The sequence below is a fragment of the Carassius gibelio genome, chromosome A7 (assembly GCF_023724105.1).
Source record: "Carassius gibelio isolate Cgi1373 ecotype wild population from Czech Republic chromosome A7, carGib1.2-hapl.c, whole genome shotgun sequence".
Taxonomy (NCBI): Eukaryota; Metazoa; Chordata; class Actinopteri; order Cypriniformes; family Cyprinidae; genus Carassius; species Carassius gibelio.
The window spans coordinates 35,105,988-35,178,076 of record NC_068377.1 but is presented as its reverse complement, the minus strand read 5'-3'; the positions used below and the strand labels follow the sequence as shown (position 1 = coordinate 35,178,076).

Sequence of the window (72,089 nt, the reverse complement as noted above, 5' to 3'; positions counted from 1 at the left end):
ATTAGCGGCAGCTTGCAACAAAGAAAAAGACTTTCATTCATCTGTGACGCATGCAAGAGCAAAATGCAGCTGGTGGCGGACCTGCTCCTGCTGTCTAGCGAGACAAGGCCGGTGGTGAACACCGACGGCATGCCTGTAGCAGAGACGTTCGAGAAATGTCGCGACACGGTGATCGCGCAAACCAAGGAGCTGTCGATTATCGTTCACAAAATCCAGAGCCAGCTCAACATGGGGAAGTACGTGGAGGTCGGTGACCGACTGGTCGAGATGGGCAACCTGGTGGTCTCGCTGACTGAGTTTTCGGCGCATGCCGCATACCTGGCGGCCGTGGAGATCCCGGGCTCGCAGGCTGCCGTTCCCGGTCTGGTTGACCGCTACAAAGTCACCCGATGCAGACACGAAGTGGAGCAAACGTGCAACGTTCTCCGCCTGACGGCTCTGGTCGACCTGACTCCACAGCTCCTTCTGGAAGTCTCGCAGAACATCCTGAAGAACCTCACCATGCTCACGGACGCCTCTTCTCTGGCCAGTGATAAATCCAAGGACAAGTTCGCCAAGGAACAGTTCAAAGCCAGCGTCAAGTGCATGAGCACGAGCGCCACGGCTTTGTTGGCGTGCATGCGCGAGCTCAAGACCTGCCCCAGTGAGTTGACCCGCAACCGCTGCGTCCTCTTCAGTGGGCCGCTCGTGCAGGCCGTGCACGCCTTGGTGGGTTTCGCCACCGAGCCGCAGTTCCTCGGCAAAGTTGCCACTATCACCCCCGAGGGAAAAGGGGTGCAGACAGCTGTTCTGGGTGGCTCCATGAGCGTGGTTTCGGCCTGCGTGCTCCTTACCCAGGGCCTCAGGGATATTTTCCAACATCCCGAGAGCAGCTCCCAGATGCCCGTCTACCGGGAGCGGCTGCGGAACTCTGCATGCGCCGTCTCGGACGGATGCACACTCCTGTCTCAGGCACTAAGGGAACGATCCTCTCCTAGAACTTTACCGCCAGTTAACTCTCATTCTGTGAATTAAAACAACTCCCCGGCACATTATTTTGAAGTACCAAAGAATCTAATCAGGTTTTCCAACGATTCCATTGGAACACCATTTTGGGTTCCAAAAAAGAACCTTGCAGTGAACGGTTCTTAAAAGAATCTTTATATTCCTAGTGTAAAGAACATTTAAAAAAGAAAAAAAACGAAATAACCTTTTCTGCATTTGGATGTTAAAGGTTCTTCATGGAATCATCAATGCCAATTAAGAACCTTTATTTTAAATGTAGTGTTTATAAATCTAAATTAAATTAACAGTCGGCTTTACTCAAGGTCACATTTGTAGGTTTTTCTCAAACTGGACGTTATTGGGGGGAAAGTAGCTTTTACTAAAACTGACAGCTTTTGCAAAATCTCTTGTCGGTTGAGAATATAATATGGCCAAAAGCGGTCGTTACAACAGAAGCCTTAAAATGAAACTGAAAGTCTTTACCTCAGTGTTTAGCTGAATGGATGTCTTTGAGATTTGTAGAAATCATCAGCATTGTATGTTGATGTTCGTATTCCATGTTTGAATTTGTCATGAGTAAAAGCTGCTGTGAGTGTGTGCCATAGGTTTTACACTATTTACAAGACTTACTATTATATTTTAATGTGCTGTGTTTTTTTTCCCTTTGCCCACGTCCTTATTTTTTATCATGCATGTACTGGAGTATTTATTTCAAGTAATTAAAAACGGTGTTTCTCATGACTGTTTTTGTGCGACAACTCAGTCAAAGGATTTAAATACTTGATTATTTTAAATCTACGAAAAAAAGGCTGAAAGTTTTCACTGGATGAGCAAAGCGTCAATATATGTGCTCAGAGCAAATAAATCTATTCATCAGGAGCACTAGAAATAAGAGCAAATCTGATATGTTGATTCAGTCATTTTTGTGAAAGAAACTCTTATTTATTGAAGCATTAAATGTTGTCAAAGAGTTTCTTTTTTTTAATGCATGTGCTAAACTTAATAATCCTGGCGCCTTTAAAGGGCTTTCTTTTTACGTAGATCTTCTACTAGTTCCTGGTGTTTTCCATTTGTTAATTATAGTCTTCGATAAGCCTCCTGCTACCTTCATCCGTGTGTTTGAAGTCAGGAATGTTTATCTCTGCTGCCGCACATCTTATGTGTAGCAGTTTATCCCACACAGTTCCTGGACAGAAAAGCATTGATAAGTCCATTAATGCAAGACACACTAGTGCTTTCAAGCGTTTGGGCAGATTTAAATGTTAAAGTGCTTTATATCTCAGGTATTATTAATGGGAAAATCTTGAAGTGTCTTTTCCTTTTTTTGAAAGCCAAACTGTAAATGCCACAATCTACGTTGAGGTTAATCTCACTAAACCTATCAAGAACGTGCTGTGTCATGTTATATTATAAAAAAACAAAACAAAAGACGACACATTTTTCATGCATATTTACATGATGGTATGAATTATATTTTAAATACTGTAAACAATTTTTTATCACAATTAAGCACAGATAGCCCAAAATTTTACTAAATTTGTAATCTAACATTTATTTATTATTTTGCATATTTCTGCAGTTCCCTTTAAATTGGGTTAAAGTTTAAAATATTGTAAGACACTAAGTATTTTACTATTTTATACGTTTTTATCATATTTATTATTAATATAAATATTGTACATGTTATACAATTCTTGATGTACTATAATTCTTGATTTAGTTTATTTTTATAAATCACATATATATGTGCGTGTGTGTGTGTGTGTGTGTGTGTGTGTGTGTGTATACATATCATGGGAATTTTGGATGAAAATGTGCATGATTGTTAAGAAAATAATGCAAAATGTTATTATGGATAGAAATCAATAGTAGATAGGCAAAATAAAATATAAGAAAAATATTTTTTTTGCAGGATATTATATAAATACTATATATGTCATAAAATTATATATAATACAATATAATATATTTATATAACATTTAGCTTTGAATTACAGTCCTGAGAATTTTGCATAAAATGCATATATATATATATATATATATATATATATATATATATATATATATATATATATATATATATATTAGGTTAAATTTGACCGGCACACGTTTTTGTGATACTAATTTGGCAGTCTAATTTGTTGTAACTACAAACCCCCTGACCCTTTCTGTCATACTCTTCATGCTGAAAAACAACAACAACAACAAAATAAAATTGTTGCAGCACAACAGGAAACCAAATGACCTCTTCTATCAGTTGTCACTTCCTTCACAGCACAAAATGTCGGAGAAATAATTTCAGCCCAGGTTTCGCCCATTTCCTGCAAAAAGGAGAGTAGTGCAAGCTCTTCCCTGGGCCTGTTATGTGAGTGGTTCTCCTCGTGTGCTGTGAAGGTCTGTCTCCCCCAGTGTCCTGTTTCAGATTCATTATCAGTGTAAACACCTCACCCTCAAAAGCAGGCAGACGTACGGGTGATGTGGGAGAACAATGTTAACGTTTGGAACATCTGAAATGAAAACTGACTGACATGTTTACGTGGAAAAGCCAAAGTCTGAAAGCTTTACTGAAAGCTTAAATGTTATATGCACAGAAGCAGTCATTATTGCCAATGTAGATAAATACATCATGAACTAGATGTGATTGGAGCTGGTCCAGGGACTTAGAAAAGTAATAACACAGTGCAACCAAATTTGAGTTTCTTTGGATAAAAGCATCTGTTAAAAAAACTAATGTAGAGGTATTGTTTTGTGCCTGTGGCACAAATGATGCACAATGAGAGTCAAAATGTAATACTTCGATTTAAATTCACTAATATAAACTCTCACACCTGGTAAGTTTTGCTGCTGTGGATTTTGGCCTAAGCTTTAGAGCGCCATGGATTTGTTCATGTGTCATTAACACTTTGTTACTCATTTGAGACCTAATGAGATGCCAGTAGTGAGAGTAGAATGAGCTCATAAGGAAAAACCTTATCAAATCTAACCACATGCCGCCTCGGGGCTAGAGCACTGTGTGAGGGGGATTTCTTGTTGACGCACATAATTTTGTTTCCCTGCTCTGTCCTATCCGCTATGCACTCAATGCAAAAATAAATCAATTGAATGAATGAATTGCATTAATGTGGATTACACAGTTTGAACATAAACATACTGTAAACTAAATGCACATTTGTCAGTCATACATACATGAAAGAGGTAAGGAACACAAGTAGTCAAACGGGTGTAAATTTGTCATGCAGTTCAAATAAAATCTTAAATATTTGACCTTTTTCCAATTGTTTGGCATAAATTAGCATAAATCTGCCGATATAGAGGTTACAAAATACACATTTTAGTAGATTAGAGGTTGAAGACTTAAGTATGAGAGCTGAAATGCATACTACATTCTTGATAAAGACTCTGTTACTGTTATAGGTTGGTTTAGGTTTAGCGTGTCAAACAACAGCTGTGCTCTTGGTCAGAAGTGATGTCTCTTGGAAACCGTGGCCAAATGTCAGTGTTGTGTGATTTGATACCAGTGGTATCAGATGTCCCTCTGCTCACATAAAACACACAGCCTGGTCATTGTGCCCGCGTTTGCGAAGGGCAGGTCATGTTTCATTTTCAGCATTTTAAGGAATCTGCATCACAGTTGGTAAATATAGAAATGTTTTGCTAATAACTGCTTAAAGGTCATATAGCTAAATATTTACATAGTGGCTTAGTAACAGAGAATACATTCGCAGGTGATTTATGTTCAGTTTCCAATACAATATAAGACAGGGTTCAAAACTGATTCATTCAGGAAGGTAACAAAGTGTAAATACTGTCCATACTGACATTGTATTGAGAGGATTGATCCTCAATAAAAATATTGATGCCCAATGTTTAAATTAGTAATTTATTTTTTTAATTAATGTGCAAAATAAGCTAAGTGGGGAAAATGTAACTGACAGCACTCAAACAAACAAAAAAAATATATTATATACACATATGCAACAGTGATTTATTATAATGGATTTAGCTGGAGATTGCTTTGATTTCTCTTATAATGGTATATTTTAAAATATTCTGTAACATTTTAGGTCTATTAAAATGACGGCATTACTGTTGAAAGACTATATTTATATATGTATATATTTAGGCTTCAATATTGGTTTAGGTGATACTTGACTTCATTTATAGTAAAAAGATGACGTGGAATAAATATTTAAAATATACTATTTTTATATTGTTTCTACATTAATTTGGAGATGAGTATGAAAATATATGTATGATTACAAACTGTAATGGTAGGAGCAATTAATCCTGATTAATAACAGAATAATTGTGTGATTCATTAAATAGAAGTTATTTATTAATATATATATTTTTTTAAATATAAGCTGATTTTTTTTTTAATTTGACACACACAAAGTATGCACGCACGCACGCACACACGCGAACACGCACACACGCGCGCACACTGCATATAATATGCAAATTTTAAAAAAAGGCCATTCGATGACTTTTGGGAAACTTTTGTGAAAATAAGCTTAACATATTATTAATATTAACGTCTTCTTATCAATTTCTAATATGAACTATATACAATATTGTATAAATATATATTTCCTGACATTTCCAGGACCTTGTGAACTTTGATGATCAGTTCATTTCCTGCTCTAAGTGTCAATGGAAATGCTTCTTTTTAACTAGAAATATCAGGGAGTTTTAAAAGGGTGATTTCCACACTGTAATATGAACTGTATATTGGGAGTGCTGTAATATTAATGTGAGTGGTGTGGAGAGGATACACTGTCCTGTGCCATCTGTTAGCTGTACATCTGCCCTAGCCGAATATTCAGCAGAAACCACCCTGAAATCCTCCGAGCCAGAGAGCTAAAGAGAGGGTTTGGCAGGAAATCAAACGGAGCTGAAATTCCTCATCCTTCTCCTTTGGCTGACCTTGGACCAGACGTTTTTTGTTTTTTTTTCACACTGCCCTCTCACATACACCAGGACCTACATCTGTATACCAACTGCTCTGTTCCTCGGCATTATATTTCCTCATCTCTTGTCTTACAGTAGCTCGCTCTTACGGCTTTGTGTTTGTACACAATTATTCTCAGTCATTCATTACAGCCAAACCTTTTTTCTCTCCAAAAGCTGGCAGACCCTGCCCAGGGCTTGTTATTGTCTCTCCTGCAGGACCAAAGGTTAGATGGGACAGTTCCTCATTGTCTTAATACGGCCTCTGCACTTGGGAGGATGACAGTGGAGAAACCTTTCCTGACATTGTCTGTATGGCCTCATTGTCTAATGAAGCCTGGGAACAAAGTTATTTCCCTGCTATGGGCCAGACGTGCTGCATGATGCCAAATGCGGACGTCTGATTAAGTGTGTTTGCTTTTGTCAGATGATGAGATGAGGAAATACTCAAAAGCATTATAAAAGCAGAAGAGATCGTCTGCATCTTGAACCTAGGATTTTATAAGCTGATAAAACTAAAACCAAATAAGCATAGACTGAAATAAAATAAAAATTTGTTTTTGAAAGATTTCTCAATAAAGCTGTATTTATTTGATAAACAATACATCAAATCAGTTATATTGTGAAATATTATTACTATTTAAAATAAGTGTTTTCTATTTGAGTATGTTTTGAAATGTAATTTATTCCTGTGATGCAAAGCTGAATTTTCAGCATCATTACTCCAGTCTCCAGTGTCACATGATCCTTCAGAAATCATTCTTATATGCTGATTTGAGCACCAATGATAATTTAAAACAATTGAGCACCAACTCATATAAAAAAAAATAGAGAAAGCTCAAATTATGCAACTTCTTCAGAAGATGAGCGCGATTATTTTTCAAAAAGATTGCACTGTGCTATTTTTTTTTTTTCAGATGTTTCTTTGGAAAATTTTAAAATATAGTTCATAATGTTGTTTCATGCATTTTCCCTTGAATTTTGATTTCTGCATCAATGGTTCAAAGAAATAAAATCCAAACATCACACAGCAGCTTCTATCTAATTCAACGTGAAACATTGAACAGATTAAGGAACAGAGGGAAAAAAAAAATAGCCTTGGCTGCATTTGTGTTGTAATTCATCTTTGTACCTTCCCATTTGCTAATATGAAGCAGCACTATGAGCATCCTATGGGAACATTCCCAGAGAATGATCTCATCCCTCTCTGACAGGCAGCATGCTGAACAAACATAAATAATGTGTTTACTCACAGGGCTCAATTGTGCAATAGACAAGAAAGAAATGATTCTTGAGAGAAAACTAACATCTGTTAGCTAAAATCTCAGAGGACCTGCCACACACACGCACACACACACACAAACACACATGCACACACAGGCTGCAGTATTCCTGCATGGGCCTTACATTCACACACATGCACACAGATTTTATGGCAGGTGAGAGAGAGAATCACAAGTGTGTTTAATTTGATCCCAAAGTCTCTTGGGAAGATTATAATAAGCAAGGCGATAACAAAAGAAGTGCTAGTAATATAACGTTTCAAACTGTTGTCAGGAATAGTACAAACTAGACCATATATATATATATATATATATATATATATATATATATATATATATATATATATATATATATATATATATATATATATATCCTGAATGTATATATGTATGTATATATGGAATTTTGTATGCATAATGAAATAAATATTTTAATAAAATGAAATCATACATATTTAGCATTCATCATAAAATCTATTGTATTTTAAATATATTTTCTATAATATATAAATATCTAATACAAATGAGTTGATTATTTTTTTTTTATATTTTATGTGGTCTGTACATTTACTCTTCAAATGTACCTGTATAGAATCTTCATTAAATCGATTTTTAATTTAATTTAATTTAATTTAATTTAATTTAATTTAATTTAATTTAATTTAATTTAATTTAATTTAATTTAATTTAATTTAATTTAATTTAATTTAATTTAATTGTAGGTCAGAACCATTGTTTGCTGGATACAGACCTGAGGCAGCAGTACAGTGGCTTTATCAGCATATGCACATGTACGTGTGTGTGTGTGTGTGTGTGTGTGTGTGTGTGTGTGTGTGTGTAGTTATTGTTTAAAAATACTACATGCTGAAAGTGGTGTTGGTGTGGGAGGGCAGAGAGAGGGGTGTTCCTTTAGCAGGGCAGCCAAAGTACAAATGTCTTCCTCTTGGCTCTGTGTCTCTCTCTTTCTCTCCCTCCCCCACTTTAAGGTGGGGCACGTTTCCTCTGACACACACAGACACACACACACGGTCTTACAGTTGAAGACCATCACCGTCTATATACACAGCCCAGTTCTCTGTTTACTGTCTCTCTTGCACCACAGGATGACAGTAAGGTCAGTATGAGAATAAGAATGTGAAACTGAGGTAGGGATGTTTTGAAGAATTCAAAGAGCATTTTTTACAGGCACTGGGTACAGTTTGCACAAAAGAGTATTTGAACACTTAAGTCCCATTTAAATATGTTTGAATGCCATTGTATTACATAATAAAATGTCTAATTAGCCGGTCAAGACCTGGAGAAAGCTAGGTGTTAGCTTTCACATTTTGCAAAAGCTTGGTATCCAAATGGTTTCAAATACTGCGGAGGTCAACGGGACCAACATTCCTCAAAATATCTCAATTGTGGTCCAGGTTTTTTTTTTTTTTTTTTTTTTTTGAGCATTTAAATCAATTGGACATTCAGTGAACATTCCTGAAATACCATTTTGTTTAAGCTGGGACATTGCTTAATACAGCACAGTATACTGCCTGTATACTATTTTTAAAATATGTGAAACAATGCATTGCAAAGTCAAGTGATTAGTCCCATGACATTTACAGCTCAGGTGTTTGGCTCTTACATGGTCCCTTGAGTAAAGATCTCAAACCGTGTACTTCGAAATAATTCTGTGCTATTTACATGTATGAATGCAAACTAATTATTATAGACCTGCTTTGGACATTTGGGTATCTTATGTTTATGGAACATGTGCCTACCTTAAACAATATACATAATACATAAACAGTATTATGATAGCATGCTATTCTGAACATAGCCAGTGTTATGTGTCTTTTTAAGTAAAAGAGAATGTGGAGCATTTCAGTTGATGGTCACCAGATGGCAGCAACAGACTGGAGATACCTGCTCTCTCTCTCTCTCTCTCTCTCTCTCTCTCTCTCTCTCTCTCTCTCTCTCTCTATGTATATATAATGCTGCTGTCTACCATGAGAGGGCGACACAAACAAGCAATGTGCTTATGAAATGATGAGTTTGCCTACTGTAATGATTGAAAGACTCTTAAATGCTCTCAAAACTTGAGCCTGATAATTAAACATTTTTAGAGTTACTTTCAAGTAGAATTTTAATTCTTCAGTCTCATAACTGAAGAAGTTTACACCACTGAATCTGTTATTTTTAAGCTGCTTGAACCATTTATATTGTATAAAGTGCTATATAAATTAATAAATGGGACACGGATTTGTGGTGATTTGAATTTGCATTGTTTTAATGATCACTTTTATAATTATTATTAATATTAGTAGTAGTAGCGGCAGTAGATTAAAGATAAACAATGAATATATCAAGATTACCGCATAGGCAATATGCAAAATTATTATTATAAAATAGACTAAATGGGAAAAATTGAGTTTTGTAAAAATCATATCAATCATTATTAAAAAAAAATACAAATAAAAAATACAAAATGGAACAATAGTGGATGTGGGTTCATATTGCTTAGTGTGTTTTATTACATTTTTAAAAGGTATTACATTTATGTTACTTTATTATTTGAATGTTAATTTCAATACCATAACAGACCTGTAACCCAGAGACAATTTGAGAAAACAAAATCAAAATTGGGAGATATAAACTATTGTAGTAATTACAGTTGTAATATCTCCCAGTTCTGAGTTTATATCTTACAGTTCAGAACAAAGTCAGAATTGTGAGATAAATAGTCACAATTTCCTTTTTCTTTTCATTTATGTATTAATATTATAATGATATATAAGTTACTGGAATGGAACACAACATGTTTGAGTTCAGGTTTAAAAGTAAGTCTGTTTGAGGAGTCCTCCCTGGACTGTGTATGTTTATCCCATCAGAAGTGCGCTGCTCTGCACACAGACTGATTCAGGCTAGCCATGTGTGGGTAAATGTGAGAGTGAGTATTTATGTGTGTGTGCGTAAACTGAGAAACTATAGGACTGGGGTTAGTTACAGTAAATTACCCCTGCAGTTCATTTAACACCAACCCAGCATGCACAGCAAAGCTGCATCCACTTACTTAAACAACAAACTACAAACTCTCCAGACCTGGACACTCAAAGACTAAAGTGATACCAATGCAAGGTACAAACTCATACTCATACTGACTAACCTGAAGGCACATGCATGAAAATGATAAGATTTGATTTGCAATTCCTGAAGGGCATTGCTTGCAAGGTAGAAATTGTGTTGAAGTGTTAGGTGCATTTATCTTGCAGGTTTTGTTTATTTTCTGTCAGCTGCACACAAGAATCAGAACAGGTGCGAGGTGAAAAGGTGTGTGAATAGTTAAAATATGCAAAAATAATAAACCAATGGCAATTCAGTATGCAAATAGATATAAGAAAGAGGACCAATCACAAACATTAATGATGTCATTGCTGTCAGTTCACTGTCTGATTTTGAATCACTGAACATTCCATTTGTTTTGTTTTTAAGTATGATTATAAAAAACTAAAATGATAATAAAAAAAAGCTGAAAACATTAAATGAGAAAAACTAAAATGACTTTTACATTTCCACTTTTCAGGGTTTTCTGAATAAAACAATCTCTGCTAATTTAAAGAATATCTCGTCTAGAGTTTCAGAAGAGCTGAGCTCAAATTCACAAGGACACTAAAATCTGCAATAAAGTTACACATTTCAATATGAACTCAAATAATTTGCATCAGAATCTTCCAAATGAACTGAGCTGTCATCTATGTTAATCTTACACCTCTTTACTCCCACTGTATGTCAACGAATGATTCATATGTATTTATTTTTTAAGTCTCCAAGGGAATTTTAAGAAATCCTATGAGACAAACCTGATACTTAAATGAAACATGACAGAGAACTCCATTAAGTTTCCCGAGCTATTAAAGAGCAACCTCATGGCAATCAGATATTCCTCTGGGTGAAGCTCTTATAGTTACTGCAGCAGTGCTAGTATTTATAGCATTACTGCAGTCTGCCATCATATAGTACCACTCTTCTTACCGACGCAGTGAAATCATGTGTAGAGTTTTGCATCTTTTATTCTGCTTTTTATCTTTGATGCTATACTAAAAGTTACTAAATACACACACACACACACACACACACACACGCACGCCTCCCATAGGAGTAATGGTTTGTATACTGTAGAAACTGTATAGTCTATGGCCTCACACCAACCCTAACCCTAACCCTCACAGGAAACTTTGTGCATTTTTACTTTCTCAAAAAAAAAACTCATTTTGTATGATTTATAACTGTTCTGTGAAATGGGGGCATGGGTTATGTCCTCATAAGTCACCCTCTCCTTGTAATACCTGCGTCATACCCATGTCATTATACAGAGTTGTGTCCTGATATGTCACAGGAACAAGAGCGAGCACACACACACACACACTGAAAAGTTTGGGGAGGGTGAGATTTAAAAAAATGTTTTTAGCTCCTTATGCATGTATTTCTATTTGGAAGAAAGCAGCATGAACAACCTTTAGAGAACAAACATCTCTATTTGTTATCTTTAAGGAAAAGTGAAAATCATGTGGGTTTTAAAACAACATCGGCAAATGTTAACAGAAATGCATCTTAACTTCATGATTCAAATATAACTCCATTTAAAACCAATATGCAACTTCAATAATCTATTATCTAAGAGTGCATTGACTGAGTCACAGAAAACCTCTTCTCTGTCATCTCTGGTGGCCAGTGAAGGAAAGTATTGCGTGTTGAATATAAGGTCACTTTCAGATGGAGAAAGTCTCGTTCTTCCTCTCTCTTTAAACTGTCAGACAGGAAGAGGGCTGTGATTTGATGGCTGGCTCTATGAGACGCCACTTGTGTTCATCTGGCCACTGGAAAGGGAGAGTAGGCGGCAGTTACAAACGCTCCTCTTAACTCACTGACAGCCTCTGGCACTACTCTGAGTGAGAGAGGGCGAGCAAGAGAGAGACATTTCTGAGCATAGAGGGGGAACTTGTTCAGCAGTGGACTTCTATCATGGTGAACTGACCAGCTTCTTCCTTCTGGAATACTCTACCAAACTTCTGCTAGGACGAGACTCACAACACATGGATCATTTCACTCCAAGAAGCCAATAATGCTCAGCTTTGGTGAGTCTTTCATTCCTCTTCGGTGGAAACTTACATGCGACGTTTAGCCACACCTGACTCAGAGCTCAGAAACAGATGTTTAAGACACAAACACACATAAGTTAAGCACCATATCAGGTTAAACGGCATCAACCAAACAAATGCAGATGTAATAGCTTTGCATGCAATCGCCGCACACGTATCCCAGAGCTTGTGCATGTTTCCTTTGATACTGTCCTGAACTCCAGACGCTAATGTTTGTCATAATTAGATCGCATGGAGACAGATCCATCAACGTGGTCCCAGCTAAACCATGCAGTCTGCCCAATGCATCAGTGGAAGCATAATATGCGCTGATTCATACTGAGCGTAACATATAATTTATTACCATTATAAAAAAGTTGAAAGTTGTGTCTCAGAATAATTGAATGCGGGGTTTGCTGGGACGGCTTTTAGTTATTGCATAATATGGAAATGGTTTGATTTTAAAACCAAACACTCTGCTTGCTGGGATCTGACAAATGCTTTCGATTAAAACAGGAATTGTTTATACGGTCATAAACTATGGCTGAGGTGTTTAAGAGAGAGGGGTAATAAACAAGGGGAACGTGAAAACAAAACAATCTAGAGTTAAACTAGCTATTCAGTTAGTTTGCAAATATCAATAATTACCCTAGCAACCACCAAGGGCACCCTGGCAACCACTATTATGTTTCATGCATAATTCAGTTGTATTGTTTTTGACAAAAGGCCGTTTGATCAACAGGGAGGACAGGAACTAACAAACAAATACATTTTCTTAAAGGTTTTAATGGCTATTTGTTTATCTAAATGCTACTTCTGTCTAATCATCATTTCAGGTCATCATTTCCATGAAACAGTGTTATTTTTAGTCTTTTTTTCTTTCAAAAGTCTTTTACACTTAAACTAAACAGTATGACCGCTCTGTGCCATTACATCAATGTTTAGGTCAACACATTTCAAATGGGAAACGATTTCATACTGTGCCACTGAAATTACTGCAAATTATATTCTGCACAGTTGGAAAATATTGTTGCAAATGACAAAAATAGAATGAACAAGCCTTTAAAACTTACCATTTTAGGTCAGTTTCCTTTTTTTAGTATAACATTATGTACTAGTTAACTTACACACTACAAACATAGTTATTCTTGGAGGTAAATTAAATTGCATAGCTCAGATCACATTAATTTACCAATATTGCAATGTGCAATTTTTTTTTGCATTTTCTTTCATTTTTTTTTTATTTAAAGGATCATATTAAACAATTTACAATTTACTAGTTTTAAAATGTTAAAAAAAAAAAAAAAAAAAAAAAAAAAAAAAGATAGAAAAAGTGAAGATTCTTGTTTTTATTCCTCATCTGTTAGTGGCTTTGGATAAAAGCTTGTGCTAAATGAATACATGCAAATGTAGACTATCAGCCAGAGAGCTGATCTCAGTGATTGCAAGAAGTGTTGGCAGATTTGCTACTTTTGCTCTGGCCTAAAGTAGGCAAGCACAAGGCTTTTTTTCCTCATGAATAACCCATTCATCTCAGTGATACGTGCAGACAGCCATTAAGAAAAAACAGAATTAGCTTGTGCAAGACCCCACAAACACACAGGCTCTGTTTGAAGAATTAATTCTAAGTATATTTATGACTTAAAGCATTTCTCTCACTTCATTTGTCATCTTGAATGTATTTTGCTATACTGTTTAATTACAAGTAGTCAAAATAATTGATTCCAAAAATAACAAAAAGCGCAATAACAGAATACCAAACAACATGCACCATTCAAAAATATGTGATAGCTTGATGTGAGAAACAAAGTGAAACTCGAGGTTTCAATCGCTAAAAATCTCCTTGCTCTGTGAACTGAACGGTCACATTCACATCTCTTTCAATAGATAAATCCAAACTTTAAAATTACAGATTCCATGGTTAACACGCTTTTATGCAGCCTTCAGGTGTTAAATAGTGTGTAAATAGACTGTCTGGCGCGATGAATCATTTTATTCTTCCGACAACAAAGCACTTGAATGCGACAAGCTCATAACCATGACTTCATAATTGGGAAATGGGAATTTTCCAATAGCACATGCATGCAGCATTAGTGTCTTGACGTGCGTTTCTTGTTGACATGACAAAGAATGACTTGTGAATAATCATTCTGCCTACCTTTCTGAACATCTTTCACATCAGCAGCACGTCTATGATTACTTTAAATGCCGTCTATGTAACTAAGCAGCTCGCTAGGTGTTGGAAAAGAGTAAAGTCTCGTTTGTCGAGGTTTGTCTCATTTGTCAGACAGGGGAAATGTTTTAATTCTCATATGAGCGGTCTGAATGATACTGAGTGTCATGTCTTTCCATATAAGTGATTGATGTAAAAGTGATGTGGATCCAATGTCAAATAAATGTTTGACAGATGATGGAGAGAATGTGTTATGACTATATATTGGCCTCAGAACATAGTTGAGGGATAGTTCACCCAAAGATATCAAACCTAACCCACACGAGAGCACCCCCCACCCCCACCTTTTACTGAAGGACTGAAGCCGAAACGAGTAAAACGAAACGATAAAGCGAGTGAATTTTATGAATCCTGCCATGATCAATAAACTACCATGATAAAGTAATTATGTCAGATATTATTTACCTGATCTGTTTGTATCTACTGCCCCTCACATTTAAAGCTTGAGTGTCATCTGTGCAGTACATAGGAGCAATATCAGCAAATAACTGCTGACTCCAATGCAGGTTTACTGACTGAGCGAACTTCATAATGCATGAATATCTGAGAGGTCATGAAATCTTCTCCTTTTGGTGCAGTAATGCTCACTATCACCACCAGGTGACTATGACTTCATTCTCACCAAAGTACATCACAGTTTAGACGCCAGCAGTCACAGTATATTCCCCCATGTCAGCATGAATATGAGCTCATCTCACATGACTGGTAATGTATGTGCAGCCACTCATTTATAATGCATGACGGATCCTGTCATGCCTGTAAGGAAAGAAAACAACAAAACCATGAATATTGTGCTCATAATAATGATTACATTTCTGTTTGCATTTGAGAGATTTGTATGATTTGATTGCATTTTCTATTTAGAAAGATACAATTGATGATCTTACATTTAAATGAAGAGCCAAAATCAAAATGTCTTAAAGGGGCAGTTCAACCAAAAATAAGATTTCTGTCTTTATTTACCAACCCTCAAGTCAGATCCAAGTCCTAAGTGACGTATGGTGCTTTTTTGATCTTATTGAAAACTCTGTCATTGAATAAAATGAAATATTTAAGTAAAGACTAAAATAGTATTTTCTTTTAAAATGCACTTCAGTAATCTTTATTTACAACTGTAAACAATGTCAGAATTGTTTCTATTTCTATTGTATTCCATTCTAATTTTATTTTTGCTATTTTTATTTTATTCTATTTACAGTCAACTATCCCTTCATGTCTGTGCAGTCCACTTCAGCTGTATATATTTCCCTGATTTTGAATGCACACAATAATAATAATAATTACCAAAAAAAAAAACAAAAAAAATAAAAAAAAACTCACAGTCATTGGGCAATACCTTCTCTTTTTCCCCCGTCATGGATCAGCCAAGAAGTGGTCTTTTATCTTCATCTGTAGCCTCTGTGATTTCTGAGAACACTTAGGGCACAGGAGGATGGAAGAATGGACTCCTAACTGAATTTTCTAATTTCTCTCTTCTGCAGAGCGGCCCGCTCCATTAGCAGTGATGCATCCTGGGAGAGAACCTCCCTCTGTGGCCATCCTGCCTCTGAGAAACTCCCACCACCAGCAGCAGCATCACAGGAGGAGAACCAAGAGGATGGAGAGGGGCAAACCGGGACTGCGCTCCAAGAAACTGGCCATCCTGTCACGGTCGCTCATCATCTGCAGCTCCAGCAACAATGAGGACGCGTCCAGTCCAGAAGAGAGGTACCGTGAGCCCTGGGACGCAGGGTTGGAGGAGAAACACCACTGGGACCCACTGGAAGGGCCAGTGGGAAGTTCGGAAAAGTACATTACGAGGAGCGTCAGTGTCCAAGCACCTCAAGAGGGCCCCAAAAGAACTATGAGGAGGTCCTTCTCCATCAAGGTATGTGTTACTGATGAGATCACACCAGCAGAGTTTTCCTATTGGTTGCCTGGGATGACATCACAGAAGTGAGCTGCACAGATAGAATGAACTTATGTCAGATGTAGAAAGACCTGTATTTAGGTTTCTATGACTCTTTTTTCAATTGTGAATAATTTGTGTTGCTATATACAGTTACATTTATGCATTTAGCAGACTTAAAAGGGAACAGTTTAGGCCTAATTCATGAATTAATTAAAAGTAGTTGAACCTCTTTACAGCTCAGAGCATTGCATTGGATTGCATAGAAGAAAACATATGTGTTTGCCAGTAATACACAATAATACACTCTGTGAGTAAGTTGTGCAGAACAAATATAAAATGTATATTACATTACAAATGACCATGGACAAAAATTCAGTGCAGTAATCATACAATGTGTAATACGAGACGGAGACCTATAAAACTTTTAGAAATTGTATCATGGTGATGATATCTGCTCATGCCAGAGTATTTCTCAAAAGTTTTCCATGCAGTGTTAAATCTGGCTTGCCTGCCTGGATCACAGGGATGTCTCCTGCGGAAATGAATCATTATGACATGGCTGGTGTGTTGGGAGATTCTGTGGTCCTGCCCAGCTCATTACTCCTGCACAAAAGATTTATTTATTTATTTATTTTTTTCTACATGCTCACGAATCCGTTCATTATAACTAGGCATGTAAAGATTCATTCAACTCACGATGCGATAAAATTCACCATACTGATTTCACAATATGATATTGTCCCTTTTTTATTCTATTTTATTTTGCAAAATGAGATTCAAGACAAATTCTAAATTAAAATATGTCATTTTATTATTGCTTGGACAAAATACTAAACATTTCTTTGTGAAATGTATATAACGTATGCCAAATTAAATTAATAAATAACACAAGCCAATTAAATCTCTTCATTTAAATAAACTAAGGCTTTGCCTGTGCTCTTTCCATTCAATTAGAGGCAACCACTGGATTTTAATCATGATCCAATCAAAGATTCTGCATTCATGCTGCATGAGCAGTTTTTAATCTAAATTAGATTGCATTATTCTGAAATCTGAAGCAGAATGGTCTGACTTAAATTTTGTGAAATTATGCTACATGAAACATCTGCACAAAACAAAAACAGCAGATGGGTTGATTGGGAAGCAGATTCGCTCTCTGCCAGCAGGTGGCACTTATGGAACAGCAGCGATACAGCGTTTCCTTGGTTACCGCAGTAAACAAAGCATTATAAACACTGCTTTAATATGCATTATACAGAGTCAAGTAATATATATATATATATATATATATATATATATATATATATATATATATGTATGTATATATATATATATATATATATATATATATATATATATATATATATATATATATATATATATAATTTTATATAAGGTAAGGTATCCTTGGTACTAAGGTAAAATAACATCAAGATCGCAGCCAAATGATTTATTCATCAGACTGAAAATGAAAGGTCAAATCAACCATATTGCATTGTGGGATACAGTGTTTCACAAATGATTGCGTGAATATTGCATGCATACACAACATTTGCATAATGTGCAGAGCAAACATACTGCATGCTGCAGAAATAGTATGAGTATGTTATTATGATATTTCCAGCAAAAGTGGGAGTGAATATTTTATAAGCACTTGGCAGTTTTGATCATGATGATTTTTGTTTCCTAAGCCCTATATATATGAAGTTACCTCGGTAAAATGAGCCAGTGCCAATCTTTATTACTCATCTAGTTAATTCGGTGAAACATTGCAGCTCTTTATAGTAGGGCCTGTAAAGGGTCACAGATGTGGTTCATGGTCTAATAAAGCACAGCTGTTATGGTCATATTTACCTCAGCTGTACAACCGTAGATATTTCTGGTTGTTAACAGCTCTTTTTATATGGAGGAATAGTAGTGCCTTGTCTGCCTGATCTGATGGCTCCTCTGAAACAGGAAAGCAGTTTCTGGAGAATGTGTGTCGCCACACGGGAAGAGGCTCTACAAGTGGGTGATAACAAACTTCAGTCCGGCAACAGTGGTGCTACTGTTGGACGAGATTTACACAGGTAATAATCAGCTCATTCTGACTGGTTTATATGTTTTCCAAACACAGGGTTCAACAATAAGGATCTTTCTGCTGGGTCATTTCACTGAAGCATTTATATAGTTAATACACTGTAAAAACAGTTAATTGCAAAGATAATTGTGGTGCATTTTACAATAATCACTATTTCAGTGTTTATTTCATCTTTGATTTAAATTAAAAATAAATCCTACAGAAATGTTTACACTCTGACTCTGATATTTTCTCACAAGACAAATATGCAAAGATAACTTATTATTATTAAAAGTTAAATATTATTTATTAAAAAATTGTATATTTAAAAGTGATAAAAAATAGTTCAATAATAAAATAATAAAAAGAATAAATGAAGTGTATTGAGGAACTCTAAATAAAATTATGTCCAATACATAAAAATGATTAAAACAGTAATTTTTATAAACTGTAATTAATTGAAACAAATTAAAATGTTTCTTATTAAATAATTATAATAAATAAATTGTATGGTGGAACTCAAAATAAAGTTATTTACATGAAACAAACATAATTATAATATTGTTACAAATACATTTTAATTTAAAGTAATACAATTTAAATAAATAATAATAATAGTAATATAATAATAATAATAATAATAATATTAATAATAATAATAATAATAATAGTAATAATAATAATGCACAGTCTTCTTCTTCTTCTTCCTATTATTAATGGTAGTAAAATATGAATAATAATGATAAAAAAGACCCATGCCATCCTTATTGTTGAACTCATGTCCTATTCACATGTTCCCATGAAAAATGCAAGTGTGTAAACATGCACCACACATACACACAGCTCTCTGCATATAACAGCATAAACGTAAGTGCCTTAATGCACATATTCTGATGTTTTCTGTCTCTAGGGACACGTATATCTACTTTGGAGACAGACTTGCCCCATTTAACGGACAGATTATAAACAATCAAACAAAACTGGAGGCAGATCCAGAGAAAAGGCCTGTGCTGAAGACTGAAGTAAGACTTTATCAGCTGTGTGTCTATTAAAAACATTCCTCTGATCTGATCTGAGGCCAGTTCTGTGGGTTGGGAATAGATGAACGTCTATTCTAAGCATTCTGAAAATGTCAGACGACCGGCCGAGATCCCAAATAACTCCTACACTCCTACAAACTCAGCTATGCCTCTGTAAGCAGGCGCACATTGCTTAATAAAATCAGAAGGACTATTTCTCTGAGCAAACCATCTATTGTTCTTGTTTGAAAAGTCAAAATGACTGTGCTGTTTATTTGAGATTGGTTTCAAGTAGCCATATTACAGAAATACTTAAACTAATCAGTGAAATGGAAAAATATTATGAAATTTACTGCTTTGGAAAAATGTATAGGGACTCTGCCATTATAACTGGCTGAAACAGTTTTAATAACGGCTTGATTCTTTTCAGTAAAATTAACCATTTTGCTATGGAGTTAAGGAATTATATAAGTTATGTTCACTCAAACAAGACAAAAAGAAAAAGAATGAATGTCAACGACTTTCATGAGTTTACATTAACTGAACAAAATGTCATTTTTTTTACACTCAAAATATTCAAAAAAAATAGCCAAAACATTTGTTAACATATGCTTTAAAATATATGCAAATATATTTTCTAGTAATACATATTTTTGGCCACTTTTATGTATATTTATTAAAAGCATATATTTTGCCCTCTATACAGTATTTTAGTTTAAGAAAATATAAATCTCACATTTAAAGAAATACTTAATCTGTTGTAAATAACACAATGCTCTCCAAAAATGTATTTATTTATTTATTATTTTTGTTTCTCTCTCTCTCGCACATGCAACACACACACACACACACACACACACACATAAATATACTGTGAATATACTGTGGATCTTTGCTTGATTTATGTTTCACTTAGCCTAAATTAAGGCTACTGTAATTAGAAATGTATTTTGTATTTACTGATTATAAATGTATTTTCGTGCCCCTGAAATATATTTTGGTATATGAAAGTTAAAACTATATATATATATATTTTTTTAAATATACATTTAATTGAACTTCAATGTTTAAAACATAAATTTAAATAGATTTTGGCCAGTTTTTTACTTACTGGCATCAGTCAAAAGAGCCCAACATAAATTTTCTATATATGGCTTGGGTCCCTTTTTAATGTAAAATATGTTATTATTTAGCCTTTATCATATACCAGATGAAAATTGTATGTCTGATCACTTAAACAATTAAAAATGTACTTATTTTCCAAAGTGCAAATGGTGTGAGACAAGTTATAATCAATGATGGTTTCATCAAATCACTGACCCAAAGTATATAAAAAAACAAAACAATAGTGATGCTTACCTTAGCAAACATCACAGAACCATCTAAGCAGACTTGGTTGGACCTCTCTTCAAACAGATCTGAAATGCACAAGTCAAATGTGATTAAACAGACTTTAACCAACACAGAATCCATCCAAGACACTGAGCAGATCCCAGATGCAGCAGAAACTAATTTAATTCAGGACGGAAAAAGAGACACAGAATGGTACAGGGTTTTTGGTATGATCCTGGTCCATTCAGACTTTGAGGAGAATCATGGCATGTTTATCTGTTGTTTGCACTGTAGGGTTTCTCTCCATGTGAAAGCAGAGCTCTGTCCGCTAATGTCACTGAATCAGACCAGCTTGGCTACGCTTTTGGAGAAAAGGAGGCAATAGGAAACAACAATAACTTGAAGGTGCGGAGCAAACCCTGTTTTTCCCTTCAGCTGGAAAATCCTCAGGTTCAGTGATCTTTGTGAACTTTAGCTTAATAAGGGTAAGATGTTTCTATGTTTAGAAAGAGGGGTGGGTGGTATGAGTGAAATGGATATGTTATAGATGCCAGTTTCTTATGTTTTCTTAAAAAAAAAAAATGTTTTGAGATATTTACAGTTTGAAAGTTTAGGGTCAGAAAGATTTTTTTTTTTTTAATGGTCCAAAAGTTTATCTTATGCTCATTAATGATGCATTTATTAACTAAGGCACAGTAAAAAGAGTAATATTATGAAGTGTTATTACATTACAGTTATATATTGTTTCTCCTAGCATACTAATACCATGTGTGTGTTTGCAGATGCCAGTTATTAAGGTCTCAGACGATGACAGCAAGAACTACGACAACGAGGATCAGAGCTGCCAAGAGACGTCATGCAAAAGATCTCGCTCCAACTCCACCAGTGAGACAAACCTGCATGAACACAAGCCAACTCAAGACACCTTCAACTCAATGCAAGAGTCATAGCACTATCCCAGTGAATCTCTCAGTGTTGATTTTTAAACAGTAGTTTCATTTAATTGTGCTATTCCCAATGCACTGAAGAATAGCAGCCTCTTCATTACATAACGTCATAAACTCATCGCAGAGAAGATGTGAACACATGTTTTTTTGCTCGGACTCGGACTGTTTTTCAGATTGTCCAACATCGAGAGCACGTCTTATGTAACTTCACATATCCACATGGTTTCAGGTGTTCACCCGTACTGGATCGGAGACTTGGATACCATCATTATGAAGACACCAGAGCTGTTCCCGTGTCCCGCTCACGCAAGCGCAGGCTTTTACGGAAACAGGAAGTCTCTCTCTCAGCAGCTGGAAATCCCTCATAGCATTCCACAGGTGAGAGACTCTTTTGGTTGCATTAAATGGATATATAAAGCCAAGTCAAGTCACCTTTATTTGAATAGCGCATTTAACAATACAGATTGTGTCAAAGCTGCTTTACAGTATAGACTAATAGGAAAAGAGTGTGTGAATTCAAAGAGGAAAGTGATATAAAAGCGATTCGGTTTCTTTCTCCTGCTGATCACAAAAGAAGATATTTTGAAGAATGTTGGCAACCAAACAGTTTATGGTAGCCATTGTCTTCCATATTTGTTTTTTAAGTTGAACTTATTTTAATGTTAGTTGCTCTTTTATAATAAAAAAACAGGTCATATTAATATGATCATATTAATACAAAGTATTCTCTCATGTCTGCCGACATTATTTATTTAAACTAAGCTGCAAAAATTGGTCATTCAGAAATTGTCATGGTCTAACACTATAACATATGGTCATGTGTTATTTATAGCTACTATTACAGTATTTATTAATATTCAAAATTAGCTTTTCCATACATATATATATATATATATATATATATATATATATATATATATATATATATATATATATGTTTAGGCTTTATTTACAGTGACAATACTTGTATGGTCAAAATTACTTTATATGTTATACATTTAAATTTATTCCATAATTAAGTTATACACCACACACACACACACGCACACACACACACACACACACACACACACACACACACACACACACACACACACACACACACACACACACACACTATATATATATATATATATTGCTTTAAGTATAAAATTAAAAGTATTTGCATTTTATATTATTATTATGTTTTATGTTATTTTTTTTAATTTTTAAATGATTATAAGTTGTTAATTATAAAATCAAATGCTCAATTCTAAATTCTTTTTTCAATTGTGTCCGATATACCAGATGTAAAAAAAAATCTCAACATTTTTATTGCACAGTATACATCAAGTGATACAAACAAGTTCACCGTGCTGATCACTATGTGTCTAGCACAGTCCCTCATCTTGCAGGCCGATTGTGAGTGTAAGGTTGTGGAGGACTTCACTGCGAAAAAGAATGAAAATGAGTTTAATTATACCAAAGTGCCTGCTTATACTGGATTGCGGAAGGTTAGTGAATAAATAGTGGGTGTTTCCTCTGAAATACATTAGCGGTGCAGCTGTTTAGCTCAGGACTGAACAGTTCTAGATGAGAGAACGGCAGTGAGTGGTGAATGCCTGATCTTTCAGCTGTTGCATTTCATTTGATAAGGTCATCATTATACTAGTAATCAAATAAATGGCTGTTGCAGTAAGTGCTCAAAGCATCTCTCGTTCTCTAGAAGTGCTCTCTACAAAGTGCTTTCCCTCTCCACATCAGTAAAGTGTCTATTTTTAATGAATGTCATGGGAATGGCACATCTAACTCAAATACACCATGACTACTTCTGCTTTGTGTAGCAAAATTTCATGAAATGAAAACATCTCATATCATCCTTTTTGGCCCTGAATATAGGCCCTTGACCTGCTTACCACATTATTTGTGCTCTTTCTGGTTTCTGCAGGCTGTGGTTAGACCATCTCGCTCTCTAAGTGCAGCACACTTGGTCCCTTCCTGCAGTGGCGTACAGGCCTTCATCATCTCCAACATCGTCCTCATGAAGGGCCATGGAAAGGTATCCACACACATATATGCAGCAAAGAATATGTTGCATTGAATTTTTAATATATGAATGGTTGTTCCCGGTATTCCAGGGTCTGGGATTCAGTATAGTAGGAGGAAGAGACAGCATGTGTGGCCCAATGGGGATTTACGTGAAGACCATCTTTCCTGGAGGTGCAGCGGCTGCTGATGGAAGACTACAGGAAGGTGGACTCATTAAATTAAATATATATATTTAATATCTATCCAGATCTATCCAGACACTTAGTTCAAAATGAAGCTTTCCCCATCAACACTCACAGCTGCATTACCCAGAAAAGGATAAAAAAAAAACTATATTACAGTTTCTGATTTACAGGAGATGAGATACTGGAATTGAATGGTGAATCTCTGCACGGCTTGACCCATGAAGATGCCTTACACAAGTTTAAAGTTAGTAACCTCACCTGGATGGCTTCATGTTTTAAAGTTGAACTACCAAAGAAACATATGTATATTGGTAGACTAATGGGATGTTTTAAGAGCTGATGGCTGATATAACTTAAAAATAAAAATTACACAGTAATTTGCCACAGTAAAAACTCTAATTGGTTAACTATAAGTGGAAAAAAACATATTTAACCTCAAATAAATTTTTACAATTATGTGTATATTTATTTATTTTTTCCATTTAATATTATAAATATATACATTTAATATATATACATTTTATATTTTATTTCAGCTTCATATATATAATTATTAATTCATATAAATAAATATATATTCTATATATATATATATATATATATATATATATATATGTATATATATATATATATATATATATTTTTTTTTATTTTATATATATTCTATATAATATTTATATAAAAAATTGTAATGTGCAAAAAATATGAAAAATAAAATTTACAAAACAGTTACAATACAGTGTAATTCTAATAAAAACAATCATAGCGACCCATTTTTAACCTGAAACTTAGACAATATGTCGATCTATCATTAATCCATCAGGTTTTACCAGTAATAAACTGTGTTTGTCTTTCTGAAGCAAGTGAAGAAGGGTTTGTTAACGCTGGTGGTGAGGACCAGTCTGCGGATGGGTGCCGTGCCGGGCAGCCATGGCCAGGTGTCTCAGTTATGCCGATCCAGATCTCTGAGCTCCAGCACTGGTATCAGTCAAGTCAGTGCTGATCTGGGAGACTATGACTGCCTCAGTAACCCCGCGAAAGCCCAGGACAGAATCATGATGGAGATCACGCTGCAGAAGGGTGAGCATCCAAATCTCAGTGATCAACGTTCTGTTCATCACATACACAGTAGTACAATGGCCGTGAAATATTTAGTCAATCAGCCTTCCAAACTGTGCAAGGCTATAAAATTGAATAAGATTCAAATTCAGTGCAATTCTCATGCAAAGCTACTGTGTGACAGAAGAAGAGTATTATACAATGCAAAGGTGGACTTGTTTTATGATATTGTAATGATGATTTATCATGCTTTTTGAAGCTTGAAGGCTTTAGTTCCTATATTTGCATAGTAGAAATGACTAGAATTGAGTTGCTTGTTTGGTGTTTCACCGTAGAAAGAAAATCATTCATATGAGTTGAGTACAGTAGGTTGCATCACTGGATATTACAGGGTCATTTGACATTTTTATTATAAAAAAAGGTCAAATGTCTAGGAATATTTAGAAAATCGTACCCCGCACTCTTTTACTGAAGCTCCGCTGCGCTGGAAGCTCGGTCATTTCGATGCTGACGAGTGCTGAAAATATGACTTTTTTGGTTAAATATTACATATTGGAGGGGACAGTTTGGCCATTTCTAATTACTTGCTGGTTACAGCCCTGGTAAAATCATATGTTATTATAATAAGATTATGATGCCTACAAACATCTGAGAAGAAAATGTAAAAATGTATTTCTAAACGTGTCTTTTTCCATTTTCTGCGTTTTCCCAGAGTTTGGTGTAGGTTTAGGAATTGGCCTGTGCTGTGTACCTTCAGCTGGCAGCTGCCCGGGAATCTACATTCACACGCTGTCACCAGGATCAGTGGCCCACATGGATGGACGACTAAGGTATGACACATCAATAAAACAGACAAAGATCATATGAGATGCTAGTGTTGGCTTTGGTACAGTTTCTTAATTTAAATGGCCTTAGTCTACAGCAAGGATGGCCAACGTCGGCCCAGGAGAGATTCACAGTCCTGAAGAGTTTTGCTCCAACATTGATAAACACTCACCTGCCTCTAGCTTTCTAGATTTCTATGCACCCTTTCAAACTATTTTCTCCATTCAGAAAGTTTGACTAATCTTAATAATCTCGATTTAGCAAAGCATGCTGGGAATTACAGATCCACTGCCCAGTTAGTTAGGTCAACAAAAACGATATATATGTAGTCTCAACACAAAATTATTGAGTTAACTTAAAGTTTACAATATAAATTGATTGGACTTAATGAAATTAAGCTGTGGCAAAATGTTCAAGAGTGTTGGATAAGCTCTTTTCAACAATGTAAAGTGCTCTGGTTTTATCAAAGCAAAAACTAGTTAAATTGATGTTGTGAGGCTACTTCCAGGTAGGGAAGCTTCCACAATGTTTTACTTTAATATTAAGATGCTTTAAGCTGAAAAGGCCTATATAAACTGCACACTGTGTTATTCATGGCAACAGTCTTTTATTTTCACGAGTTGGTTATTTAAAAGGAACCAAACTGCAGCGTTGTGAAATGTTGTAATAATGTGTGCATTTGCTGGGGTGGTAGTAAGTTGTTTATGTGAATGTTTGTCAGATGTGGCGATGAGATCATGGAGATCAATGACACGGTGGTTTGCAACATGACGCTGAACGATGTGTACACGGTTCTGAGTCAGTGCAGCCCAGGACCGGTTCAGATCATCATCAGTCGACACCCTGACCCAAAAGTAGGTCTGCTTTCCTTTCAGACATGCAAGAGATTCTCACAGGCCAGATTTACTAAGTCACACTAACAAAAGCTGTGCTAAAACAATTAACACTCCACTGTGGCTGTGATCAGTCAACTTTTGTCTTCATAGCTCTAAGTTGTCAGAGAGTGTTAAAACATAAAATTGCATGTGTTTGAAGGTTTCTGAGCAGCAGCTGAAAGAGGCCATCGCTCAGGCTGTGGAGCACAGGAGACTGAGGAGAGACAGGAGTCAGTGGAGTATGGACGGATGTAACAGCAGTGAGTTATTGATCTTTAGTTTGCTCTGAAATCAACTTGTGACACTCATTTCCAAGGCCTGTTTCACACATCCTGCATCTGCAGTTTTTAAATAATGTTGCAGCGTAATTGCAACTGTAACTGTAGATCTACTGTATGCAGCAAGTCAAGTGATTTCGGGGTCACTGAGTACTTCTTTTATTAATGCTACCAGAAGTGGATCAACATTTTCAGTAAATCTAATTAATATTATGAGGACCACAAAAAGTAATGCATCTTAGTATTAGGAGGTTGTGTTTGGATTTAGTTAGATTTACTGGAAAATAATGCTGCTTACATACATGTGCAAAACAGGCCAAGTTGAACACTGTTTTAGTTATAGTGTAAACATAGAAGTGGGAACTTGAGACTCATGACTTGGACTAAAAAATAGATGAAAATATTGCAAACAATAAAATTGCCCACCTGAGACATCATCATTTATAACAGGACTTGAAGGGATCCTACAGTCATGGAAAACTTGGAAATGGATGGAAATTATCTGATTTTTAGATTACCAGACCTTAAAGGAAATAAGTTATCAATAATAATAATAATTATTATTTTATATATGTATAAATATTTGCATGTGTGTGGGTGTGTGTGTGTGTGTGTGTGTGTATATATATATATATATATATATAACACAAAAAATTATAATTAATCATATTAATCATAAAAATGTATCTAAAATATTATACTACTCTGTTAGATATTTTGTAAGTGTTTGTGTAGAGTACAAATAAACTGTGCAGTCAAGATTTAAATATCAATTTGTTTGTATAATAATGATAATAATTTAAATCCAATTAAAAGGATTGGCACTAAATAGACACTTTAATCAATTATAATTATTATTTCAATTAATTTATTAATTATGAACTCATGGAAATCCATAGGTCAAAAAGTGCTGGAACCCTGGACATGAATTAAAGACTCAGATGTGTCATGTACGCTTAGTGTCTACAAAATGAACTTGTCCATGATTATTTCTACTGTGAAGGAAATCAGTAGTTGGTTTAGACGTGTCTTTATCTGATCTCAGGTCTGAAGAGATCCGATGGCTGTTCTCACAGCAGACAGAAGTGCATCCGCTGTCTGGACCGGAGCGTGAGTCAGCAGACCTGTAGACGAGCACAGAAACCCATGATCCGATCGTGCAGTGAGGGAGGCTACAGCCAGCGCTGTATACCGGCCAGCCTCACCACTCAATCCTTCCTCGAGCCGGAGCACGTCTCCAGAGTCCAGAGCATGGACGTCTCTTTAACAACCAACAGTGAAACTTCACTTAATTACACACTGTCTCCAGCCTCATTCACCGATGACGACTATAACATCCCCAGTAAATGTCCAATGAATTTCACTGGACAACAAACATTAGATGTGCATGCAGGTGTGGTGAGGAGCTCTATGCAAGGAGCAACAAACCAGCCATGGAGGTACTGCAGACGACAGGAAGTCAGCAGTCAGGAAGTGCTGACTGATTCAAGCAGCTCTAGCCGAGGTTCACCAGTGAAAGAGGGAGATCTGCTGCTGTCGCAAAGCAACTGCCAGGTAGGGCAAGTCACATTTATGAAATGCAACATTTTTATATAAACAAAGAATATTTTAGCTCAGTTACAATGTTTATTTATTTGTTTTCTCTTCCTTGTGTAGTTTTGCAGAGCAATACATATGTCAGTAAGGTTATGCCCGGTAAATTAATTATATACAGGTTTAAATCTACACATTGCATTGCATATCGTACTACATAATTTTTGCTCTATACTATAGAAGTAGGACGTTTTCACTGTAACTGATGCATTGCCCATAAATGGTAGCCGAGTAATTCAAGACATGATTGGCTTAACTGCAACCCTTGCCTTATTGGCAATTTTTTTTATGGGTAATGCATGAGAACATCTTGCACAATAAATGTCCAAGCTGTAATATTTGTCAAAGAAAAAAAATGGCATTTCATTTTTTTTCCTCATGTTGTTTGACTAGATTTTTTAATCAATCTGACTGGAAAGCAAATAGAAAATTATATATAAACATAACAGTGTGTGTCCATTGTTGTGTTTTATATGAAGTCATTTCTGATAAAATTTTATATGAAGTCATTTTCAGGTATTAAAATGCTCGGGTGTTTGGCATGAGGCATGGCTATAGCGTGTGAATATGTCTGGGTTTCTGTATGCAACTGTGATGCATGACGAAATGATGCCGGATGCATTTCTACACCTTTTCGAATTCTTTGTAAGACTCAAACACAGCCAACGATTTCCTGTTTTTGTGACAGGAAGTGGTTGAATGCGCAGAAGTCGGAACTCAACCATCTGCCTGTATCTCTGAGCGTAACAGAGTCTCAACACAGAGAGGGGACAGACAGCACAGAGGTATGTTAACCTGAAATACACCTACTACTGATTTGTTAAATAACAAAAATAAAAACATGTCATGTATGTTGCATAACTTCGATTTAGATATTTATTTTATATTATTCTGAGTAAGTTCAAAACATGAATGCTGAGACTTTACATTTCGTAGTCCATCTGATGTCAGAAAGTTCCTGTATAGCAAGTTTTTTTTAAAAAGGTTTTTTATTTTTTCATTTAAACATTCATATTACAGTTGTTCTATATTTGAATGAAAATAAAACAATTGTGACAAATATTGGATGTGAGGCAGCATGCGAGTTAGTTCTCACTTAGCACTTCTCTATTCGAAAGCTCATTTAAAAGAAAATTAAAAGGACGTGAACACTGTTATGTTACAGGTCCAGAATCCACATCTAAAGTGTGTAGTCCAAGTAAGCGGGTCGGCCTGATACGTCAGGCTCATTTGGAGGTCAGTACAGATCAGCCACTTGACCCCTGGGTAAAGCTGACCGACAGTCCAGAGAACCAGCCATACTGCTACAAAACCATGAGTGACCTTAATGGAGATAGTGAGGTTAACGGCACTGCCTCTGAAACCACTAACACCACCTCAGACTCCAAACCTGAGCAATCTCCCAATGTCAAAAAAGGCCCCCCGGTGGCTCCAAAGTCTGCATGGGCACGTCAGAGCATTAAGAACATTAAGTCTGGGAAACCGATAACAGAAGCTTTGAAGCATCCAGATTTCAGGAGTCAAGATACTGCCAGGACTTTTGGGATAAGTCTGAGGGCCGCTTCATCGGGAGCCAATTCGTCAATCAGGCAAAGGATCAACTCATTTGAGACTTTCTCTAGTCCAGATGGATCTGAAAGGCCAAGCAGGCGACTGGCCCCAACTGCATCACTTCCTCCAGTGGAGAAGACTGCTAAAACCTCATCTGCAGACTACAGCAGTGCAGGGAGAACTAAAGTTACCACATGCAACTTACACAATACTGATGACTGCCAGTCTACACCAACAATTTCAGCCACCACCCAACCTCCAAAAGAAGAAATGCAGCAACCAGCTTCCATCGGTTCAGATATCATTTCAGAGCCCCATCCTGCAGAGGAAGAAAAACAATCAGCTTCTCAGAATTCAGAGCCCTGTAAGCCGATAACTGCTGAGGAACCTGCTCTTGACTCTACAAAAGAGGTTCCACCTGCTACGGAGACTGAGCAAGAACCCTTAACTTCTCAAGACGATTTGTCCCTGTCAAGCCACGTCCCGAGGAGATCGAGCAGCTCAAAGGAGGGTCCTGCAGAAAAAAATGAAGGTGCAGGAACTCATGCAGCGAGCTTGAGGACCCGGAGTCTACCCCTCAGTCCCTCTTCGGAAGCCCCCAACTCAAGCGGCCTTGACGGGGAGAGCCTAGGGATCATCTTGTCCTTCAGCAACCAAGTGTCCAATGCTTTGATGCGGTCCATGCAATCCCTGCCACAGTCTCCTTGCATTCGGTTTGGGAACCCCTGGAGCGCCCCACTAGAATCCTCTATTGACGACCTACTAGAGGAAGACTCTCCTGGTGAAAACCCCCCACATTCAACACCACTAGAGAACAGCGAAAAGGGTTTCTCTGTAAGGTATGCAACTTATCCAAGCATATTATCAGTGAAAATGTTGTAGGACAAATGCGCTTGGAAGATGAAAGCATTTGGGGTATAATTACACTCTGTGCAGTGTTGTGTTGGCTGAAGGTAGGGGATAAGATCACTTGCAGGGACTGAAGCCAACAATGTCAACTTCTTTCATGTTGAGAACAGACTGCATTATAAAGGCATTGCAGAGGTTTGAATCATTCTGGAATCTGTTTTAAATGAAACAAGAAGTGGAAATGCAGCTCTTTTGAGTAAGTCACAAAGAACAGACCATTTCATGCTAATATCTTCTAAGTTCTCATACTAGTTTGTATCACCATTAGAAAAAAAAAAACAATTTCCTGTCATGCATATTCGAGCTAAAGTTATCTACAGATAAATGTGGTGATATGTTAGTCAACTGGCCACAATATGTGCAAGTGGAACATAAAATTAGCTTGTAGTTCGAAAAAGTCTAAGGCTGGCCACACAACTGAAGATTTTAAGCTCGATTTGGGCAGGGGGAAGGGGGGTGGCCCGGTTCGAGGCTTGACACAATTTCATGGCTAGGCGCAGTATGCATTCTGAGAATTATAATGTTAAACTTTGGTTGAAACTGTCTTTAAGTCTGTGCTGTCAACCAGTTTTAAAAACGGTATAGTGTGTCCCAATCCCAAGTTGTCCAATCCTGCTCCTGGAGGCCTGCTGTCCTGCAGAGATTCGCTTCATCCTTAAATAAACACACCTGACAAAGCTAATCAAGGTATTTAGATCCTTTACTAGAAACTTTCATGCAGGTGTGTAGGAACAAATTTGAGTTGCATTCTGCAGGACATCAGATATCCAGGGGCAGGATTGGACACCCCTGCTCTAGAAACCAACCTTGCCTTGGCAGTTTCCCAAAAGGAAGTTGAGGGGCTGTGGAGGCAGTGGTTCCTGGAGCCATACCCCACTCACCCCCTACGTTTTGCATGTCTCCTTAATGAATTCTGTAACACCCGATTCAGATCACCGTCTCATTAGTCGAGACTCCAAGACCTGAAATGGGTGTGTCAGACAAAGGAGATGTTCAAAATGTGCAGCGTTGAAGGGGCAGAAACGTGGTTGGGAACCAATGGTCAGGGCAGGGACACCTTCCTACAGAGCCACAACCCTGCTCCAAAGACATATTTTCAAATAATTCTGAACACCTTGGTTAGCTGGTTCAGGTGTGTTTGATTAAGACTGGAGCTTAACTCTGCATGATGCTCATCCTCCAGGAGCAGTGGTACTGTAGCACTTTCAATCAAGCTAACTTATTATATCTGGTCTTCAGCTTGGCAAAATTGAGAGAGCGTACCATCGAGAGAGGGGAGGAGTGCGAGAATGAAGAATGTAAACCTGAACGACCGCTCACTTCAGCCTCTGATGTCTGTGCCCAGTCCATGATCTCAGCCCTTCCACCACAGGAGATACAGCAGATGATCCAGGAAGTCAAGGATCTGGATGAAGATACCCTAAGGGTGGGTATGCTCTGGTTTGATACAACAAAGTACATGCTGTTAAGCTATTATCTAGCATTGATTACTTCCATATCCTGCTCTGCAAACCTGAATATGTATGAGAGGTGTGACAGAGGAATCATCGGTTCTTTATAACAAAACATCATCGGTTCTTTATAACAAAACAGCAAAAATGAAGTCCTCTTAAAGGTCAGTGAGCTTTTTTTTGTGTGCTGCTACATTTTGAAGCTCTTTTGCTAACTGAGTTGAAAATATATAATAAAACATGCATCTCTTGGTCAAGAATGGGACTTCCTGGCACAGCAGTGTTGTAATCTCCTTCTTGGGTGCATTTTGCTGCACTGTTTTGCATTTATGACCATTTCCTTGACCAATCAACTCTTCAGTTAAACAAAGCTGTCTATATTGCTTCAGGTTAATTAGGCAATATACATTGTTTACAGGTCTTTAGACATAAGGTGCTTTATGCTGTAGAAGCAAAATGCAGAAAAAGAGGAAGTGTCCATAGTGGTTAACTATATTTGTGTAGTTAGCAGGGTTGCATTATGGATTTAGTGAATCAAAGAATCGTTTTAGATTTTTCGGTTGCACTTTATTTTACAGTACGTGTACTAACATGTACTTATAGTGAACTTACAGTGTATTTATCTAAGAAAGTTCTGGTAACACAACGTAACTACATGGGGTAGGGTTAGGTTTGGGGGTAGGTTCAGGGTTAGGACCTAGTTATTACATAGTTATTGTAATTACTATAGTAAGTACATAGTATGTACATGAGGAACAGGACTGTAAAATAAAGTGCTACCGATTTTTCTATAGTCTTTTTATATGGTACTGTGGTGAGACAATTGATTTTTCTATGCAGTCTCTCAGTCATTTCAGATGGAGTTTAGCAAGTCATGTCACAGGATAGTTTTAACTCTAACAACTAGACTAAGGCTTTCAAGATCTTAATATATATATATATTTTTTGTTGTTGTTGTATTTATAAATAAATAAACTAAATAAAAGTTTTTTTAATGATCAAATCACTTTGGAAGTTCTTATAAATAATATAGAGTATGATAAAAAATTAAATAAAAATAAAAACAGTTTACGTCGAATTTGTTTGAATAAGCAATATTATAAAACCATATGCAAATATAAATACCAGATTACCTGCTACTTCTGCTGGGTTTCTGGAGTGGAGACTTTACTATCCCATAAGGCCACGTGTGACTCGTTGAGGCCGACTTTATAGGTTATAACCATTCCAACATTTCAGATTCATACTAAAGCATGGATTTGATACATAACATACTCAGTGAAACAATTTCTTCCAAAAATCACAATTTGGGATGCATTTCTGGCCTTTTTGGCTGAGGTCCCAGGACAAATTCAATAAGTGTGCCTTAAAATCAGGCTTTGCACTTGAGGACACTTTGGTTACAAAGTTATATTTACATTCAAATGAATTATGTTTAGACAAGTGTCTTCTTTTAAGACAGTGCCAGATGCTCATGTGATTTTGACATAATAATTAATAATGAGATGCTTATGTGCTATTTAACACCAGGGAAGGCAATTTCTCTATATTTCTCTCAAACTGCATGATGTAATAGAGTGGGAACAGGATTCAGCCCGCCAAATCCTTGAGGCAGCTGTTCTTTACAAAGCATGTTCCAGAATAACTGCTATGCTAAATGCAGTTCTGCAAAAGTGTTTTTGAACCACAGAATAAGGCTGATTTGGATTTCTAATGTCCACTAGCAACTGGAAGACATCCACGTTGTGATTCTCCATAAAGAAGAAGGAGCTGGCTTGGGTTTCAGCATTGCTGGCGGTATTGATCTGGAGAACAAAGCAACTACAGTGAGTGACATCTCTTTATCTCCATAAACCCCACACCACAGCTCATCTACTTCACCTGTCAACAGGAGACACAGCCTCTTTCATTTTGTCATCATTTGCACACAAGCAGATCGGTATTACTTTCTTGCTTCCCTGAAACACAAATTAAGATCTTGGGTAGAATATCCAAGCTTTAAAACCTCTGGAAATCTCATTCATGTGTGCACTCAATTAAGAAAGATATGATGTCACTGACAAAAATCGATCCCTATGCTTTCACATTTATTTTTGCACATGAAATGTGAAATCTTTACCAGAAGGGACAATTTTGGTCTGTTTCTTAGCCAAAATCGTATGTAACAGTACACTACTTCTGAGGGCATTTTTTTGAGCTTGACAGTGAATATCATCATGCACTTTTTTTGTATGAAAAAAGACAAATTTTGACATTGTGTTTTCTTACAATCTGGTACAAGGAAAAAAAAATCACTTTTTTTGAATGATACTTTTATTCAGCAAGAATGCATTAAAAATACATTAATGTTACAAAAGATTGAAATGAACAGCACAACAGTTTTCAACACTGATAATAATAAGAGTTTTTTTGTAATGAGTAATGATGCTGAAAATTCAGCTTTGCATCTCAAGAATAAATTACATTTTAAAATCTATTCAAATGGAATACAGTTATTTTAAATAGTAATTAAATATAGTATTTTGACCAAATAAATGCAGCCTTGGTGAGCATAAAGGCTTCTTTCCAATAATCATACTGACCCTAAACTTTTAGAATAATTTAGGATACAGTTACAAATGCGCAGTGGTTCCACTGTATCTGTAAATGCAAAATTGTATACAGTTAATGCTAACAAAACAATATTTCATTTTATTTACTGTATATGTACCCAAACGTCTTCCTTCAGGTTCACAGGGTGTTTCCCAGTGGTCTGGCTGCTCAGGAGGGCACCATTGAAAAAGGAGATGAGGTGCTGTCCATTAACGGCCAAACACTAAAAAACATCACACACAACGATGCCACGGCAATTCTCAGGCAGGCCCGCAACATGAAGCAAGCGGTGATAGTGGTGTCCAAGAACAAAGATGCAGAAGGGAAGGAAGGCACTAACATTGAGTCCAGCTGCAGCAGCGGGGCAGAGAACAGCATCACAGGTGAGCCAGCATCACTGACGTCACCACAGAGATGGCTTTAATGTTTAATGGCAACGTTTGATAGGGCACAAAAACAATACAGGAATGTTACAAGAGCTACATGTTGTGTAATAAAAAAACTGTATGACTAGAGTCAAATAAAAAAAACTGGACTAGTTTTCACTGAGGATTCATGTTTAACAAATGTACTAATTCTATCCATATCCAACACATTAGTTGTTCGTACACAACTTTGGTAGAAAATGCAGAGAAAATTTACAGTTGTAGATAACTTTGATGGAATATTATTTTTACACAATGCTTCATAATTAAAGCCAAATGTCTAGTGCTGCCATTATGGATTTTTATGGATTTTATGGTCTTTTACTATTTTCTTTGGGTTTTATGATGTATCTGGATGCAGTATTTTAAGAATTGTTACTCAAATGTCCTTTAGAAAATGAATCTTATCCAAACAGTGCACAAATATAAATATGCAAAATATGCGTAAATTCATTCTGTACGGTTTTTGATTCCAAAAATGACTCTTAGGGGACGATGGAGGTGAAGTTGTAACAATCGAGCTGGAGAAGAACGCAGGTGGAGTTGGATTTAGTCTTGAGGGAGGAAAAGGCTCAATTAATGGAGACAGACCACTAACCGTCAACAGAATATTTACAGGTGAGACTATGACTGAACCTTACAGGAAAAACTCCCCCAAAAATTAAAACTTGCTTAATGTACTCACCCTCAGGCCATCCAAGGCGTAGATGAGCTTGTGTCTTCATCAGAACAGATTTGGAAAAATGTAGCATTCTATCACTCGTACACTGTTGGATCCTCTGCAGTGAATGGGTGCCGTCAGAATGAGGGTCCAAACAGCTGATAAATACATCACAATAATTCACAAGTAACCCATGCCACAACAGTCCTACAGTTAAAATCCTGTGAAGCAAAATGTTTTTATCAGCTGTTTTGACTCTCATTCTGACGGCACCCATTCACTGCAGATGATCCATTGTTGAGCAAGTGATGTAATGCTAAATTTGTGTTTAGGTTACTGCACTGTAAAAATGTTTTCTTCTAAGAAGGAACTATATAATACACTTGACAAGGAAATACTATTTCAGTCTTTCTGCTTGAAAATGTCATGTTTATTTCAAGGTTGCTTGTTTCTTTGGAAAAAAGGTGAAACATTTTCAGATTGTAAAATTCTGGACAAAAAGTGTTTTTCAAAAACTAATTATTTTCAGTTAGCTGAAAGCAAAATCAAAATAATCAAAATATTTGATAAACCAACAAACATGGTGTTGGGAGTGTGAAGAACTGAATTGGTGGTTTTCCCATTCTGCAAAAAATCTTTTTGTGAAGTTATGTGGGATCAGATTTCATGTGGGTCTAAAAAACAGTTTGTAACATGAATCATATAAGTTTATACTGTATTTTCCCTGGCAGGGAGTGATGCTGAGCAAAAGGGGCTGACGTCTGGTGATGAGGTACTGCAGATACAGGACTCGTCTCTGCAGGGTCTCACGCGCTTTGAGGCCTGGACACTCATCAAAGGCCTTGATGATGGGCCATTTACACTCGTCATTAAGAGAAAAAAATGTGAATAGAGCTAAACTCCACTCAGAAGCACCCAGAAGAAAATACTGGACTTATTCCAAATTTGAATCAACTTTAAATTATTATATTAACTTAATTTAGGGCCTAGAGTAAATGCGTCCACTTGCTAAAAATAATAGACATTACAAGACATTGCAAAATTTCTTAAAAGCTGGGTTCCCATATGATTTGACCAAACGTTTTTCAACCAATCCAGTTTTATTTAACTTTTCTTACAGAGACTACAAAAATAAATAAATAAATAAATAAATAAATAAATAAATAAAAAATAATTCTATCCAATTAAGAGTTTTGGAGTTGAGCAAGAAAAATGTTTTCACTAAACATTAACATGGTTTTCCCCACCACTTTCCTGAGTTTTGCAAGCCTGGGAACCCCATTCCTTGATATTTCCAGGTTTTCCATGACTGTTGTAACCCTTCTGGGATCAGTTGCCTTGATTGCTCTATTTTGCCATTAATGCATTTTGACAGTATGACTTTCATCTCTCATGTGCATCACCGTATGATGTAGTACTACATAATCAGGAAAGCTTGTTTTTCTGAGCAGAGTTTTATAGCGCATCACTGAGCTGGTATTCTACTGTTTTACTGTCACAATCAGGGATTCATAAAAAAATTAAAATAACAAAAAACAGTCAAGTCTGCCTGTTTTTATGCAATGATTTGCACAAGCCTGTAAATAATGTCAGATATATTTCTATACTATTTCACCAAAGCAGAATGTAACGATCGTGTCGCAATTAATTTGTGGCACAAAGTTTTCAAGAGATTAGAAATAGAATATTTCCCTTGTTTTTTTTTTTTTTTTTTGCCAAACGCTCCCCCTAACAGTATAGTTCTCTAGTTTTTCAAAGGCTTAAAAATAATAAATATTTTAATTTGTTATTTAGAAGAAAAAAAAAATCTATTATCAACAGAATCCAATTTTGACAGTTAAGAACAAGTACTGTGCCTCTAATATTCTGGTCGTTTTCCCCCTTACAAACAGCCTTAATATACTGAAATTGTGTCAGCACAAATGTTTTACATGTGATTTCTTAAGGCTTGTAATGTCCAAATAAAGTATGACACAAATTATAAATATGGTCATTTTTAATATCTGAAAACAGAATCTAAAAAGAGAATCATACAATGGGTTTTTCAAAGTGCAGTTTCTTCCGTTTTTAATTCTTTTGGGTATTAACAAACAGTGCACAGATGTCCCACAGTCAAAGGCAGGTGGACATACAATAAACTGCATTGAGCAAAAACAGATAAAAAACATATTTGAAGTCAACATGAAATGAGAAATGACCTGATTTCAATACATATTTCCAGGTCCATCACTGCATGATTTGAAAAAGGATGTATTATGAAAACATACTGACTTACTCCACCTCTTACAGTATATGACTTTTCTTTTTGTCTGCGGTTACAAATCAAGTACCACCAAATGGTTTATTCTAAATACAGTTTACAGAAGTAAAATGGCTTGCGAATGACATTTCTTGTCGACTTCAAGATTTTTTTTTTTTTTTTTTGTAATCTGAAATAATCAAAAACTCGACAGTCTGAATACACTGTTTTTGGAATGTAAATCTGAGTGCACGATTAAAAACATATAGAGAACTTTGCAAAATAATACTGAAGGCAAGCACAAAATCTTGATTCCCAAAATAATCCTGAAATGTACTAGAGCATACCGCTCATTTACAGCATATAAAAATAATTTTCAAAAGCACAGAACACATCTCCAGGCCATGAGCATGCGTTCCCAGTAATTTCACTTAAGTCATACAGGCATATAAATACAAATTACCTACTGGTTAGGACGCATGTCAGGACGATCGTGCAGCTAGACACAGACTGTAATTAAAGAGATCAAAAAAGAAACACACTAGGTTCTCTCCGAGGTCAGTCATATCAGTGATATACAAAGCAGTAAACAGTGCCTTTGTCCATGTGCGATAACATTCATTTCTATGCACTTATAGGAGAAAAATGTCTTAGTTACATATTTTTGGAATGTTTTAAAAAAATATATGAATTTAAAAGGAACTCCCTTTTCATTTATATGTGTACATTAAATTGAATTGGCCAAACCCCACAGGTTGCAAAACTGGAAATGACTAATAGTGGAATTGCGATTCAACATAGTAAAACAACAGGGGGATCCATTAAAATGGTAAATGGACTGCATTTATATAGCACTTTCAACAGACCACATGGCCATCCAAAGCGCTTTACAATTTGCCTCACATTCACACACCGACTGCGGTGTCAGCCATTCAAGGCGCCATCCAGCTCGTCGGGAGCAGCTGGGGTTAGGCGTCTTGCTCAAGGACCCTCGACACTTGGTCAGGTGGAGCCGTGGATCGAACCACCAACCTTCCGGTTTGTAGAAAAACCTACATGAACCACTGAGCCACTGCCACCCCATTAGAGTAACACTAATGGATGAACAACTAAAGTGTGTGTAAATAATGACAGAAATATTACATTTTGGGGTAAACTATCCCTACGCTACTATAGCTTCCACCATGATCCATGAAATGATTATGTAATTATGTAAATGTAATATAAAGACTTCTTTATGTTATTGTTTAATAAAACTTAGATAAATTCGAATTCAAAAGCTCCATCCGGTTCTCTACCTCAGTTTAAATACAGAAAAAAGGGGAATTTCAATCATTCAAAATTCCACACAGGATTCCACTCAACTCCCTGTTCCATCAGGATTCCCAATCATCTTTATAGTAGTTGCTGGTCTGGCTTGCACAGAACCCTGTGGATACTTGTATACACAAACACAATGTTCACGAGTTCACACTTACATATAATTAGATGAAGTATTATAATGCATATTTGGCATGCTGTCGGGTGAAGGGCTCTGAGCTCGGGAATGGCCTGAACCTAGAGTACCCCGTATATAAAAGTGTAAAATGTACTCTTAGTGGAGGAGATGGGGTAGAGGGGGGATGCTGATAAACCATCAAAGGAGACAGGTAAGTCAGCTGTATTTATACCCTGGGGTTGATTATCTTAAGTGTGCTCCACCTGTGCTAATTAGGCTAAGTATCTAACGTGCTCCTCCCAAACCTTGTTAATGAAACTTCATATAGTGTTCCTGTAGCTCAATTGGTAGAGCATTACCATATCAAGCGCAAGGTTGGGGGTTCGATTCCCTGGGAACACATAATAGGTAAAACTTGATAGCCTGAATGCACTGTAAGCTGCTTTGGATAAAAGCGTCTGCTAAATGCATAAATTTAATTTTATATAGTTTTAATGGAGAAAAATGCTTCATACTGACTACATAATCACCAGCAGGGTCCAACAGAGTCATGCTAACCAGCTAAACCATGAGCCTGTGGGTTCTTATTTTATCATAATTCTGTCATAATTGTTCTGGCCTTTTTTATTGTCAGTCTCAAAAATACAGTACATAAACTCAGTTATGTTAACCGAGAACAGCAGCAAATGCTATTCTTCAAGTGCGTCTGAAGAAAAGTGTCTGTCAGTAAACACTGATTTGGCACAGCCATGTATGTGCTAAAATATCACTATTAAAATACAGAAATACTTATGGAAAGTTTCAGCGTATTTAACAACCAGACTTGAAATGATATAAGGGGTCAAGCTTGGGCATCTATCAAGAGCTCAATTATTCAAATAAAATTGAATCTCAGATCTAAGACAACTGTCCTCAAATATGTTACTGAAATTCTAAAAACAGCTTATTAAAATAAGACTTTGTTACTAGTGAACTGCCTTTTTAGGCCAGAAATAAAACACACGCTCCTGAAGCAGATGCAGTTTCTGCAGGTTTCTATGTACAATTAAGATATTTTAAGACAATGTCACAAATTTATGGAATAGAGTGAAATGATCACAAAACCTCAATATGCTCTCTAAATGTAAATGTCTAGGTTGTAACAGTTTGAAACTTCCAACAAAACTAATTAATTTTTTAATGCATTTTACTAATGCATTTTACTGGGTTAAATAGCTATGACCCCAACCATAAATAATATGGAAATAACTTATATTGTAACTTCTGATCACACTGAAACAAATAGATGTTCTTCTTCAGTTATTTTGTCTTGTTTTCCAATGCACATGTCTAAATAATGTTTTAAAGGGGTCATATGATGCGATTTCAGTTTTGTCCTTTCTCTTTGGAGTGTTACTTTGGATTTTAGCATAAACTCACTTCATTTTGTCCAGTTAAGTTTGGTTTCATAATTCATATATTCAGTTTGCACTGCATGTATCTTGATGAAGCATGTTCAGATATTTGATCAGTCACAATATCAAGACAAAAATAGGAAATTATTAATTTTTGCAGTGCATGAAAATTAATTGCAACGCATGCAACAGTTAATGCCATACCTTAATTAACTTTCTGCACCTGTTAAAGACATTAATTTGTGTAGGAGTGAATTAAGACATATATCAGCAGAAATCCTGTAATAAAAAAAAATAAATAAAAAAAAGCATGTGCCAAATGCATAACTGTTTGTGCAATATTTAATTGTTTGAATCAGGTTTTCAGAATTTCTGAAATAATATGGCAAACAAAACATACCAGTACTCTGTACATATAAAACTGGCTTTGTGCAAGTGTGTTTGGACATGTGTAGTCCAAAGTGTATTGGAAGAATCAGGAATAAATCTAAAAGTAAATTCACTTTCTGCTAAAGCTTGATTAAATGCAATTAAGTGCATCCGATTATTAAAATATTCACATTTTGAGTGATTTTACGGCTTTGGTCAGGTTGCTATAAAACTCCACCATACTTGTGGGGAAAAATGAATCGACAACCGAACGAGGAAGCAAACCTCCAAGATCCGTCTGGAAAAAACTAAACAGCTGCGTTTTGCCTGGTTCCCTACAGAGAGAGAGGAAAAAAAAGGTAGAGATTGTATGCTATTGATGAAAAATTCCAATGTAGTTTTTTGCCACCATCTGCTGTCTGATGGTTCAATTACATCAACCAAAGACATGAGAAACTCACCCAGGAACAGGAACACAAGAACAGCCACACGGATGGTTGAAGCCTCTGACATAGCCAGGTTGAGGAGGACAGTTTGGATGGCTTACATTGGTGGCTACAAATTATCAATAACAGCATTATTAAGATAGATATCAGGTCTGATGTTTATTTATAATAATCCTACTCAGAACAGTGTCGGATTCAGATCCAGTTAAAGGAGAAAGGCTGTGTATACCATTTGATGAAACTGTGCCATCCTCATAGCGTTTGATGGAAATGACATCAACAAAATCTCGAGGCGATATTATACCCATAGCAGCTGAAGGTGTGACTACTTTGGATGAGATTAATCCATTTCACAGCACTAAAATAATTTTAATTTAAAAAAATAAATGGGTAAAAGGACACTTCCTCAGTCTGTCCTCGGAATAATGTTGCATTCTGGGAATTAGAGTTTTCTAGGTCAATCCTTTTACAGTACATTAAAGGTGCCATCTGTAATGTTTGGAAAAAAAAAAATCAAGTCATACTCCACATTCCATACCAGATGGGGGCAATATGCCTCAATAAAGTAAATTGGTCTACTCTAGAGTAACAAACGAGAAATGGCATAGTCTCTATGCTCCGCCCCTACTTTCACAACAACACTGCAGCCATAGTCGAAGCCTAACTGCGTTCACACCGCCGGCGTCGAGAGCGTCAAAAATCGCTCTTGCCGCTCTGCTCACGACGCTGCAGAAAGATTTGTGAGCGCTCAGACACTGTAACGTAGATCGAATGCTTATTTTGTATTTAAAGCGGCCGCAAAGCAAACAAGCATATTGATCTTGTGCAGACTAACCACAAGGAGTTATAAGTTAACCTCATTAAATATTGTTGTGGATGAAATATTATGATCCTTTAATTAAAATGAACTTCATCTCAGACACCTTGGTCCACGTATCACTTTTAATTTATTTTTTATGTCCTTGTACGCAAACAGGGACACATCATAGATTAATACAAACGCTAAACAGCAATAATCAACCTGTCCTTTATTCTGCTTGGGAAATAATGTGCCAACTCTCAAGCATTCACCGAGAGACACACGCTATTGACTCTTTTCACACGCTTTCACGCCACACATCAATTTTTTCACGCACAGAAAAACCACGAAGCAAACAGGACACGGAGACCAACAGACTAGACAGAGCAGGTTAGTTATGATATAATAAAATGGGTAACGTTAAGTTATAGCTAGCTAATTATCAAACGCAGCTACAGTTAGCCTTCGCTAACATTAGCACGTTTATCGAACAGCCTTCGATACATTTCTATGTTATAACTTCCCAAAAACAAATACACAAACATATAAAACAAACTTCTAGCGAAATACTAACAGCATCTAACTTACCAATCGAAAAGAAATGTTGCAAGTTCAAGTCCATCAGTTGTCTCCAGCGATTGAAAGCAGTGCCGATGTTTACTCTGGTTTGGCTCCTTTTCTTATCGGATTTGATTTGTGATTCCGAGCGCGGTTGTTTCCCTGTAGCGGGTGGTGGTCTCTTGCCAAGAGCTTGAGCCATAATTTCTCTCTCTTCCCTGAACTGAAATCACTGTGCTGTACTTTCCACATGATTGACATCAGGTTCAAGTACACGCCCACAAACCGTGCAAGTTATTCGTGTATTGCAGGTTGGCTGGTGGTTATGTTGCCCGCATACCGCCTCTCATGGCCGAAACTGGTATTACAACACCTGTCGGGCCGGGGCTAGTAATGCTAATGCTAATTAAGGTTGATATCTCTGCAGCACTATAACTTGACATTTTTTTAATGACATCATCGCCCTTATTTCTTCTCATTCTTTTGATGCATGTAGGTCATGTTATGGATATTTTTACCTCAATTTTTGCATATGGCACATTTAAGGTCAGGAAACTTTTTTGACCAAAGAAACTTTTTCACCCATTTTTGGTTAATGCATTCCCCCAAAAGAGCCACAGTAAAAATTATGCAATATTATTATATATATATTTTTTCTGAATAGAAAACAATAAAGAAGTAGCAATATAGAATTAGTTGTTCGGAGCGTTTACCGTGAATGTAAGTTACCACATGAAGTGCATAAATCCTCTATTCAGAGTGAGCGTTTGAGTAAAGAACAACTCACAGTTCTCAGTGCTGACATCGACTAAACTCATTTAGTCATATTTATGTCACACAATGAATCTCTTATTTACATCATGTCTATGCTTTGTTTGTTATAATGAATGGATTCACAAGCTTTTTGATCACAAATCAGTTGTAAAGAGTGTGTGCTAAAATGACGAATGGGACACCCTACATCAAACTCAATTCCTGGAGGGCTGAGCTGTGGAGACCAAACAGTGTTTGGCATAGAAGTACAGCAGGAGCGATTCAAGAGTGGATGCTTTCTACAGCTAGAACCAATCTTCCCTATTTGCTAAATCCTGTCAGGGACACGTCTGGGCATGAGGGCACGTCACCCTAGCCTATATGTTTGCCTGATGGTCCATAGTGCCAGCCTTTTACACCCAGTCTGCTTGACGTGTTTTGCACTGGTTGATTCTCAAATTTTTTATTTAAATGTATTTTATTTTAATACACACCCAATCTTGAAGATTTTTGCAGCCTTGCATTACACAACAGAACAAATGTCCAAACATTATAATTTATATATATTTATATCACATTTAGACATGCAAAGAACACTCATATAGACTAGTCATTTCTTTGTGCTTTACAAGGCAGAACTGCAACTTTTATATGATAAAACTGTATTACACTGAATAAATTGCTTTGCTGTCTACTGCCTACATAAGCAGCTGAAATATAGTGGAACCTCATAAATGATGGATTTAGAACACATCTCATAGACAGCTACTGACACTCAGTGTCTGTCATTTGCATGTTGCTATGCTATATGCTAAGATTTATTTTAATTAATATATTTTTCATTATTAAATGAAATGCACTATATTTGCAATAAACATTTCTCTAAACTTTATCCACCATCTTGATGGATTTATGCTGCGTTTCAGATGTAGTTGGAGGTGGAAATACTGAAGTTCCCCATTTGTAACGTAAACATTTTCTAATCATGATGTGTTCCAAACAACTTGCCTCACCTCCACTTAAAATAACCAATGGAACATCAACTTTAGTTGCCATCAACTTTGATTCTCCTTGAATCAGGGATTGATTGACCTGCTCTGAATGAGTTGGATATCTAACCTCGAGCACCATTCAATTGGTTATTTTTAAGTAGAAGTGGGGGAATCTCATAGACATGTATAGGTACTGTAGATGCCACATTCGACTGCTACGGCATGTCGATGTGTCCGCAGTCTTAGAATGGTCAATGTTTCATCACTTCCAGTAGAAATCAATGAGTTTTCTAAGATGCCACAACATTGCGCAGCCTCTGGTTGTTAAAAACCACCAAAATTCTAATTCCTTAAGAAATAGGATAAACTTTTACAGGTGAGAATATGTTGGTTTGTGCTTTTAACAAGTTTTAATCAAGTTTTTTTTTTTATGTTGTGTTAGCTAATGGCTTCATCTTCTTGTATTCTGTTAGTTAAAAAAAAAATGTCTGCTTAAGTCTATTGCAGGTATAGATATTCATATGCGTATAACAGCGGTTGCAGATGCACAGCCAACTTACTCTCAAGTTTTCATGGTCCGGCTATGACCCCACCAATATGGAGGTGAGTTACATACAGTATAGTGGCCCATAGACATAGCCACTAACAAGGCATCTACAGTATGTATGCATGTCTATGGGAGAATTCAAGTTGTTTGGAATGCTGAATTACTCATGGTGCATTCTGGATGCACATACAGGTGCTGGTTATATAATTACAATATCATCAAAAAGTTTATTTATTTCATTAATTCCATTCAAAAAGTGAAACTTGTATATTATATTCATTCATTACACACAGACTGATATATTTCAAATGTTTATTTATTTTAATTTTGATGATTATAACTGACAACTAAGGAAAATCCCAAATTCAGTATCTCAGAAAATTAGAATTAAACTTAAGACCAATACAAAGAAAGGATTTTTAGAAATCTTGGCCAACTAAAAAGTATAAAAAGTGAACAGTATGAGCATGTACAGAACTCAATACTTAGTTGGGTCTCCTTTTGCCTGAATTACAGCAGCAATGCGGCGTGGCATGGAGTCGATAAGTATGTGGCACTGCTCAGGTGCAAGAGCCCAGGCTTCTCTGATAGTGGCCTTCAGCTCTTCTGCATTCTTGGGTCTAGCATATCGCATCTTCCTCTTCACAGTACCCCATAGATTTTCAATGGGGTTAAGGTCAGGCGAGTTTGCTGGCCAATTAAGAAAAGGGATACTATGGTCCTTAAACCAGGTAACGGAAGCTTTGGCACTGTGTGAGGGTGCCAAGTCCTGTTGGAAAATGAAATCTGTATCTCCGTAAAGCTGGTCCGCAGCAGGAAGCATGAAGTGCTCTAAAACTTCCTGGTACATGGCTTTGTTGACCTTGGACCCCAGAAAACACAGTGGACAAACACCAGCAGATAACATGGCAACGCAAACCATCACTGACTGTGGAAACTTTACACTGGACCTCAAGCAACGTGGATTGTGTGCCTCTCCTCTCTTCCTCCAGACTCTGGGACCCTGATATCCAAAGGAAATTTACTTTCATCAGAGCACATAACTTTGAACTACTCGGCAGCAGTCCAGTCCTTTTTGAAGCGAGACACTTCTGAAGCTGTCTATTGTTCAAGAGTGGCTTGACGCAAGGAATCCAACCACTGAAACCCATGTCTTCCATACGTCTTCGTGTAGTGGTTCTTGAAGCACTGACTCCAGCTGCAGTCCACTCTTTGTGTATCTCCCCCACATTTTTTAATGGGTTTTGTTTCACAATCCTCTCCAAGGTACGGTTATCCCTATCGCTTGTACACTTTTTTCTGCCACATACTTTCTTTCCCTTCGCCTCTCCATTAATGTGTTTGGACACAGAGCTCTGTGAAACAGCCAGCCTCTTTTGCAATGACCTTTTGTGTCTTGCCCTCCTTTTGCAAAGGTGTCAATTGTCATCTTTTGGACAACTTTCAATTCAGCTATCTTCCCCATGATTGTGTACCATACAGAACTAGACTGAGAGACCATTTAAAGGCTTTGCAGGTGTTTTGAGTTAATTTACTGATTAGAGTGTAACACCAGGTGTCTTCAATATTGAACCTTTTCACAATATTCACATTTTCTGAGATACTGAATTTGGGATTTTCCTTAGATGTCAGTTATAAACATCAAAATTAAAATAAATAAACATTTGAAATATATCAGTGTGTGTTTAATGAATACATATACAAGTTTCACTTTTTGAATGGAATTAGTGAAATAAAATCAACTTTTTTATGATATTCTAATTATATGACCATCATCTGTAAGGCTGCTTTACAATTTGGCCAGAAGAAGGCCTTTTAAGGTTTGAATACTTTTGAGCCCTGATTCACAGTCTAGACAAGTGGACCATAGTTGCCAAAATCAGAGTCATTCAGTAGATTTTAAGCAGTCAGAGTTCACAGTAAATTGCGAAGTGGTGATGTCACTGACTGATTTTCTCCAGCTGGCGGATATCAAACGTATTTGTTATTTTGAGCTGATTTTAGAACACATATTGTTTTTATTTGTCACATGTCTCCTAGCAACGACTAGGAACAACTTAAAAGTCATCAGAAATCTATTCCAATTTTAAAAGTCGTCTAATGTATTCCAGCCTTTAGAAGGCAGGATAATGTTGCATCCTGCCTCATGAAACAGACTTGGTGTTAGTGTACACCTAAAATGCTTCCTACACAGAAAGCTTACCGGTGTTTTCGAGCAGAGCCATAATCTCTAAACAGGTTAAACGTTGGAGCAGACAAGATCATTAGTTCCAGGAACATTGAGTTTAACACTGCTCTTGGATTTCGTTTTGGTCAGCTTGGCGCTGGACTTCAGGTACTTCTTTTTGTTGTGAATGACCTGGATGTACTGATCTGTGCTGCTGTTTTGTTGGTCACTACTGGACGCCAGCGATGCTGAATCTGACTCGGTCAGAGACGGCTCCACTTTATGCTTGGTCTTGGGCTTGACGTATGGTTCACCGCACCTGTGAGCCGATTCTGGACCTCGAATATTTGTCTGAGGGTCGTTCACCCAATCTTCTTCATGATCATCCTCTTCTTCATCGCAGTATAAACCCTGCTCCATAGACAACTGACTGTTTGTTGTATCGCCAATGTAGAATCGCGCGGTCTGATGGAGATCCGACAGTGGTCGTGGACGTTTCGACTGTCTGAACGATGCCCTCTTCGTGCTGCTCTTTGGATCTTCCTCCTCCTCTTCCTCGTTGAGGTGTGGCTGGTGGCTTCGGTGAAGAGGACGAGGAATGTAACATTTCACGTTACGTGGATAAAGCTCTACGATCTCCGTTGGTTCGTCTGCGAGGCGGTAATGTCTCGGTATGCGTGTATTTGAGCGCATGAGCTTCTTGCGAGCTTCGTGTTCATTGACAATGATGTAACGTGTCGAATGTGCCCGGTGGCCCACGTAGCTCTGAGCTGTGATTACGGCGGGCTCAGTGTGCATGGGCCGAAGGGTCTTCCGAAACTGTGGATCGGAGTGGATGTTTTCAGCATACCGTGTACACGGGTTGTAGGCCATGTTGTGGTAGGACTTGGAGCGGCAGGAACTGCTGGTGCTGCCCAAGTACCCAGAATGCCTGGATATCACAGAATGCAACATATAGGTATGTATGCTTGTACTTATTCACCCTATCTTTTATAAACTCAAGAAACAGACATTTACCTTTATGATGCAGCTTGTAATTTATGTTAAAGGAATAGTTCGCATAAAACTGAATTTTTTCTATTTACTATGTCATTCCAAACCTGTATTTTTCTTTCTTTGTGAAACAAAAAGGAGATGTTAAAAACTGGATGGTGATTTTTACTGTCAAGGACTTAAAGCACCATAAAGCAATCTACCCACATAAAACAGAAAATAATATAGGTTTGGAATGTTTCCAGTTTTGGCGAACTGTCCCTTTAAGGAGTATGAAGTGAATTGCATTTTATGGAATGAAAGGTGATGCCAAAATAAATTTTACTCTCAAAGTGCAAGTACTGAAGTCCTTATCCATGATCTCACAATTCCAAGTATAAAGTGAAATAAAGAAAAGTACAAGTTTTTGACTTGTCTCTCTCTTGTCTTTAAAAACAAATTAAGTGAAAAAGCACATTTCCAGTAATGCCCATAAACAATTTAAGCCAAGCGAACCAATGTTCTGAAGGGTTTAAGACCAGAAATATAAATTTTGTATTCTGTTAAAGCACTTAACATTAATTATTCAGGAAAACTTTAATACAGTTTATTGTTTGGTCAGTAAAGCTGTCTAAATCATACTTTTTGAGCTAGGACTAATTTTCTAAGTGTATGAACATCTGGTTATGAATTACTGATATGGATTACTGCAGAATCCCTTAGTGTTTTTAAATCGTCCCTTAAAACATACTCTTTTAGGGTAGCCTTTATGTGATTTGTGATTACTTTCTTTGTTATTATATTGGATTTGTATTGTATTGTTTGGTTAGTTTTTTACTGCCTGCACTATCATGTGAATCTTTTAATTTCATATTTTTTATGTAAAGCGCTTTGAGATGCTACTTTTAAAGGCGCTATATTATTATTTCTCCAATACATTTATTTGTCCACAGTATTTGCAGTTTTTATCTACAATTTTAGTTTTAATAAGTGCTTTTGTCATTTTTGTGTTTTGTTTTAATATTTATATTTAGTTGTATTAATTTTAACACTTCAGCTTAAACAAAAATGTTATGTGGTAACTAAATGAAATAAAGTTTACGTTTTTCATCATCTAATATTTAGATTTAATTTCAGCTTTATGAAAATTAGGATTTTTTTAAATATTTTCAATTATACTTAACAACACTGCTGTAATCATGATTTGCACTTTAAAATAAATAAATAATGAATAAATGAAGACAGACATTATTTTATGCATTAATCTACAGTATATTATGCCACATTGTTTTTAAATTGAATTGAATTCTGGAGCAATGCTTTAAAAGATTACTGTCATAGGTAGAAACAAGTTGCAGAATTATGTTTATTCATAATAAAGCTTCACAAAGATGCCAAACCTGATGGGTATGTACTCCACTCGTCGTACTTGTCTTTGAGGCACTGAAGGACTGCTGTGCATTCTGAAAGAACTACATGGACAAAAATGGAGGGCAGTGAAGCTTAATGAACTGCAGATGTATGGAAGCTAAGCAGCAGGGAAAAATAAACCCAGAGAGCAGCACAGACCTACTGGCCATGGGCTCAGATTTGTGTTTCTGCCGCACAGGGACAGTGGGGCTCTGCGTCGCTCCAGCAGCTCTAGGGATGTCAGGACGTGAAGCCGACTGCGTTATGGTCCGGATGCTGTTGCCCGGGCGGACGGGAGCTTCGAAGTTGGCGATGCTGCCGTTGCGGCGTGGAGGGGAGGCAGAGCGGGCGGACGACTCCATACTAGTAATGTCGCTCTCTTGTTCTGACTTTTTATCACCACCCTCAGGTCCCTGCAGACACGCTGTAAATCACACATTTACACACCCAAACGTCCAGCCAACTGGTGACAAGCTGATATTGGCTTATGACGTTATATATTGAGAGTACATAACTTTGTCAGGAACTGAAATGTGTCCGAAACATTCTCTTGTATTTGTAATGAAGATAGTTAATATACAAAATACCTGCGGCCAACTGAAATACTTTCTTCTTGTCGTCCGTGCGTTCCTGCAACAGGAGATTTAATTGGCGTTATAAAATAAACTGCCGGAGAAATGAGATTATGTGAAATCCAAAGACCTTATCCTGTTTCGCTCGGGTTCCGCGTTGTAAATCACGGATCTGTTAAATGAACTGAAATACATCATGATGATATTCAATCCCGAGTAACTCACGGTCTGCAGCTGCATTCTCAGCTGGCTGTTGGTGACTTTGAGTGATCTAGCGATGGATTGGAGGTAGTAGATCAGCATGCTGAAAGAGACAGTGACAAACAGCACAAGGTTGAGTAACTGAAGGCATTTGTCCCGCTCGCCTGGTTGAATTATGTCCGCTTGACGAAACCAACATGCTGATATTGTACAAACAAGGGAAGGGATACCATAGACCAAAAATTGTAGATGTAACTCCTAGAGTTTTCAATCTAAACCCTCCAAACTCAACAGCAATGAAGCTATGCTGAATTAACCTGTGTTTTTCCTACAGCAGACTATCAAAAACACCTTACTTACCATATATCCCACTTATTGTTGTGAGGGGGGAAGGGAGGGGGTGGACATATGTGTGTGTGTGTGTGTGTGTGTGTGTGTGTTCTTGTTCTTGTGTCATATCAGGACACAACTCTGTATAATGACATGGGTATGACACAGGTATTACAAGGAGAGGGTGACTAATGAGGACATAACCCATGTACCCATTTTTCAAAACGCTTATAAATCATACAGAATGAGTTTTTTTGAGAAAGTAAAAAAGCACAAAGTTTCCTGTGAGGGTTAGGGTTAGGTGTAGGGTTGGTGAAGGGCCATAGAATATACAGTTTCTACAGTATAAAAACCATTACGCCTATGGGATGAACACACTTTTCACAAAAACAAACGTGTGTGTGTGTGTGTGTGTAGGTGGGTGTGTGTGTGTCAATGATTTCTAAAGGATTATGTGACAGTGGAGACTGGAGTAATGATGCTGTAAAATCAGCTTTGCATCACGGGGATAAATTATCTTTTAAAATATATCACAGTAGAAAACAACTATTTTAAATTTTAATAATATTTCACAATACTTCTCTTTTTACTCTGTTTTTGATCAAATAAATGCAGCCTTGGTGGACAACAGAGACCACCAAGCTATGCATAAGCACCAATAACATATTAAGAAGAAACTAATCTTGTCAAGGCAACATCTATATTTGTTGCTGATAAGACTGCCTTTTTCTAGTTATTTTCTGTGTGCTAATTAAGGCCAGGGTAGACTGAAGTACTTACAAGAGCAGAAGCAAAGCGGGCAGCACCACCACAGGACTGGTGACGTAACTCATCACTTTACTGAACCACAGTGGGAAGTCATTGGAAATGGTTTCGGAGATGATGTCGTAAATCTTCTCCTGGCCACTACAGAGCAGTAGATGAGACATGAAGAAAGGCAGCTATGTGTTTTCACGTAAATAATAAATAATTCTTATACTGTGCTAAAATATGATTCTTAATGCTGAATTGTCCTGCAGTCAAATATCATAATATAAATGTACAGTCTGGGCATCAATGCAAATTTTTTTAATAAATAATAATTTAAAGTACTGTTATAGTTTTTATTCATTTTAAGTATTATTATTTTAACTTATTAATACATTATATTTAATTATTATAATCATATATTTTATTAATTAGTTTACGTTTTCTAATTTCCATTTTAATTTTAGTCAGTTTTAGTAATGCATACATACATATATTTATTATTATTAATTTAATTCATTTTTAGTTATAGTTATTTTAGTACATCAAATTAAACTAAATGAAAATGAGAAATGCTGCTTTGACAAACAGCTGAAATAAAATAAATGTATGTTATATTTATATATATATTAGGGCCGGGACTCGATTAAAAAAAAATTATCTAATTAATTAGAGGCTTTGTAATTAATTAATTGAAATTAATCGCATTTTAATTGCATATAAATATTTGACCTGAGAACAGTGAGAAGTAATTTTTTTTCACATGGATTTATAGTATACCTTTGAATAATGACTGAATACATAAGCTTAAGCAACAAAATATTGTTTATTTTTGTTCAACCAAGTCTAGCAGACCAGTGCAATTTTTGCCATGAAGTGTATCAATAGCATATTTAGAAACAATTTAGAAATAGTACATTTCAGAAATTCAGGTAGCTTATAGGTGCTGGAACCTTCTGTAAAGTGTTTTTTTTTTATTTAAGTAAAACACAATACTGTCAATTACATTCAGAACATTGGAAACACTGACTATTAGAAAACATCTCTCTGTTGCTTCAGAGGCCATAACATGCTAAGTCCAACTCTCAATAACCTTGGCCAAAACAATAAAGAGTTCAACATAAACTGTTGCACCAACAAAATAATACATAGTTCAACATAAAGTGTAAACTCCACGCTAGCTGCTATATGTTTTGTGTTGAGGTGATACTTGAGGCTCGATGTGCTGCTGCGGTGATGTGCGAACGCTAGTTGGTGCTTCAGTATAATCGGTCCCGCCGAAACTCATCCAGTGAGAAACGTTCCGCGGTGCAAAAATAAGTTATTAAAAATGCGGGATTTTTTTTCTGTAATTAATTAATCTTAGTTAACGCTGTTATTTTTTGTGTAATTAATTAATCTCAATTAACGCGTTAAAGTCCCGGCCCTAATATATATATATATATATATATATATATATATATATATATATATATATATATATATATATATATAATTTATAAAAACACGACTATTGCTATGTATATTGCTATGTCTTTGTATTTCTGTTAACATATACTGTACTTGTCTCAGAGATAGGTAAAAGTATTTCAACATATAAAAATGACACACATCACATTAAAATGATGTAAACACTGGACAGTTTTTTTACCTGAAGGGTCCACAGTACTGAGACGGCCGATACCTCACAATGGCAAAAACGGTCGGTAACATGCACAGGAAAAGCATGAAGAGAAGCATCGTCAGATAGAAGTTATTTGATCTGGGGAATAAAATACATTTCAATTAAAGACAGTCCCCGTGATCGACTTTGAATTCTAGACAAAGAAACTACACTGATTTGACTGTTCCATAATATCTGATAAGTTACACACTCCCTGCCTGCAGTGGGATGATTCCTTTTTATTGGATAAAACAGCACTATCACTGAAGATAAGTATGCACGGTAATGTTTCGCCTCACATCTGCAACTACCTGATAAAGCTATGAAGATGCAATTACATAAATCTGAAACAGAGCGAGACTGATGCTTTGACCAACCCAGTCGCTTGACACATGAAGCATCCACCGTTATCTCTGTAGTCACTGCACTGGAAAATGAGAGGGATCTGAATTCAGTCAAGCTGAAAAAAGTGTAGCGTTCAGAGAGTCCCTGATCCATACACTGAATGCTGGCTGATTTTAAATTAATCTCACAGCTCGTAAAACCCAAAAATGATTCACATTGCAGCTCCTGTCAGAGAAACGTACACTCTTCATCGTTTTCCAGCAAAGGAGACATGCAGAAAATAGGTTTGGGAGGTTTTTAAGCTAAGAAAGATGAAGAAATCATAGTTCTTTGTTGCAATTAAATAAAAAAAATATCAGGATTTCACAAAAGCCTGTCAAACTGGGTTAAGGTTAAGGGTTGGATTTAACTAACTCGGTTTACTACCCACATGCAATGCTATACGATTTCCAGAAAAAGGAAGTTATGTGTCCAAACTGAATCTGAGGAAATTACATTGTTTTCAGACCTTATTTTGATGAAATGTTAATGCATTTAAACCTGTAGTAGGGGACTCCAACACAATATTAGGACACTTTAAAATAACATGCATTTTTTTTTTTTTTTTTTGACTGGACTCAACAGTTTAGATCTAATTAATTTATGAGTTTCACACACACACAAAAAATTACATATATTTTTTAAATGTAAAAATAAATTTTATGTAAAACATTTATATACAGTAATATATATTCCCTGGAATATTAAATATACATGTAAACATTTTGCATTATTAAAAATAAATAAATAAAAACTTACAATACTTAATGAAATTATTTTCAACCTGCTCAATTGGCCCCAGGATTTAGGGAACCAATATTTGTATAGGTTTTATATGTTAAAAGCAAATGATGGCAGATTATACAAGGTCAGCTACACTCTTATGTTCTTATATCAAAACATTAGATAACTACTGGAACAGCGCAGCACTGACCTCAGATCAGTGCTCAATGAATGTATAAGCTTTAATAACCTCATTTTGCCTCACTGACCTGGAGGCCTTAAAGACCTGCTGATGGGGAACATTACAGGTCAGCACAGCCCAGCTGCGCAGGTACATCAAGCCAATGAGCTTCAGGACATTAAAGGCAGGCAGACAGGGTGAAAAGAACGCTCCCATCCTACAGGGAGAGACAAAGACACCCGGCAGATTTATTTCCCATCTTAAAGGAGTTCTGCACCTATAGCTTCAGACAAGTCATTAGACAAGTCATTATTGTGTGATTACAGTCTGAAGCTGGAGGGCAATGGAGCATTGAGAACCTGTGTAAGGAGCACCAAGGGAAGAGGACAGTTTAGTGCAGATATAATAATAATAATATAGATATAGATATAGATATAGATAGGTAAGCTCATATACAATAATATACAGAGACACAGATGGTATTTTAAATTAGGAGTTTTATCAGAGATAAACAGCAGTCACAGTAAATGTAAAAATATATTGTGATGCATTTCCTTTTATACTGACAGTCATATCTTAGATAATGTATTGATATGTTATAAATCATCACTCACTTACCATATCATTCCTTGGTTGTATATCAGATGAAGAACATTTTCTGCTATTTTAAATTCACCATATTCTGGCTGGAAAGGGAATTTAATTTAATTAAAAAGGGAATTTATAAATGCATGGTATAGAACAGGGTTTCCCAAACTGATGAAGCTGATGAAAAGCTAATAATTAAATACAATTTAAATAATCAAAGCATTTAAATAAAAAAACAATGACAATTAAACTTACTAAAAACAGTATGTTATGTAGTATGTCATGTGACCATTCATAAACATTAGACTGCTAAATTACTTCTACTTCAATATTTGGGAAACCTGTTTGAAAACATCGCTAGTGGCACAGATATTATACACCTTATGGTTAACTTGTATTAAAACTGGAGCATTGCTTTAAAGGGGTTAAATATGTTAAATACGCAAAAAAATAAATAAAAAAGAGCGAGCACAAATATGTGCAATGTGACCCAACTGGAGTCCTATAGTGTTTGAGATAGATTCTATCTATCGCTTAGATATCTGCTTGAAAAAAACTCTGAAAATGTGTTTATGGAACAGAAGCGACCGACTTACAAACTTGCTCTCCAAGTCCCAACAGCAGCAGTCACTCAAGTATCGAACCACCAGTCCCCGGATGAAATCAATGAGCAGGATACTTGCCACCGTGAAGATCATATCAATGATGGAGAGCTTTAACATCTCCTGTAAATAAGATAAACAAAATAAACAGTCTGCATTTACCTTCCTTGAGCAGGATGCAATTTTACCCCTCCGCAGACCATCAGTATCTTCATGCAGGACTCTCAATCAGACCTTTGGATCTAAACCAAGAAGAAGACAGCGCTGACAATACTTTCATTAAATAAAAGCCACGCTGGATATTTCAAGCCATGTGTCCAATCCATATTCCTCTCCTCCAGAGGGAAACATACTTTACACTATTTGTCACAATAATGCCTTTAATAAATAACCATGTTGCCCGCAATTGAGATGCTTCATTAGGTCACTCAACTCATAGCTGGATGATGCTAAGCGTGTCTGCTAGCTTAAGTGCTCTGTATAATGTATCTGATCTCACAGAAATCCTCAAATGTGCCTGATTGTGGCCCCCAAATAGTATTTGGACACTCAGTAATATATATATATATATATATATATATATATATATATATATATATATATATATATATATATATATATACACACACACACACACACACACACACACACACTTTTCAGGCAAACATCTGACAAAATTAGATTTTGTTTCAAATTATGGAATAATAGTTATATTGTTGAAAGCGAGGACAAAAGGTCTTTGACAATTTCTGGCTGTCAGACTCTACATATACATTTGTTAATGTGATGAACTACATTGCATTCATACTAATGCAATGACATTCAGACATTTTTAGTTTTGACTTACATACTTTTTTAATATTTTATTGGCGTTTTTGTTTTTGGAAGTAAAATGTTATTTTTTGGAAAGAAAATAACACTTGTTTTCAATAAGGACAAATCAATCTTATCTAAAGGGACAGTAAATCAATGCATTTAAAAGATTAAAATATATAAGAGATTAGCATTTCAAATAGTATCATTTAATTAATGATGCTGAAAATTCAGCTATTAAATTTTAATGTATATTTTTAATGTATATATTTTAATTTGTAGTAATTTTTCATGATATTTCTGTTTTTACTGTATTTGTAATCAAATAAATGTAGGCTTGATGAGAATAGGAAACTTTTTTCAAAAACATTAAAAAAAATCTTACCTTTTGAACAGTAGTGTACATAACTACATGATATTTGTTAAGAGCTTCGTTTGGCCATTTTTCAGAGTGAAAAATCAAAAAGAAAACACCAACAACAACAAAAGCTATATATGAGTGTGTGCGTGTGTGTGTGTGTATCAGGAATTGACTGATTCAAATACTAGGAAACATTTTGTTTACTTAGTATAATAATGTTGCTTTGTGTCAAATGAAACTAGAATATAAATAAAAATTTTACTTCCAGGTTTCAACTATGCTATGCGATAATTGTACCTGTCCGACATATGTTTCCCAGCAGGGGTCCTGTTGTGATCTGGTGTTGTACTCATAGAGGACGGTCTGGTTTAGCAGAGACTGCATTCTCATTGGCTGTCTGGAGGACGTGGGGCTCTTGATGGTGGTCATGCTGTTGTTGAGCTCCAGAAGAGTCATGGTCAGTGTGCTGTTCTGCAGCTCTGTGATGTCTGGGATGATGGTGGACAGGTTGTCCTCGGTAGACTGGGAAATCGTCGCTAGGAACGATGTCGAGTCAGACAGGTTTCCCGCACCCACAGAAATCTAAGATTATTTAAAACATGTAAAATTCATGTTGAATAAAATGTTTAACTAAAGGGTGGTAAAAAATCTAAATAATATTTGTACTGAACAAATATCAATCCTTTGATGATAAATCAATGTTCTGATTTCATTAATTCTTTAAAACATTATATATGTCCTGCTGAGTAATACATCAGAAAAAAAATTTTTTTGTCTGATAAAATTTATTTTAGGCTTGCTGCTTGTTTGTAGGGCTGCACAATTTGGACAAAACATTGTGATCAAATATCTATATCAATATAAAATATAAAATTGCTTGTGTGTAAAAGAAAACTGCCACACTATATGCAGTGGATATATATATATATATATATTAATTAAAGGGGTCATATGATGCAACTAAAATAACATTATTTTGTGTATTTAGTGTAATGAAATGTGGTTTAAGGTTTAACAACACACTATTTTCCACATACTGTACATTATTGTTTCTACTCTATGCCCTGACTTTCTGAAATGCATAGATTTTTACAAAGCTCATCGATCTGAAAAGCGAGGTGTGCTCTGATTGGCCAGTTATCCAGTGCATTGTGATTTGCTGAATACCTCAAGCATGTGACGGATATTTTATACTCCTTACCATACTGTGATGCCCTGTCCAGCCGGAGCAATGATTAAAAAACATTCAAACACAGTATAAATGAGGCATTTGTTGCATCCAGTGGGGACATAATAATGGATTATAGACTTTTTCTCTAAGTCCTGTTTTTTCTCGATGTGTTGTACTATGAATCCCCTCCTTTGCATGGACTACCTCTTCCTCTTGCAAAAAAAATCAGTTGGGGGCCACACCAGACTGTTCCTGCTCCTGGCAAGCCTCACCAACTACCCAGACTTATCACCAGTGCCGCTCCTGACCCAGAGCCCAGCCCACCATCTCCCCATGGTTTGGAGCATAAGCCCGAGCTCACTGATGACAGGAAGCCATTTCCCACCGTGATCCACTAGCCAGAGCAAAGCCAAGTGACTGAGCATAAGATCCCCCTGGAAGTTGAGCCCAACTCATCAGACCATGGTGTGAGTTTGGAGAGGATCTTCATCACCTGTATTGCGGTTGATGGTGGGCTGAGTATGGTACGAAATTGGTCCTGTCCAGCACTTGGTTCCCTCGTTCAGCCCTGCGGGGGCTTCTGATCATCCAGTGTCTGCTCCTCAAAATGCCTGCCTTCCCACCCACTCCTGCCTCCTCCACCGCTGCTGTCAGGCATTACCTCTGCTAGACTTCAGCCCACCATCATTAAGCTGCGAGCCCCGTGGGACTGCCATCCCACAGCTACGCAGGGGGTCGGAGTATCCCTCACCTCTGCCTTTCAGCTTCCGAGGCCCAGACTCCTCCTCGACCCATAGACCTAGTGGCTCCACTTCGGCGCCTCGTATCTCTGTCCCACCGACTCTGTTGGGCTACTTGGTCTCCGGATCTCCATCTCTGCCTTAGTCACCAGAGTCCGTGGCTCCACCCTGGCCCCCCGGATCCTCAGCATCCCCCTTGCATGTTGGCTCTCCATCTCCACCTCAGGCTCCTCCTCCTCCACTGATGTTGGTTGGCCCCCTGGAGTCGGCGGCCATACTTCCTCCATGGCTTCTTCCACTGTCGGCTACACCGTAAGCCGCTGTTATGACTGTGGCCAGGGTCCAGCTGGACTCTGCCTTCTCAAAGTCCCCCCTGTCTCGTCCCTGGCTCCTCCCTCGTTCTTCACCCCCCGAGTGTCTCCCCGATGGCCTCCACCTGGACATCCATCCTCCTCCGGGAACCCCCACCCAAGCTCCCACCCACGCCTCCCTCTGATGTTGCTACGGTGCGAAGACCACCTTCCAGGAGGGGGCATTATATCAAGTTTATGGACCTGTCTGTAAGATATTGAAGAACTCCTTGTTCCTCGTTCTGCGCTCTCCTAAGTGAATTGTGACAGTAACACTCCAAAGAGAAAGGAAAATTTATATTGCATCATATGACCCATTTAAAACAGCCTTTGCAATTATGTAAACGCACTAAACAGCATTGGAATTTAAATTTAATTTATTAGTCAAAGAGCCCTAGAGAAAAGCCTGAGAAGAATGAACACATGACTCACAGCAGAGCTCATACTGTTGACTTTATCCAGGAGGGCTATAATCAAACTGTAGAGGTTCCCAAGGTACAACACCAGAACTCTAAACAAAAAATGGCATATTTCCCTTTTGACAAACATAATATAAAAAAGGTCAAGTAATACCAGAGCAGCAAAAGTGTTCATGTGATTTTCTGACCTGGCAAGTTGGAAGCGGAGACTCGTTCTGGGGTGGTACATCTCTAACTGAGCCACTAACTCAAAGGCTGACGGAGCAATCATTGTGATGAGGGACACCACCACGCTCACCTGATGAAGAAACCCAATACACATACAGCATAACATCACTCATCTTCCTCAAATACACACAACATCATCGCTAATACTAAATGGATGTGACAGACATCAGTAAAAGCAAATAATAATTATACAATTAGAAGAAAATTAAATATAAGAAGAAGAAGAGGAAAAGAAGAACAATAAAAAGAACAATGTTGTGACCCGATTTGCATACAATCAGTCCTAAACAGTATTCAAAAATAGAGATAGTGTGTCCAGAATCATAGTTTGTTGAAATGAGTATCCCAAACATACCAGTATGGTTTACTATTTCTGATAGAAATTTGAAATGCAGATCCCCACACACTCGAATGGCTAATATTGCCCATAAACCATTGTGCTTGATTCCTAACCCACCAGTAAATTTTGTAAAAACAGTAAGTTTTTTTTAAAACAACCTAACCTGAGGAAAGATCTTTATTTGACATCTGTATGGAGCCCTGCACATGGCATCCAGAAAAAAAAAAAAAAAAAAAATTGGCTAAATTAAAGAATGATTTAGTAAATTGTGTGCAAAATTTAGCAAATTAAGGGAATGAAATGGTAACCGTGTGCACATTTTACTACATTGAGAGAATGAATTAGTAAATCGTGCGCACTATTTATTTATTTTTTCTTGCATGTCATGTGCAGGGGTCCGTTAAGTTTGGTCGTTAATTTTTAAATGCTTCATCAACCTGCCTCTTCATTTCAATATGGTAGGAAATTAAATTGAATGAAATGTGGATTATGGTAACTGTGACAAGATGATTGACAGGGCAGTTGAAAAATGGTGACAGGATCCACGTAATAAAGCAAAAGAGTGGTCAGTTAAAGACGTAATTATAACAAAGTAGTCCCAAAGCTTGCCTGCTATTCTGATACACATTCAAAGTATGCACTTTTTCCTTCAAACAAAAAAACAACAACAAAAAAAACACCAAGAGTGTTGTACATTAAGGATATAGCATAAGTAGGTGAAAAAGCAAAAGAAAAGAAGAAACTATGAATTATATAAGAAAAAGAAAATGGGGCATTATCAGAAAGCATATGTAATCTCTAGGCCAAGATGTATAAGACAATGTAAAATCTATAAGCGTACTGTACCTCATTCTTCTCCCAGAGTGTTAGCTCGGGTTTCTCCTGCTCTAGTTTTTGAGAACGATCCACCACAAAGTAGATGATGTAGATGCTGCCGGTCAGAGACATCAGGACCAGAATGTTTGCCAGAATCCGCAAACTGATCAGTACAGCTCTGCTGGGACAGAAAACAACACAGTCAGATACACCTACAGACTTCTGATCATGTATCATCCTGAACGGCTGATCATGTGACATAAACTATTGATTATTCACTCGTAATTATTTTATGTGAGAGTTCAAAGAGTTATTTGAGAAACCTGAAACTGGCACTATAGGTAACTGAGTGCCATCTGCATCATACTGCAATAGACCAATCAGAATCAAATATTATAGAGAGCTGAGTATATAAGAAAACCACATTGTATGATATGATTTACCATATGCCTAATATGTAGTTTCAAATGTCGATTGAATCTTGATTCAAAGAAGTTTAGCTATTTGTATTGGAAAACAAGACAAAACACGAAGGGAGATTCTCATTTTTGCAATGGATGCAACATGCCATGACTTTATGAATTTAAGACTTTTTCTAACACCTTAATTTGAAAAAAAGGGTGAATTGAGACTTTTTAAGACTCACAGAAACCCTACTAAACCTGATCTCATTAGATTAAACCCAAGAGTTTAGCTATCATTATTTAGAGATAGTGTACAAATGTTAGCATAACCCTGTGTGGATGGCTCTGTCACACCCCCACAACATATCCATCGGTTTTAATGTGTGAGCAGGTCTGCTGGCGATTTAGGTGCAGTCATCTGCCTGCAGTAAAAAGCAGTTTTCATAAAATACGGCAGGATGTTTTCCATTTCGCATGTTCTGCTGCGACTGCATTGGACGGGGAGGAGATGTATAAATCAGAGCGGTCTGAGGCAGCATTACACGTGCTGTGAACAGCCTCGGATAGGGAGAAACAGCACAACACTGTAAGTCACTTATTGATAAGATCATACTCACCCTCAAAAGACAGTTTTATTAAACATGCACTTCTGAGGGTTTTTGGAGAAAACACCTAGTCAGCACTTAGGGTTATGTTGAGGTGATAATGGAGACACAAATAAAGAGGGAAACTTGCAGGCTAGTGTCTTTCTTTTTTTCTTGCTCCTCTACAATGGCCTCCTAAAAAACAGAAGCAGAATAATTTTAACCATAAAGAAAAAAAATAGCTGAACTTGACGTATTAATATAACCAAAACTACAATGAATTAAAACTATTCATATGAAAAAAAAGCTAAATGGATAAAACTTATTTTTTTAAATATAAAATATATATATAAAAAAGGTAAAATATAAGAAAAAATCAAAACACATTCAAAATACAAATAAAAAAAAAATGAGAGTATCTCAGTGACACTGGTTAATATCCAAAGCACAGTTCAAAATCCTGAAATCATTAATCATAATTTCTGCCAGATAGGAATTATAGTATTATAGTACATAGGTATTACATTATTATAGTATATAGGTATTACAGGTATTATAGTAACTGTTACTTCATTAAATTGTGGTAATTGTGGAAAGAAAGAGTGAAAGAGTAAAGGAAAGAAAGAAAGAAAGAAAGAAAGAAAGAAAGGACAAATACTTTGGAAATGATTAACCGATTGATTCTGCTACAGATACCAAATTGTGCCTATTTACAGTATAATGTGGAAATGTGCAAAATGGCCAAATCTTGTCTAGTTAGTCGACCTGACCAATACATGTTTATCACATACTGTACATTTAAGTGAAATCACAACTTTTGCAACTTTTAAAAACATGCAACAAGTGCAACATTTGTAGATGAACAAACTGAATGCTATTCTGAAGAAGCATTTGTAATTTAGCATGACAGTGATGAGACTCATATAACATGTTTTCCGTTGAGTAAACAGCACTAATAGTGTAACATAAACCTCCCTGGGAGGCAATGCTGAACTGAATTAAAACTGAATGATCACTGAGAATTGAATCAAGATTGTTTGCTTGGGTCTGTTGGATGCAGCAGATGCTCACTCTGATGCTATTGACGATGGCCGCCCCTTTACTCTCGGCCGCCTCTGGGTTCCCGATCAGGTAGTCCCACGCACAGAAGACACGCCAGCAGAAGGTGTAATTCTCATCAGAGGCGCCGGCTAAACTCATGCGGGAGTTTTTAGCCATTCTGATAAAAACAACAGCATTTGAGAAACACAAACTGAGCTTTTTCTAAAGAAACATACTGTAGTACATATCTTTGTGATCCTGACTGTGAAAAAATTACCACACGGCGAAAAATGACTTAACACTCATGTTGTGTTCTGTGCAGTTTGACCTGGAGAGGATGTCTGGAAATGCTTTTTCATGTTATCGCATTGGAATTTACTGACTGCATTTTGCTCAAAATATTGATAATTTTTCCCCACCTTCTTTTGTGATAAGCTATATTATCAGATCGTGGATAATTTAAAGAAAACAAGATTATAAAAACATTGAATCCAAGATTTTGTGAAATATTAGTGCAATGGGAGATTTTCAAGCAACACCACATTTTCAGCACATCAAAAGCGGTTAAAAAAGCACCATCAATGTAGTCCACGCAATTAACTAGTCTAGCTTTTTTAGCAGATACTCTCATCAACTCTGCTCAAAAGAGCAGGTCAACCAGATCCTTAATTAACCAGCTTCAAAAGCAATACCATACCTGCTCTTTTCAGCAACCAAACAAATTTGCATTATGTATCAATTAGGATAAAATCATCTGCCAAATGCATAAGTGTGAATGTGATGAGGTTAATAAGCAAAGCATCTTCGAAGTAGCGATTACTTTCTTAGCAAAGTGATGAAGCTGTAGGCAAAAACAGCCATCCCGACCAGAAAATAGGCCAAGGGCAGTCTGTAGCCGGCACTGCCGATTTTACGCACATTGCCGTAGTAGCCGTAAAAAAGCACAGAATATTGAAGATATCCCTGAAAAACAGACATAAAACAAAACCTTTTGACAAGCTGACAGACTGAACATAAAAAAAATATTTGCGATTAAACTCCTAAGATCCACAGATAATATATACATCATATTGGTAAAGCAGTTAAAATGAGAGATAATAGTCTTGCCCCCAGCGACCAGATGGTGTCCAGGTCTTGTGCAGATGTAAGGTGCTCCTTGGGGATGGTCTTGCTGCGGGTGGTACCAAACGGAGCGCCGGCCAAGAGCTGATTGGACAGATTGGAGAGACAGAAGGAATGTTAGAGGACAACAGATGATGCCCGAGCAGAAATTACTTTGTGTCTCTGCACCAGGAGTGAAATAAATCTAACAATATTTTAAATTTTCAGGTCTAAAAATGTTCTAAAGGGGTCATCGGATACCCATTTTCCACAAGTTTATATTATTCTTTAGGGTCTTAATGAAAAGTCTGTAACATAGTTTGGTTAAAATTTCTCAATGGTAGTGTAAAAAAACTATTTTTTTACCCAGCTCTTTTCAGAGGAAGCCGTTTTGTAGCATTTTCCTTTAAATGTTAATGAGCTCTGCTGACCCCGCCCCTCTTTTCCGAGCCACTCTCTGTGGGACTGTTTACTTTATCCGCATTCATTGTGAAACTTGCTAATTAGCACATTATTAGGAAAAGCAATTTGCAAAGATTAATTATAAAACCTAATACTCACTTTTTCTGTTGGTGAAGCTGGATCATGAATGATTTGCATGAACATAGATGCATTTATGTAGATTGGAGGCACATTCCCTTCAGAAACAAACGTAATCCACTGCATCTTCAGCGGTTCAGATGTCAGGAGTAAATAACAACTGCATGTTCATTATTACATCCTACAACAGAACATCTCGATCGCTTAGGAGTCATTCTTGTCTACATTTGCTCCGGCGGCGAAACAATGGCGGACTGATGAAAGCTCACTCAGGGCGGAGCTAAGATAAAACACCAGTCCAGTCTGTGCTGAAACACTACTGTCAATCAAACTATCATGGGAGGGGCCTGTCTGTTTGACATCACAAACACAGGCACCTGAGATCAGCTCGATTTGAGAAAGGGGTAAAGATTTTAGTAGACCCAAAAAAATTATATAAACAAATAAAAAATTAAAAAATAAAAACACCGGGGGATTTTTATCATTATAGGTTGGTTGTGTACGCACACTGCCAACACACCCCTCAGTTCAAACAACTTGTAAAAGTGCATGTAGCATCTGATGACCCCTTTTAATATCTGTACATGCTCTCGGAAATAACAATAAAGGCATGTGTAATGTTTAATAGATCATTAGGCAATGCACATTCAAATTGTTCGACACTTTTTATTTCATAAATGTTAATATCTGAATATACAGCCTATTCCTGACTGTTCAGAATGAAAGCAGTGCATACTAACCTCAGGCAGTACGATAAAGGCTCCAGTCATGACAGTGAGAACTATGTTGATCCCAAACAGCCATCGCAGAAATATGAAATAAGAGGCTACACCTGATCCAAAGTGACCTTCAAAAAACAACATATAGTGTACATTTAATGAAGTATGGGGTTATTTTGACCTGATCTGACCCTTAAATACTTTATGTATAGGGTCATTTTAATTCAGTCTATTTATTTTTTTATTCATTACTTTACTCACACTAGTTCGATTCAATGAATCTGCATATCATCTCATATATTTACCAAATCAGGAGCTAGTTTGTCATTCATGAAAATTCATGTGATCCAAATTATGTTTTCTCTATGCCTTACAGTAATAGGTTAACATTGATATTCAAATTAATTACATATTGTGCATCTAGATACTAACTTTCAATCTTTTTGATCCTCATCTCCCAGGGAATGAACAAGACGACAATGTTGTACAAGAGTCTTGAAATTTTCTTCAGCAACTACAAAAAAAAAAAAAAAAAGAAAAAAAAAAAAGAGGACTCCACAAAAATAAATAAAGATTTAATTCAAACAGTGTTGAAAGACCTGTGAAACCATGTATAAGAAATAATAAGATCATATAAAAACACACAATGTGTACCAGTATCTGATTTTCAGTCTGCCATGATAGTCATAATCTGAATTAATAATTTACCATCAAATCCACTTGCTTAAAAGTCAATTAATTTTAATGGTGCTTGGGCAGCCTTGGCGAATGCCATTGGACATTTTAATTAAACCAGGCTATAACAACAGGCTATAAATTTGAGTGCAGCGTCTGTGAGCAGATGAGGAGCACCGCTGAGGCAGAGACACGCACAACCTTAACTGGAATCTCACATAAACACAGAGCTGTTGAAAAAAACACAAAAAACACACACACACACACAAAAAAAAACACACAATCCTGACAGTGAAAAGAAGAGGTAGCTATAATATGAATTCGACAAAAACTGTTTTTATAGTAAGATCAAATGAATGATAGATTGAATAATAGAACGATAGATTGAATGATAGAACGATAGATTGAATGATAGAACAATAGATAGAGAGAAACACAGAGACAGACAGACAGTCAGACAGACAGACAGACAGACAGACAGACAGACAGACAGACAGACAGACAGACAGACAGACAGACAGACAGACAGACAGATAGATAGATAGATAGATAGATAGATAGATAGATAGATAGATAGATAGATCATACATCTGCCCCTGCTGCCTGGTAACCTCTCGTCCTGGTCAGTCGGCCCTCATACTTCAAGACAATCTCTCTAGCTTGCCTGAAACACACAAATACAAGCAATCTTCACCAGACTGACTCCAGGGCAATAGTAGAAGGATTTCCCGTTCTGTGATCATGAACACAGCTCTAGCACACTTTTGTTTTACCCATTAAAAATGGCGAATCATGGTGTCTTTATTAATAAAAATGAAAAACACACCAGCAACACCAAAATTAGGCCATAAAATTCAATGACAGCTTAATAGAGGAATCAAAGGCATACAGATTGGAAATTGATTTTGGGGGGTTATTTCTTTAGAAGGTGGGTGTATGTAATCATGAGCGCTCATCCAAAGATGACGAGGACACTCGTAAAATGGAACATTTCTTCTCCACGCACCATCAGGCAGAAACCTGCCAGTTATTTTAAGAAATTTCATAGATAAATGTCCTAATGAAAGCATTAGTTGGAAATACAAACATCATCTTTGGACTTTATGATGGATGCAAATGCTCAGAACACCTGAAATAAATTGCTATTAAAATCATATTTTGGTAGCTGACATAAAATCTTCAAATACATTTTGAAATTTGATATGGTATATAAAAGTTATATACTTGAAATACGTAAAAAAAAAAAAAAAAAAAAAAGTGTATTAAAAATGGTGAAAAAAGTATGCAAAGAAATATGTAGCTGTATTGTATACACAGTATTTTGGGAGTGCTATGCCAGTTGCATAAATCCAAAACGTTTGCTTGTACACTGTACCAGGATAAAACCACAATGTGATCTTGATGTGACCCCGGTCATTCACAGCGGGTACATTCGTGCATCCCTGTCAAACGCCCAAAGAAGCTGCAGTGATCGCTACCCAGTAAAATGAGAAACTGCTGGCCAGGCTAATGAAACAATTACTCAGCCAATTTAGCTTGTTCTCCAAGCACCATGTTGTAAATATGGCGGCTGCTTTCAAGCGCCGAAAGTTAATTGTTATTTACCTTACGGGTTTAATGCGAGGATGCTTTCCTAAGCCATTATCATCAGTTTTAAACATTTTCGAATGTCGTTTCTAAGTAGGCTAATGCCAGTAATGGGGTCAAATAATCATTTTAGAAAGAAATAATGCTTAGTTCTTTTCATTCCCCCTATTTATGTAATGAATCTAACTCACTAATAACCACATCTACTGCTGTACAAACACTTGCATCAGCTGAAAAAATACCTCTACAGCCCATTTAGTTGCACATTTTGGCTTTATGAATGCTGAACTTATAAATCCTTTATCCTTTTTTATCTCATGCCATTTAAACTGTTCCACTAGAGAACTATTCAATTTTATGATCTGCAATAACATCAGTACAGAATGTGCATACGTTCTGATGGCATTTCCCTAACATACACTCGGTGGGGTCTCACTTGAGCACTTTTAGCTTGCGTCTTATTGGCCAGGGTTTAGTTCGGATGTTGGTGATGATTTCCTTCTGAACCTGAATGTTCTGGAACAACTCCTCTGGATCATTGCTGTCCACTCTTTCTCCATCCTTATCCTCATCATCAGAGGGTCTGCAACACAACCAAAGATCAATAATCACAGCAATTAATATTAGAGTAATGTAGTATCATTAGACCCTTATTTGTGCAGCATGTAACAAAACTGTAGATTTATACATATGTGCATAAATTCCTTTATATATACACTCTCTGGCCACTTTATTAGGTAAAATAAAATAAAAAACACTTTGCTAGTACCATGTTGAACCCGCTTTTGCCTTCAGAACTGCCTTAATTCTTTATGGCATAGATTCAATAAGGTGTTGGAAACATTCCTCTGATATTTCGGTCCATGATGACATGATCGCATCACGCAGTTGCTGCATATTTGTCGGGTGCACATCCATGATGTGAATCTACCGTTCCATCACATCCTAAAGATGCTCTATTGGATTGAGATCTGGTGACTGTGGAGGCGATTTGAGTAAAGTGAACTCATTGTCATGTTCAAGAAACCAGTCTGAGATGATTCGAGCTTTGTGACATGGTGCATTATCCTGCTGGAAGTAGCCATCAGAAGAAAAGTACTGATGTAATAAAGGGTTGGACATGGTCAGCAACAATACTCAAGTAGGCTGTGGTGTTTAAAGGGGGGGTGAAATGCTATTTCATGCATACTGAGTTTTTTACACTGTTAAAGAGTTGGATTCCCATGCTAAACATGGACAAAGTTTCAAAAATTAAGTTGTATGTTTGAAGGAGTATTTTTGTTCCAAAAATACTCCTTCCGGTTTGTCACAAGTTTCGGAAAGTTTTTTTTCGAGTATGGCTCTGTGTGACGTTAGATGGAGCGGAATTTCCTTATATGGGTCCTGAGGCACTTCTGCCGGAAGAGCGCGCGCTCCCGTATAGCACAGCACTGAGAGCACAACAGACTTCACTGATCAGAGCGAGAGCGTCGCGAAATGTCACAAAAGGAGTGTGTTTTTGGTTGCCAGGGCAAGACAACCCTGCACAGATTACCCAAAAAAAAACAGCATTAAGGGACCAGTGGATGGAGTTTATTTTTACAGAGCATCGACGGAGTTGTGCAAGTGTTTTTGTTTGTTCCCTGTATTTCGAAGATGCTTGTTTTACAAACAAGGCCCAGTTTGACGAAGAATTTGCGTATCGTTTATTTCTTAAGGATGATGCAATCCCAAGGAAAAAGGGTCACGATGGTGTGTTGGAACCGCAGGCGGTGAGTAAAACTGCTTCAAATATCTCTGCCTCCTTGTTAGTGCGTCCCCTCCCATGCCAGAGACCCGGGTTCGAGCCCCGCTCGGAGCGAGTCATTGCTGCTGCTGCTCTCGTTCAGTTTCAGCCTCGGGGTCTGATTCTGGATCATAAATATATGCTGAATCTGACTGTAAGCCATGGTTTGTTTTGGATGATGTTTTTTCCCTCACGGTAATGTCACAGCTTCCAAATGCTCTCAACGCAAAAGCTACTCGCGCTCGTGATTCTTTAGCTCCGCCAACACGTCACGCCTCCAGTCGGTCGTGTTTTTCCGGGAAAAATTTTCCGGTACAGACTATCTTTCTCTTATGAATATAATAAAACTAAAGACTTTTTGGAGTTATGAAGGATGCAGTACTACTCTATAGGTACTCAAGATTAACAGGATATTGAGTGAAAACGAGCATTTCACCCCCCCTTTAAACGATGCTCAGTTGGTACTAAGGGTCCCAAAGTGTGCAAAGAAAATATCCCCCACACAATTACACCACCACCAGCCTGAACCATTGAGACAAGGCAAGATGGATCATGCTCTCATGTTCTTTACACCAAATTCTGACCCTACCATCTGAATGTCGCAGCAGAAATCGAGACTCATCAGACCAGGCAACATTTTTCCAATCTTCTTTTGTCCAATTTTGGCGAGCCTGTGTGAATTGTAGCCTCTGTTTCCTGTTCTTAGCTGACAGGAGCAGCACCCGGTGTGGTCTTCTGCTGCTGTAGCTCATCTGCTTCAGGGATCGATGTGTTGTGTGTTCAGAGATGCTCTTCTGCATACCTTGGTTGTAACGAGTGATTATTTGAGTTACTGTTGCCTTTCTACCGTCTCTAACCAGTCTGCCCATTCTCATCTGACCTCTGACATCAACAAGGCATGTTTGTCCACACAACTGCCGCTCACTGGGTATTTTCTCTTTTTCGGATCATTCTCAGTAAACCCTAGAGATGGTTGTGTGTGAAAATCCCAGCAGAACAGCAGTTTTTGAAATACTTAGACCAATGCATCTGGCACCAACATTCAAATTTATAATAAAATATATTATTAATACATTTCTTTTATTAGTATGAAAATTAAATATATATAACATTAATTATAAGGCATATTATTTGGATGTTGCAAAATCTGTAGACACACTTTTGAGCATGAAAGTGAACTAGATTCAGAACCCTAAAACTGTATAACCTGATATATTGTATAGTTGTAGATAAAAAATGATGACCTAAGTCACATCCCGTTCTCTAGTTTGCTTATGAAACTTGTTATAGGCAAAAATATGCATTTATGTGAAGCAGCGTGGACTGTGTATCCACATACTGTATATAGGCAAAAGACATGGATGTTTATTATTTAAATACCTTATATTGTAGAAATCAGATTTAAAAAGTATGAAACAGTTATATACAAAATTTTATAACATTTAGAATTATATACATATTTGTATATATACTATAATGCAACCAGATAATATCCGATTTGGTCGAAAAGCTGGCTTACCCATTATCGTCCTGATATGGGGAATAAATTCTCCTGGAATTCTTCCTTATGCTCTTGTGTCGCTTGGAGGATATCAGGGGTCTGGTTATAGTTGCTGGTTCTGCCATTTCGCTCATTTCCCAGCCTTAAAACTTTCTGCAGTCTTCAGGGAGCACGCGTCCCATCTGTAGGAGTTCTCCCGTGCCTGTGTTGCTGACGGGACTCTGGGGGGAGCAGGAATAAGGAGTGCTACCTGCACGATTGGATCCTGCTGAAACGCTGCATAAGCCCCTCCACCAGAGGAGTATAAGCTCAGACAATTACTCCAATGACAGCTGGACTGGCTTCTTAAAGGGACAGTGCGAGAACGACAACCTGCTGATGAATGCAATGCATCTCTACAAAGTGTTTCTAATGAGATAGATGATGCAAACACTATTCTCACACATCTCTACAAATATTACACATGAATACATCAGTTAACATCCAAATATTAAATAGATTCATTCTTATTTAGTCACCCACGTTATTTGTTCTTCCACAAAAGCAGATCATCAGCTTAAAAAAAAGGCAGCATAAAATGTTTTCAAAGCAGTTCATACAACTTGCTATATTATT

At 36.8% G+C, this 72,089-nt stretch overlaps 4 protein-coding genes across 4 annotated transcripts in view; 2 read left to right on the top strand and 2 right to left on the bottom strand.

Annotated features, from left to right (window-relative positions):
• LOC128017375 (talin rod domain-containing protein 1-like) overlaps positions 1-1,726 on the top strand; it is a 3,249-nt gene extending 1,523 nt beyond the window's left edge. The window contains exon 1 of the mRNA XM_052602740.1: positions 1-1,726. This exon is cut by the window's left edge and continues 1,523 nt beyond it. Coding sequence (XP_052458700.1) covers positions 1-1,014 — 1,014 coding nt within the window. The 3' untranslated portion in view covers positions 1,015-1,726.
• Positions 1,727-12,074: 10,348 nt separating this feature from the next.
• On the top strand, positions 12,075-37,396 carry LOC128017374 (pro-interleukin-16). Its single transcript, XM_052602739.1, has 22 exons — positions 12,075-12,328; positions 16,046-16,431; positions 18,412-18,524; positions 19,425-19,536; positions 21,160-21,270; positions 21,648-21,750; positions 22,042-22,190; positions 23,740-23,850; positions 23,930-24,044; positions 24,196-24,269; positions 24,886-25,105; positions 25,797-25,914; positions 26,631-26,763; positions 26,945-27,044; positions 28,108-28,616; positions 29,344-29,440; positions 29,821-31,045; positions 32,355-32,541; positions 34,291-34,392; positions 35,295-35,541; positions 36,073-36,201; positions 36,976-37,396. Exons 1-22 carry the CDS (start codon positions 12,316-12,318, stop codon positions 37,134-37,136), a joined length of 4,515 nt encoding a protein of 1,504 aa, XP_052458699.1. The 5' UTR covers positions 12,075-12,315; the 3' UTR covers positions 37,137-37,396.
• A 4,475-nt stretch (positions 37,397-41,871) lies between these two features.
• Positions 41,872-48,004, bottom strand: LOC128017536 (stAR-related lipid transfer protein 5-like). The gene is made up of 4 exons (XM_052602940.1): positions 47,983-48,004; positions 42,360-42,458; positions 42,146-42,239; positions 41,872-42,019 (listed from the first exon to the last, which is right to left on the bottom strand). The coding sequence occupies exons 1-4, from the start codon at positions 48,002-48,004 to the stop codon at positions 41,872-41,874; spliced, it is 363 nt and encodes a 120-aa protein (XP_052458900.1).
• LOC128017535 (transmembrane channel-like protein 3) lies at positions 47,585-71,599 on the bottom strand. The gene is made up of 24 exons (XM_052602939.1): positions 71,493-71,599; positions 68,645-68,791; positions 67,210-67,285; positions 66,379-66,460; positions 65,968-66,074; positions 64,694-64,792; positions 64,407-64,549; positions 63,617-63,764; positions 62,697-62,740; positions 61,588-61,735; positions 60,362-60,471; positions 60,187-60,265; positions 59,503-59,709; positions 57,791-58,075; positions 56,314-56,442; positions 55,748-55,815; positions 55,218-55,346; positions 53,830-53,940; positions 52,212-52,337; positions 51,126-51,204; positions 50,916-50,958; positions 50,488-50,752; positions 50,319-50,390; positions 47,585-48,877 (listed from the first exon to the last, which is right to left on the bottom strand). The coding sequence occupies exons 1-24, from the start codon at positions 71,597-71,599 to the stop codon at positions 48,019-48,021; spliced, it is 3,663 nt and encodes a 1,220-aa protein (XP_052458899.1). The 3' UTR covers positions 47,585-48,018.
• Positions 71,600-72,089: the final 490 nt, after the last annotated feature.

What these genes read in the sequence shown, in the direction of transcription:
- LOC128017374 (XM_052602739.1), top strand. An exon ending in GTTGGACGAGATTTACACAG is followed by an intron (nt 18,525 to 19,424) that starts GTAATAATCAGC and finishes TTCTGTCTCTAG; the next exon opens with GGACACGTATATCTACTTTG. An exon ending in GGAGATCACGCTGCAGAAGG is followed by an intron (nt 25,106 to 25,796) that starts GTGAGCATCCAA and finishes GCGTTTTCCCAG; the next exon opens with AGTTTGGTGTAGGTTTAGGA.
- LOC128017536 (XM_052602940.1), bottom strand. Translation starts at nt 48,004, where the DNA reads ATGGCTCTGCTCGAAAACACCG. An exon ending in GGCTCTGCTCGAAAACACCG is followed by an intron (nt 42,459 to 47,982) that starts GTAAGCTTTCTG and finishes TCTCATCCAAAG; the next exon opens with TAGTCACACCTTCAGCTGCT. An exon ending in TCTTGTGTTCCTGTTCCTGG is followed by an intron (nt 42,020 to 42,145) that starts GTGAGTTTCTCA and finishes CTCTCTCTGTAG; the next exon opens with GGAACCAGGCAAAACGCAGC.
- LOC128017535 (XM_052602939.1), bottom strand. Translation starts at nt 71,599, where the DNA reads ATGGCAGAACCAGCAACTATAACCAGACCCCTGATATCCTCCAAGCGA. An exon ending in CCCGCTTTGCTTCTGCTCTT is followed by an intron (nt 51,205 to 52,211) that starts GTAAGTACTTCA and finishes TGTCTCTTTCAG; the next exon opens with CATGCTGATCTACTACCTCC. An exon ending in TCTGAGCCCATGGCCAGTAG is followed by an intron (nt 50,391 to 50,487) that starts GTCTGTGCTGCT and finishes TTGTCCATGTAG; the next exon opens with TTCTTTCAGAATGCACAGCA.